This window comes from Eschrichtius robustus, chromosome 7 (assembly GCF_028021215.1).
Source record: "Eschrichtius robustus isolate mEscRob2 chromosome 7, mEscRob2.pri, whole genome shotgun sequence".
NCBI classification, from domain to species: Eukaryota; Metazoa; Chordata; class Mammalia; order Artiodactyla; family Eschrichtiidae; genus Eschrichtius; species Eschrichtius robustus.
The window spans coordinates 74,888,313-74,960,020 of record NC_090830.1 but is presented as its reverse complement, the minus strand read 5'-3'; the positions used below and the strand labels follow the sequence as shown (position 1 = coordinate 74,960,020).

At 48.4% G+C, this 71,708-nt stretch overlaps 1 protein-coding gene across 1 annotated transcript; it reads right to left on the bottom strand.

Moving 5' to 3' along the window:
• Nucleotides 1-37,308: 37,308 nt before the first annotated feature.
• On the bottom strand, nt 37,309-40,138 carry FAM241B (family with sequence similarity 241 member B). Its single transcript, XM_068548867.1, has 3 exons — nt 40,080-40,138; nt 38,785-38,933; nt 37,309-38,069 (listed from the first exon to the last, which is right to left on the bottom strand). The coding sequence occupies exons 2-3, from the start codon at nt 38,875-38,877 to the stop codon at nt 37,800-37,802; spliced, it is 363 nt and encodes a 120-aa protein (XP_068404968.1). The 5' UTR covers nt 38,878-38,933; nt 40,080-40,138; the 3' UTR covers nt 37,309-37,799.
• Between the last annotated feature and the right edge of the window lie 31,570 nt (nt 40,139-71,708).

Genomic DNA, 71,708 nt, shown 5'->3' with positions numbered 1-71,708 from the left:
ATATACCCAGGTCTGTTCTAGATGCTGAGTTGGAGAGGGAACGGGTAGAGCATGGGGAGGAGAATACCAGAGAGTAGAGATGTGGTTATGAGAGCAGGATTTGGAATTGGACAACCTGGGTTCAAGGCCAGGCTCCACTGCTGACTAGCTGTGGGATGTTTGATGAGTCACTGCAAACCTCTCCGAACCCGTTCACACATCCATTACGTGGGGATGCCAAGCTATGGCCTCATGGGGCTGTCGTGAGAATTAAATGAGATAATTTAAGTCAAAGGGCTCCCTGTGTCTGTGGCCCAGAGTGTGTGCCCAGAGACTGATCATTATTATAATCAGTAATTATTATCTTTATTCTCATATCATCTACAATGGGGTTGGACAGTGGCAGGTTGCAAACACAAAAGAAGTAGAAGACTTTGCTCTGAAATTCACAGTCCTGGGTTGAAGCCCAGCTCATGGCTGGCTGAGAAGGAGAGCCCTGTGGCACACCGGGGACAACGGGGAAACAATTTGGTCGTGGGCTGGAACGAACTGCCATCAGTACAGAAGGGCTGGGCTGCTGTGGGCTGGAGCCCATGAGGACAACAAGACCTGGGAAAAGGATAAAAGCGGAGCATGGCCGGAAGTGGGAAGAAAGAGCACAATGCTCTGTGAGAGCATAAAACCACTGATCATCAGGCCTCAAATGCCTATCGAGCATCTACTGCCGTGAGTGCTTAGTAAGCGCCAGGTAGCCTTCGAGGCATGGGGACACAGAGCTCCCTAGTGGGGTCACGACCACACCCGGGAAACTGCAGGACAGTGACCTCTATGTTAAGTAAGGCCTTGCAGTGCAGGGGGGCAGGATGTGTCATGGTCAGGGTCAGGAAAGGGGCAGAAGGGTGGCAACCTTCGACCTGGCCCACTTGACTACTGATGAGAATGTGCATTGGGGTAAGAAGGAGGTCAGGAGGGGCAGATATTCCAAACTAAATGGCCCTTCCAACTTTGGGCCCAACAGCCCTGATGTCACCCCTAACACCATGACCCCACTGAATGTTAGTTTCATGAGGGCAAGGACTTTGCCTGCCATGCCTGGACATTAGCTGGCACATACAGATGCTCAAAAAATATGTATTGAGTGGAGGAATTAATGGTAATTGAATCACGTCCTGGCCAGTGACATCTGTTTGCCCTTCCAGGTCCACTCTCTATCTGTGTCCACCTTGCTCTCTGCCCAGGAGACTTATGGGCATGAACCACCTCAGTGGGTTCCCCTGCCCTCTGGGCCAGTGGGGAGCCCAGGTAGGAGACTGGAGGGAGGGAGGACAATGAGATCCACGCACTTGGCTACATCACTACAGAATCCCCTCTGCTGGCTGGGGCCCTCCACAGAAGTTCCTCTATTACACAAACCATGATCTCTCCTGGGTGCTGGCAACCACTCCCTCTTATCAGCAAGCCTAGGGATGGTAACCCAGGTTCCTGCACCATCCATGGTGGTTCCCCTTCACCCTGGCCACACCTCTGTAAATATCTCTTTGTAAATTAAACCTCCTTGAATTCTCCTTATTTGTGTGCCATCTGTTCCTTTTTGAGACTCTGACATAATTCTCAAATTTCAATTTCTTGCAGCAAAGTTCCAATATAGTGCTCTCTTTTTCATCTCAATTCTAGCAGTTTGGTGGAAGACGTAGGTGTCTGATGGACTCTTGACCAAGAATAACCTCCCTAATTCAACCTTTTTTCTACTCCACAAATACTACAGAATAGAAGAGGACCCCAAAATGCAAAAGTAGAATCTGCAAAGAGAATTCAAGTGAGTGAAAGCGCTCGGCCATGCTGATTTTGAATATTTTCTTCCTTTCCCCTTTGTTCCACTGGTAGCCTCAGGGGCCAACCCCTGCCCACATAAATGGCAACAGAAATCAAAGAACATAGAAGAGGAGCTCTGAAAGGAAACTTGAGACCATCTGGACCAACCCCTCCCTCACCACCGCCTCTCCTTCTATCTCCACCCTCACCACCTCTACTGTCCCCACCGCCTCCATGCCCGCCATCACCACCTCCACCATCACAACCATCAAAACCCTGCCCACCACCAACACCTCCACCACTCCCTACACCACCTCCACAACCATCACACCCAAACTAACACCAGCACCATCCTGCCCAACACCATCACCACCACCTTCATCCCCCCCATCGACCACAGCTACCATCATCTCCACCACCACCACCATGTTCAGCCCTACCACATCACCTCCAGCGTTCCTAACACCCGCACTGCACAGAAAGAACGAATGAGGGCCGGGAAGATGTGATTTGCAAGGTAGGACACTTAGTGGCTTAAACAGAACTAGAGCTCAAATCTCTTCAGTTTTCATCAGAGAAGGTGAGTCTCAAGTAAACAGTTGACTTCAACCACAATCTAAAATTTAAAACAAAAGGAAGTTTTGAAGAGGAGGACAGAATGGTATTGGAAGACAATATTTGTCTCATGTTGACTTTTTAAAAACAGACTTTACTTTCTGGAGCAGTTTTACGTGCACAGCAAAATTGAGCAGAACGTACAGAGAGTTCCCAAACACCCCTGTCCCTAAATATGCAAGCCTCCCCCACCCACTATCAATTTCCCGCACCACAGAGGTACATTTGCTACAACCACTGAACCTACATGGACACATCCTTATCACCCAGGGTCCATGGTTTACATTAGGGTTCACTCTGGGTGTTGTACATCCTATGGGTTTGGACAAATGTATGATGATACACAGCCACCATTAAGTATCAAACAGAACAGTCCTTAAAAATCCTCTGTGTCCCACCATCCATCCTTCTCTCCCCCACAACCTCTAGAAACCGCTGACCCTTTTACTGTCTCCATAGTTTTGCCTTTTCCAGAATGTCATACAGTTGGAATCATACAGTAAAGTAGTATTTTCAGCTTGGCCTCTTTCACTTAGTAACATGCATTTCCATTTCCTCCATGTCATTCATGGCTTGAGAGCACATTTTTCTTTATTGCTAAATGATATTCCACTGTGTGGATGTATCAACAGTTTGTCTGTTTACCTACAGAAGGGCATCTTGGTTGTTCCAAGTTTTGGCAATTATAAATAAAGCTGCTATAAACTATAAACATCCATGTGCAGGTTTTCATGTTGACATAAGTTTTCAATTCATTTTGGTAAATACTGAGGAATGTGATTGCTGGGTCATATGTCAAGAGTATGTTTAGTTTTGTATGAAATCGCTAAACTGTCTTCCAAAGTGGCTGCACCATTTTTTTTTTTTTAATTTTTTAAACATCTTTATTGAAGTATAATTGCCTTACAATGGTGTGTTAGCTTCTGCTTTATAACAAAGTGAATCAGTTATACATATACAATATGTTCCCATATCTCTTCCCTCTTGCATCTCCCTCCCTCCCACCCTCCCCATCCCACCCCTCTAGGTGGTCACAAAGCACCGAGCTGATCTCCCTGTGCTATGCGGTTGCTTCCCACTAGCTATCTATTTTACATTTGGTAGTGTATATATGTCCATGACACTCTCTTACCCTGTCACATCTCACCCCACCCCCTCCCCATATCCTCAAGTCCATTCTCTAGTAGGTCTGTGTCTTTATTCCCGTCTTGCCACTAGGTTCTTCATGGCCTTTTTTTTTTTTTTTCCTTAGATTCCGTATATATGTGTTAGCATACTGTATTTGTTTTTCTCTTTCTGACTTACTTCACTCTGTATGACAGACTCTAACTCCATCCACCTCATTACAAATACCTCCATTTCATTTCTTTTTATGGCTGAGTAATATTCCATTGTATATATGTGCCACATCTTCTTTATCCATTCATCTGTCGATGGACATTTAGGTTGCTTCCATGTCCTGGCTATTGTAAATAGAGCTGCAATGAACATTTTGGTACATGACTCTTTTTGAACTATGGTTTTCTCAGGGTATATGCCCAGTAGTGGGATTGCTGGGTCGTATGGTAGTTCTACTTGTAGTTTTTTAAGGAACCTCCATACTGTTCTCCATAGTGGCTGTATCAATTTACATTCCCACCAAGAGTGCAAGAGTGTTCCCTTTCCTCCACACCCTCTCCAGCATTTATTGTTTCTAGATTTTTTGATGATGGCCATTCTGATCGGTGTGAGATGATATCTCATTGTAGTTTTGATTTGCATTTCTCTAATGATTACCATTTTGCATTCCCACCAGCAACGAATGAAAGCTCCTGTTGCCTCACATCCTCACCAGCACATAGTGTTGTCAGTGCTTTTGATTTGGGCCATTCTAATGGGTGTACAGTGGTATCTAGTTGTTTTAATTTGCGATTCTCTAATGCAGTTCTCTGCGATATTGAGCATCTTTTCATATGCTTATTGGCTGTCCATATATCTTCTTTGGCAAGGTGTCTGTTCAAGTCTTTTGCCCATTTTTTAATTGGATTATTCATTTTCTTATTGTTGAGTTTTAAAAGTTCTTTGTATATTTTGGATAACAGTCCTTCATCAGATAGGTCTTTTGCAAATATTTTCTTCTAGTCTGTGAATTGTCTTCCAACTCTCTTGTCAGTCTTTCACAGAGAAGGAGTTTATAATTTTAATGAAGTTCAACTTACCCATTATTTCTTTCACAGATCTGGCCTTTAGGGTTATCTAAAAAGTCATTGCCAAACCCAAGGTCATCTAGAGTTTCACTTCTGTTATCTTCTAGGAGTTTTATAATTTTGTACTTTACATTTATATCTATGGTCCATTTTTTAAACCACATTGGTTTTTTTCAATGATTTACCATCAGATTGTCTTCAAAGGACAAAATTGGTATTAAAAACCACAGAGTCCTATATTTCAGTTATATGTTACCTTACTCTGGTGAGCTTTTGAATAACAATCGCAAGTTGGTACAGTCTTCTATTTATTCAAAAAATATTCAAAATAGGCACCTCACCTGCCTATCACTGTTAATGAGGACCGGGTGGTTTGTCTTTTTTAGTTGCCCTGAACCCATATAACAACTGTGATCGTCTGCCACTCATACTGCTAAACCAGGCTCAGCCCAGCAACTCTGGGTCCTGTGAAAACAAAGAGCTACAAAGAACTCATGAGTGGGAAGCAGAAAAGTAATAGGAGTGGGGTTGACATTGCTTCGAAAATCTGTCTTGATTGCCCTTTGCCTAAAGAGATACCTGCTGATTTCTTTCAAAGGAGCACAGAAGTGAGAGCCAGGGCTCTCTGCCACCTTCTAGCAATGTGACAAAGGAAGACATTGACCCTCTTGGGGCTTTGCTTGAAACCCTATGAGGAAGGATAGAGTGAACCAACTGGTTCTGCTTCTCTGGTGAATCCTGACTGATACAAGGACATTTCAGGCAAATCAGCTCCATGAATGAGAATAGAGCCTGGACCCTCTCTCTGGGGAGGACCCTCAGGTCCAGGTGTGTGTAGAAAACCCCACATTCAACCCTAAGCTGCCTCTGAAAGGCTTTGACCAGGGTCCTGTTCTGCAAAATTCTTCTGTTGACCCTGCCCAGACAACATGGACCACTCCCAGCCATTGTGTTGCCTCCCTGGACTCCAGAGTAAGAGAGGTGTAAGCGTGGGCCTCCTTCCAGAGGTAGATCTGTCACTCACTCGGGCTTGGTCCTCCCCATGGCTCTGGCGAGCTGTCTGGGGCATCCTAGGAGATCTCTGTGTTGTCCCGGGTCGGGCAGGACACACTGAGATCCATCCTCCCAGAGAATGCTCTACGCTCACCGAGTCTAGGCGGTGCCAGCCATCAGGCCAAGGGCTCCAGGGGCTCAGCAGAGAACCCCAAGGGCTTGGGGAAAGCAAGAGAAATGTTCATGGTATGTGGGGGAGCAACGTCACATTCAGATCTCAGGGAGATTGGGGAGCACCAGGAGCTGAGCGGGCACATACTCCCCGGAGTCACAGCTGCCCACCTGAGTGCCCTCAGCAGGGAAGGAAGGTGACTAAGAGCCTGACAGCCAGGGCTGGGCTCGGCATCCCACCTGGCTCTGGACCTGACACACTGATCACAGTGTATCCACATTGGGCTCGGCAGCCAGGACCTGCTACATGCCAGGCACCTTGCTAATCCCCTTGTGTGAATTTGTAGCAGGCACCAATCTCACACAGTCCATAATTCAAGTGGGTAAGAAATACTTTCATTATTCTCTATGACTCAGCCCTATTTTCATTTCGAATCCCCACGCCAGTGGCAGCCAAATCTTAATCTCAGACAACTCAAATTTCATGCCATTTTGCCCAGGAAGATGTCCTAGTTCCCATGGGTGAGAGTGGGGTCATCATTAGAGACAAGAAGACATCAAGTGAGACCACGATGTCATGAGTCCACCTGGTCACCACGGAGGTACCCTGTGATCCTGTCTGCATGATCCCTCCAATCCGGGAGGGGATGCAGGGTGGGGTGGGGTGTCTCCCCACTTCTTCTGAGCCACGGTTACACCTGGGACCCATCTGCTGCTTCCACATCCCGATGGGGCAGGAGAACTCACAACGGGGCTGTTTAAGGCCATGACCTTGTCACGCTGCACAGTCCTTTCCTTTCTCTGGCCCTCGTTGCCTCCCCAGGGTTCTCCCCAGGAGGGGAGCCTAGGTCCCCTCTGCTCCCAGATCCCAAACCTCAAGTGGATCTGTGGCCCTTCCCCAGGACCCAGCCTCGACTCACCGCCTCACCTCCTCCACCCCGCCCAGCCATCCTCCTTTTCCTCCCCATCAGGGAGTGGTTTTCTAGTTGGTGGCGTGGGGTTGCTCTTACTCACTCAGGATGTTTTTTTCCTAAATCTTTTCAGTTTCCCCTACAGCCAAGGCTTTGCACACAAACGTCCGGAAGAGACTCCTTCTATTTCCCTTTGCCTCCTTCTGTCACATCCTTTCCCTGAGGCAATGAGCACAGAAGAGCCTGGCTGCAGGAATGGGAGAAGGGTGGGGAAGGGAGGAAATACAGTGGGGAAAAAATACCAGTCCATTTTTCAAAGTGCTATGAGGCGGCTGGTAGGTCATTAAACCGAAACAACGTTGTGATGTAAATATCAATACTACCATTATGCCCACTTTATAGATGAGGAAACCAAGGCTTAGAAAGAATAGGGGACGTGTCCAAGGTCATCTGAACCCCGGCGCTTTGCCTGGCCGGTGCCCCTAACCCCAAGGCCATACTTCCTGCCTGCCATCTGCTCTCCTGCCTCCCTGAGGCTTCCCAGGGGAGTGTGGGCAGCAGGAGCAGGGCTTGCAGGATGTCTGGGTCTCCCCAGCTCCTGCTGAGTCCTGCAGGTCCCGAGGGGGAGGTTCAGAGCCCAGCCCACAGGCACTAACACACCATTTTTCTTAAGGAGCAGATGTCTGATCTGACTGGGACTTCCTGCCTGGTTCACAGCCAGTAATCAATAAGACAAATATTGGCTACCGTTGTTTGTAATCTCCTTTGAGCCTCGCAACAACCTAGTGAGAAAGCTATTCTGACATTCTGTTGACAGAGTTTAAATTACTCCCCCAGGTCACAGGCAGGATGGCTGCGCTGAACCCTAGCTCCCTGGCGGAGCTGTGTCTACCACCCCAGCAGCACCCAAAGATGGACCACTCGGGGTCATCCTTCCCCATGATAAGGCCACCAAGCTGCCCCCCTCAATAGCCCTGGGTAAGGGAAGGTCATCTCTCCGCATCCCACACCCCTCACCTGGGGATTCCCTCTTTGGAAGCCTTTGCTTTCCATGGCCTTCCAGCAAGGTCAGACCCTTGGAAATGGGACTGTTGGTCCCCTGGGTCAGGGAGAGTCCCCTTCAGGCCTAAGGGAGGATCCTCCCGCCCAACCTGCTGGGAGCCCTGGGCACTTTGCAGACTGACCTGAGGCTCATTCCTCCCCCTCCCAACCCGCCTGTGACTTCAGAATAATCAGGCGGCAGGCTCTGCCAGGGGAGACTTGGCAGCAATGGGGCTTGGGGGTTGGGGAGGTGGAGGGGGGCACTGTCACCAACCCCTCTCAGACATCCCAGCGGGCCTCCCATGTGCTCCTGACAGGGCTTCCTGGCCACCGTGGGTGCTCGGAGAACCTGGAGTCTGGAACTGCCCCTGGCCACAGCTGTGAGAAGACCCTGCCTCCTCCTCCTCCTCCTCCTCAGGCTCCAGCCTCTCATCAGGCCAGACTTTAGGAGCTGGTACTCTGGCAAAGCCCTCCCAGGCCTGGGGGAATGAAGATAAAGAGGAACTGAAACCTCTCCCATCCCCTAATCCCTCTCCTTTTCTACCAAACTCTCCCAGAGAAGGCTTTGGCCCTCCCAACCCACACGGCTGCTCAACTGGGAGGGAGATCTCCTAAGGCCTGTCAGAGCTGAGGCCCCTGTCCCAGCTGCAACCCCTCCCGCCTCCTGCCACTCATCTCCCCCACCCACGTTGCCCATCATGCCCAGGCCAGCCTTCCCCAAAGGACAGAGGACGGCCCTACCCAGCTCCGCGATGCGAGCTGCTCCCAGCCCTCCCTGCAAAGCACCAGTCCCAGATCAGTTCCTCACAGGCCACAGGGCCAGGCAGTGGGCTGGAAGGGAGCTCTGCCGGCCAGAGGAGCTCCCCAGTGGCATCTGTGACTCCGCTCCAGCCCTCCGTTGCCAGGTCTTCTGATTTTTCAAGAGAAGCTAGAAATCTAGATTTGTTTGTAAAAGATTCTCCAATGTAAGTGCCAACTGATAACTCAAAATGAAAATAAAATGAACAAAAAAATTACCGGGTGGGCCTATTAAAAAAAAATTTTTGTGCCACAGGCTACTTACCAGTGGAGAACCTGGGGGGGGACCCTCAATACTGCTGAACCCATAGCTTGACCCAAGCACCAGCAGGAGCCTTTTGTCCCTCACAAGGGCCTGAGCCACTTCTCTTCCAAAAGCTCAGTGGACTCTGGGAGTGGGGCCTTCCTCCATCCCTCTCCCATGCACCCCACACACCCCTGTGTCTTACCCCTTGTGAGGCAATGGCTTCCCTTGGCAGAAAAGGAAGGCATGCTGCTTTCCCACCTGCCAGGGGAACCAGCTAGGGGGACACAGATCCTGCCACCATCCTTGTCTATCCACAGAGTCCAGGGTGGGATGAGAACCCATGGCTGGGGGTTGTGGGTCTACCCGTCTCCCCACTGCGCACATGGGGCCACCGGGACATCAGTCCCTGACCTGGTCAGCTACCGGAGAGGCTTCCCCATAGGCTGGGGAGCCATATAAGGAGCCACATTGCAGAAGTGGGGGCTACAATCCAGCCCAGCCCCACCCTGACACATAGAATTCTGTGCATCCAGCGTAAGCTGGGTAGCCAGCCCCGCCACTGCGGGTCCCCAAGCTGGCTGTCACCACCCCCACACCGCACTCTGGCTGGACAGCAGTCAGAAGGGTCAAGCACTGACCACCGGCCCAGCCCATCTAAGGCCCCAGGAGAGCCCCTTGCAGGCAGACTGGGGTCCTGGCACAAAGGATGTTTGTCTATATCCAGGCAGCCTGGCAGCTCGGGTGTGACGTGAACACACGGCAGGGCCCTGCAGTTCCTTATATAAACCGAAAAACTGCAGACTGGGAGATTGAGCTTTTTCAGCGAAAGCAGGGCTAAAGCTTGCCTCTGATGAGCAAACACTTTGTGCTGAGAGTCTAGATCCTTACAAACAAGATCCTCAGAGGGAAGATACTTACAGATACTACGGAGAACAAGGAGATTTTAAGCACTCTGACCCAATAAAAAAGGCTCAATTACCTTCTTTTTTTGTTTGTTTTTAATTGGGGTACAGTTGTTTTACAATGCTGTGTTAGTTTCTACTGTACAGCAAAGTGGAGTTCCCTGTACTATACAGCAGGTTCTCATTAGTTATCTGTTTTATACATATTAGTATATATATGTCAATCCCAATCTCCTACTTCATCCCACCCACCCCCTTCCCCCCTTGGTGTCCATATGTTTGTTCTCTACATCTGTGTCTCTATTTCTGCCTTGCAAACCGGTTCATCTGTACCATTTTTCTAGATTCCACATATATGCATTAATGTACGATATTCGTTTTTCTCTTTCTGACTTACTTCACTCTGTATAACGGTCTCTAGGTCCATCCAGGTCTCTACAAATGACCCAATTTTGTTCCTTTTTATGGCTGAGTAATATTCCACTGTATGTATGTACATCTTCTTCAATTACCTTCTGATGATATTTTTAAGATGAGAATGGCAGCCATTCTCTATTTCTGACTCACATCCTTCAGACTCTGAGTCTCTTGCTTGAATATGTCATTCAGTGTATTTTCTTTTCTACAGGACATTCTCTAATTCAGACTGACCTTCCTTTCTGTTAGTCAGTCAACAAATATTTCGGGAGCCTGTCCAAATGGCCAACCAGGGAGAAGTTTGTTGACCTACTCACCCCTAGCCCGGGGCCTACTTTGCAGAGACTTCCTGCCAGTCACCTGCTGAGAAGACACATGTAGTTTTGGAGCCTGCAGGCCTCCACCTTCTGCAGCCCCAGAAAGCTCCAGAATCCCAACCCTCTAGCCAAGCGAGGCAGCTGGGAAGTGGTTCATGAGAACCTGATAGCTGTGCGGCTGACATCTGGGAGTGGTCATCCGGGTGCAGGGCACCACTCGATCCCCGGCCCAGCCCCTGATGAGGCCAGGGCTGCCACCTCCTCCCTTGACCAGCCTTTGGCTGGTCTGGCCACACACCCGCCCCCTGCCTTGGCCCCTCTCACATCTTTATGTCCCAGGAGGTTTCTTTCCATTTGGGCCTAAAACGCACTAAAGAGCCCCCCATCCCTTGCAGCGCCGAGCTCTGACGCTGATTTGGCAAGGCAAGAGGCGATCTGGAGTTTGTCTGCTCCTGAGGACCAGCCTCCATTCCCCAAGGCTTTATTATGGGCCTCCAGACCAGACTTTAGGCATCTGGAAGAGCTGCCTCCTGGAGTGGTTAGCAGGGGCACACCTATCTGAGGAATCACAGGAAGCAACAGGAATAGACTCAGGGGCCTTGATCAGGGGAGGGGTCACTTGGTACCCAAACGCCTAAGGCCCAGTATGGCTGGCCTGTCGCCAGATGGAAGAGCTGCAGCCGAGATGCTCACTGGGCCTGCAACATCTTGAGCCCTCTCTGAGCCTTGGCTTCCTTATCTTTAAATGGGATAAAGTCTGGAGCAGTGGGGTAGACTTAGGCGGTAGAGCCAGACAGGCCCGGATTCAAACCCCAGTTTTGAGCCATGATCTTGCGTGAGTTCCTTAACCTACCCGAACCACAGATATATCATCTGTAGAGGGGAAAGGATAACAGCACTCACCCTCTGTGGCTGCTGACAGTGCTAGAGGACATGTACATAAAGTACCTGGCATAGAGCAGGGCTCAGTAAGCAGAAGTTAACATTATTAGTTCATAGGCCTGTTTTGAGGATTAAGTCCAGTGCGATGATGTGTGTGCAAAGGCTTGGTGAAATACAGTGAACAAATGGTAGCAATTACCACTTATCAGTTTGTCCTCCTCTCCCTGGGCCTCTTCCCCCTCCTTCTCTTTTCTCTGTCTGGTTTATTTTTCCTTCTCTGCCTTAACCTTCTCTTGGCTTCTCTTCCTCTAGTCCCTCCCCTCTCCCCCTGGTCTCACAGCCTTAAAAACCAATCTCCAACACCAGTTTCATCTTCCCTCACTCCAGAACCTACAATGGCGTCCCAGTCTCCCCAAGCCCAAACTCAGCAGCTCTGCCATCCCTCACCACCAATTTTACCTCACACCCCACCCCATCAAATTAAAGTAGTGGTTATGGGAAGGAAATCCAAAAAAGAGGGGATATAGGTATACATATAGCTGAATCACTTTGCTGTACAGCTGAAACTAACACAACATTGTAAAGCAACTATACTCCAATAAAAACTAATAAAAACATTTAAAAATAAAAGAAAATGGAAGTAAAAAAAATTAAAGTAGTGGTTTGTAAAGTTTCTAGCATAGTGTTTAGTACATAGAAAATGATTAATAAATAGTAGTTACTTTTGTCATCCTGGTTCTTGAGCATATAAAACAAAGCAACACAGACAGGCAGGGAGTGTTAGGTTTTTGCTGTGCATTTAGCGATTCTTTGGTTAAAATCAGCAACCTCTCACTCATCGAGTGCCTGGCGAGGCTTCCAGAGCTCCGTGTCACAGTATCCTCAGAGTTCCAGTCATTCAAAACTCACTTACAGTCAACCCGTCTGTGCCGGGAGTTGTGCTAGGCACGGGACAGGGGTGACGTGGGGGGCTGGCACAGCCAGAACAGGTTCACAGAAGGACTGGGAAGCAGGTAATAAGGACCCAGGCCCCCATGCCACCTCGGAACACAAGGGCACTGGGTGTACTGGGACACGACCCAGCTTTCTCTACACGGCCTGCCCTATCCACTCCGGGGCCGTCCCTTCTCTAGGCCCCAGTTCATTCTCCCGGCCCTGGCACTCCCTGCCCTTGCCACCCTGGCCTCCCTTCTGCCTGGTGAAGGAACAGCTCTGGCCTGGCATGGAGTCTTTGCACATGCTCTTCCTTCTGCCCAGGATATGCTTTCCAGCCCAGACACCTCCAAAGGTGTAAGAACTCCTCCTAGAGCCCGCCTCTGCCCATCCTTGTGGCATGGCTGGCTTTCTTTTAGGTTGTTATGAAAAGAGCTGGGTTTGAATCCAGCTCTCTCACCTCCCAGCTGGCCTTAAGCAAGTGGCAGCCCCTCACCTACACCAAGAAGTCCCATGACCACGCATGTCAGGGCATCCGACATAGGCCAGGGGCCTAAAAACAGTGGCTGTTGATGAGAGACAGGAACACAGCCCATTTTAGAGGCTGTAAAGGTAGGTGGGAATCAAGTGGCTTCAATGCCAGTAAAGAGCTGGCTCTTTAGCCCAAGCCAGAGGGAAGCAGGCAGCACTGAGGAAGGTCAGTCAAGGTCTGTACAGGATGGATCCTTGGAGAGAGCAGGCAGGACCCCACGCCCGGATCTTTAGCCAAACCCTGTTCACCCTATGGTCCACGGGTTCACCCTTATCTTCTGTATCAGGTCAAGGGCAATTTGGGAGCAGAGGCCATGCCCCATGCCTCTGAACTCCTCTAAGCTCTAAGGCAGGCTGGGCACCCAGGAGGTGCCCAGTAAAGACTGTCACCAGATGCTGTGGTTGCATGGTTCTCAGCAGGCCACCCGGCACGGGCTTTCCGGGGTCTCTAACTCCCCTGCCCAGCATCTCTCCCAGTTAAAAAGATGGTCCCTTCTCCCTGCAACCCCACCCTTTTGCTCCCCTCAATTAGATTATGCCTGTAAAGCACCCTGAGTAAGTGTGCTATAAATACAAGGCATTTCTATTAGATCCAGGTTAGGGAAGCTGTGAGGAGCCGGGCAAAGGACAGGGGCTCCGGGGAGTCTGCGCCAGCTGAACGGAATAGGGTTTCTTGTGGCCCAGATGCCATTAGTCAAAACTGACGGCTGCTGCCGGTTCCTCGGAGTTACGAGTAACCAGGGAGGGCAGAGTTGGCTGAGATTCGAGCGTGTTGAGTGCTTCGGACTATCTGTCTAGTATTTGCGGCTGGAGTAAGCCCAGGGCACGTTCAGCTGAGCCACTTTAAAATTCGTTTTTCGGCCCACATGAATTTAAGGGTTTGGGGGGTTCTCCGGGTTCTCACTTGTTTGCAGACTGTTCTCTGAGACCCCTTCTGAGAAGGTACTGTGATGTGCTGGACCGAGGCTAAAAGGCCCCGCAAGTTGGAACCTGACCCCAAAGCTGGGCAGTCGTGGGTCTCTGGCTGAATGCTGTCAAGTACACTCTTCTTCCCATTCTCTCCTTCGATGACCTCTCCTTGGGACGTAAGGGGATCTACAATCCTCATCATTATTCTCTTTCCTTACCAGCCTTTGAACATCAGCGTGGCTTTTTATTCTTGCTGGTTCAGTTCCCCACTATGGGGTACACAGCACATGGGAGCAGGACATAAGCTGGGCATTCAACCCACCTCGTCTTCAGGTAGACGCGCACACTAGGAGGTCCCGCCAGCTGACTGAGATCCACTGGTAGAGCTTCGCGTGACCTGGCAGATCTCCCGATGAGTCCCTCCTCAGCTGACCACCACAGATGCAGCCATACCCCTGTTTACCTCCCCATCACTGCCTCCACCACCGACCCTCACCTCGCCCACCACCACCTCCCACCCTCAAGGAATAGTCAAGATGCTGATGAAGCCAAAAGGAGACCTTTGTCAGGAAAACTCCACGGAGGAGCAACTGAAAGCAGAGATTGCAGAAGATCCTGGGAAATTTAGAGTCCGAACAAGATCTGCAAAGGGTGCAAGCAGGCAGCCAGCCCTGTCCGTGAAAGGACTGAATTCCATGTCTCCTATTCCCCGTCCCCCACAGCCTGAAGGTTGGCAAAGGCCAGCCTGATGGATCAATGAACGCCCATTCACAGTGCATCTGGATTTCGAGCAGCCCTTTGTCCTCCAAGAGGAAGAGGGGTAGAATTATTCATGGTGTGCCCACGAGGATGAGCCCTTTCTTCAAGGAGCTCATAATATCTCAGAAGAGACAGAGTAAAAAAATAATAATGGCAGGAATAAGTATAAAGTTGAATGAAGGAAAGGTTGGGGTGCTGCAGGAGACGGGGGCAAGGGGATCTGACTTCACTGGGTGTCTGGAAAGGCTTCTCTGAGGAAGTGACGGAGCTTCCCGCCTGAGGCCTTGCCTCTCCTGTCCCCACGGCCCTGGCCCTTTTCTGAATGCTCTGCTCCATGGCCCTCCTACAGGTACCATCTGCCCTTGAGATGCCCACAATTGAAGGCTCCCCCCAGCATCTGGACATCATGCTCGTCAGACCTCACAACCGGAAGAGGCCTTAGCAGCCCACTGCCTGTGATGCAGACTCTCCTAGCATCACGGGAACTCTGTGATGAACCCACTTAACTTCTGCACACCTCAGTTTTTTCATCTGTAAAATGGGCCTGCCTTAGATGATTACGAGGTTTAAGCAGGACAAGGGCAGTGACGGTCTTCTGTGGGCTGGGGGCATCGGGGATGAAGTGTTTCTGAGGTCTGAAGGCAGCAGATAAAGGCCAGGACGATTTTCTTTCAGACAACTCCACCCCCAGAGGCGCCAGTCCCACTCAGGGATATCTCTGACTCAGGAGTGTGACCTCAGTCAAGGTTCGTGGGATCACACGGAGGGTCTGCGGAGGGCGGCGGGGAGGAAGGGGCTTGTTCCCATCCTGGGACGGGCCTGGTGGACTTTCCATCAGTAATGGCTTCAGGGTGCAGACAGCTGGAGACAGCGAGGTGGGGGTGGCTGGGAGAGCGAGGAGCCCAGACGGGGGACAGGAAGGTGAGCGCTCAGTGCTGTGGCACGCGGGCCCCTGAGCCTGGCCCCGCGTTAAATATAACCCCGGCCCATTGTTCTCTCAGTTATTGTATTTTGCAGTTTTCCCTCTTGAGAGGCAGCCTAAATGAGGACTGGCCGAGTCAGGGGCCGCCTGGAAGTTGTAAGAACACAATTGTTTTCGTGATGAAAATTAAAATTGTATATTTTCTAAGTTTAAAAAAGCAAACACTCCAAGGTCATACACTGGACCTGTGCCTTCTGGAATCCGGCTGGTTTGCTATTCGTCCTCAAGGTGCCTGAGTCTGGGGGCCCAGAAGGAAGGGTCAGCAGGGGGCCATCGCCTGGAAGATGGCTGAGAAATACACCCAGTGGGACACTCAAGTCCTTAAGAAGCAGCTCGCCCTGGCCGTCCGGGCCCGACACCTTGTAGGCACCACAGGAGGCTCAAAGGGCAAACTGGCAGATGAGTCCGGCTCAGAGCCCTAATGCAGGGAGACCTACTCACTGCCTCACTTCTAGGGACCCAACCTGCCAAGAACAAGGCTTGCTGGCCTGGGTGACCAGGCCTGGAGGTGGAAGGGGGATGCACCTCTACTTCGGGGCTCGAGACCCAGAGCTCCCCTCTCCTGGAGCAAGTGTGCAGCAAGGGGGCATAGAAGCCCCTCCAAGGGTACACATGTCTGTGCACTGGCTCCTCGCGCTTCTGCGTTCTCTCCCTTTCTCTCTCTCTCTCTGCTCCCCTGACTCTCTCTGCTTCTGTCTCTCTAACTCTCTTGCTCTCCCTCTGTCTCTCTATCTCTGTCTCTCTCATTCTTTCTCTCTCTCCTCTCTTTCTCTCTTGCTCTCACTCTCATATTCTCAATCCTCAGAGAATCTCTGTTGAACTACGGAGTCTTAATCCCACTTGACAGATGGTAAAGGAGCCCCGAGGGATCCCTGAGAGACCAGCTCGGGGTCAGCCAGGGGAAGGACCAGGCCAAAAATCCAGGGCTTGGGTGACCCAAGTGGGTTGAGCACTCCACCTCCCCACCAAGCAGGTTGGCCCGGAGCAGGCTGTGGAGACCACCTAGTGAGTCGCCATTCCCCCCTCCTTCCCTTCCCCACAGCTCTCCGTGGCACTGCCCCTTCCTACCACGGGGGCGGGGGAAGCGCCCTCCGTTCTTTCTCTCCACTTCCAGCACCCACTCCTCCCTCAGCTGGGGTGGTATCGGCCTACATGTTTACCCTCTGACCCTCCCTCTGACAACCTTGGCAGTCTTCCCCAGCTCGGCACTCCAGGGAAAATGGCTCAGTGGTCAGACCAGCAGATTTATGAGGCTGAGTTCCCAGCAACCACAGCTACGTGCTCCTGACCAGAGTGGGTTTGGCTCCATCAGCGCTGGCTCACCCTGGTCTGCTCCTGGGGAAGAGGTGAGAGGAAGCTGGGTGGAGTGGGTCCCAGGAACCCCTCCCGGCTTCCAAACACGGCAGTCCTCTTTGTGTCACTGGGCAGCCAGAGCCTGGACACGGCAGCTGGGGAGGATCTGATGTGAGCTGGGAAGCTGGAGACAAATTTTCACCCTAGAAGAGCGTGCGTGTCAATAACAACAGCAAACCCTTGTGTAACCTGCTCTAAGCAATTTATGCATTAGCTTGTTTAATCTCCACAATGGCCCATTATTATCCCCATTTTACAGATGAGGGAACCAAAGTCTGGAGGGGTTAAATGACTTGCCAAGATCCCAGGACCCCACCCCTGCTGGCTCCAAAGACGGCTCCTGGGCACTTCCCTGGGCCAGCTCGGGAACCTGGAACAGACCAAGCTCTTTCCAATACTGAGATGCTCAGGGATGTGCAACCGCAGTCACACCAGGCCCAGCGCACACTGGGTTTAATGCTCTGCGGCTGCCATCTTGAAATTCTGAGTAATTTTTGAAAAGAGGGCTCAGCATTTGTATTTTGCACTGGGCTCTGCAAATCATGTAGCCGGTCCTTGGAACAGAAACCGTGCCCCAAGAGGTCATTCTCTGAAGGGAAAGCTGGCCGCTGAGCTCTGCCTCTCCACTTCTTGTTCACTGGTCTTTGCTTGGACTTTCTCTAGCTCCTTCTGGGTGTATGCTGGGGGTCACGTGAGCTCTAAATTTGTGTCTTTCTCTGAACAGTGCCAACACGAGAGACCCCAAACACTCCATCCCTCTGACCAGCCCTGGAGAGAGAAGCTGGAGCAGGGAGCAGCCTGGGCCGAGGTGACCTGGCCCCTGTCCCCAGGGCAGCTGGGAGGGGAGGCTTCTGGAGCTATTCTGTTCCATCCCACCTCCTGGCGATGGATGTGTATCTACAGCTCTCCTGAGCCTGGGGCAGGCTGCACGGCTGTAACCTTGAGCTCAGCCCAAGAACCCCACAAGCTCAGAGCCAGGTGGTGGGCTAAGCTCGGCCCCCTTCTAGGTGTTTTCTTTCCCAACACCCACCCTCTTGTGGGAAGTGATCCCCAGGGTCCAGGGCCCTGGGAGGCTGGATTCCAGGCTGCAGTTTCCACAGTTCCAGCAGGCAGAGCCCTCTCCCCTCAGAGAGTAGGATTCCTTGTGCCTTAATGCCTGAATATTTAGACACTGGGCCAGTTTCATTCCTGCTGAAGCTGAGAAGCTGGACAGGGACAAGGGGAGACCCTGGGTACAGTGGATAGAGGGCAGGGGCAGGCAGGACACCAGCGTTCCATCCAGCTCTGCCACTGCACAGCAGGGGGACGGAAGGAAGCCAGGCAACCCTCTGGTCCTCTGTTCTCTAGTCAGTAACATTAGAAGATTGGACCCGAGGGGCCTTCTTTGAGGTCCCTCCTTGCTCTGAGAGTCAACAGTTTGAGGACTCAAGAAGATGGACTTTTTTTTTTTCTTTTTTTTGGCCACGCAGCATGCAGGATCTTAGTTCCCCAACCAGGGACTGACCCCATGCCCCCTGCAGTGGAAGCGTGGAGTGCTAACCACTAGATCGCCAGGGACTTCCCTGGACATATTTTAAAGCCAGCCCACTAAGACCAGAATTCTTCTGATTGGGAAGCAACCCTGACATGATCCCCAGCCTCAACTAATATCCTATCATCTCAACATCCCCAAGACTCCAGCAGAGGCCCGTATGACACCTTCATTCATCTTGCTTGGGGTCAGAAGCCAACTCTTGAATGAGCGTCATGGGCAGAGGGAAGGAATGCTCTGGTTGACCAGGCTGGTCCCACCTGAATGGCCAGGAGTGAGCCGGCAGTGTGGGAGGCACAGCTCTCAGAGAGAAGTCAGGGGGAGGGGAGTCAAAGCTGCTCAGGCCATCATGACAACCAACATTCGCGCCGCGCAGTCTCGCTGACCGCCCAAAAGGGGCCGCCCCTCCTCTCTGGGGGCACAGAGCCCTCCACGCACCCCTCTATTGCAGCACGGCAGACGTGCCCACCTGCATCCTCTCTGAGGCAAGAGCTTCTCCGGGGGACCACACCTCGTTCATCTGACTGTCCCAGCACACTGCTGAGGCTCTGGCACCGTAGCTGCTCAGCACATATTTGCTGAATGAGGACTCAAGTCAGAGGGCTCCAGAAAATAATGCTACGGAGCGTGTCCTGGAGCACATGCTTCAAGATCCATCTCCAGTGTCACCTTCTTCAGGGAGCAAGAGCCTCCATCATTTAGGACTTTGTGTTGGAAGTAACAACACTGAAAGCTTTCTCAAATGGATTAAACAAAAAGGGAATGCATTGTTCACATAAGGTGGCAAGTTCAGAAATAGAGTGGATCTCAGGATTGGTTTGACCCAGTGGCTCAAAAATGTCACCAAGGACCTAGTTTCTTTCTTTTGCCTCTCTGCCATTCATGATGCTATCTTTATCCTAAGGCCGACTTCCTTTGTAGTCTCAAGGTAGCTTCCAGAATCTCCCCCAAACCACAGACTTCTCTCTCATATCCAGAGAGAGCGGGAGTAAGCAATCACTGTGGCAGGGGACGGAACATGCTGACTGGCTTACGCCCAACAGGGTCTCATTCTTCCTGAAGCTACAATGGAGTCCACTGTGTCCAGAGAACCTCATAAAGGTTCTCTGCACAGGAGCAGTGGATGCCCATTTAAAGACAGGGTCCTGCCAGGAAAGCAGAAGGGCAGGTAGAGGCAACCATCGAAATCCCACTACACCTTCCCTAACTCTGGTCACCCCGATGCTGAGCTCCCAAGAACCTGTTTCCTGCTTTATCTATACACTTATCACACTAGACTGTAAAGTAGATGTTTACCCATCTGTCTGCCACATGAGACCGTGAACTTGCTGAAAGCAGGCACCACATCATATCCACCACTGTGGCCTGTTTCAGGCCCTCACTCAGGGCTGCATACTCAACAGGTACTCAGTTTACATTTGTTCAGTGAAAAAGCTGCCCAGAGTAAAACGCTCATGAAATGGATGTCCCTCTGTCCAAAGAGGCCATAACAACTTCCTGTTTGTTTTAAAATAAGTGTGTGTAGTCTTTTCCTTGCATGATTTCTTAATGTGATCTCTTGCATCCGGAAGAATGGCGCCCGTAATTCCAGGAAGCAGGTTTGCATGTGCCATGCCGCCTGTGCTTCCTGCTCAGGCAGAGACGGGAGGGGGTGGTACACGGGTCCTCCAGGTGCCTGTTCCCCCCTTGGGGTGGCGGATGGACATAAATGTGCCCACTCACTGGTGCAGTCACCACATCCATGCACCAGAGGCGGTGGGACGGTCACAGGAAGCGCGACAGCTCAGAGTTCTGCACATCACAGGCCTGGACTGGGGGCTAAAAACGGCCTCAGGAAAACCAGCCAGGTGGATCAAAGAGTTCTTCCTGCTTTGGAGGAAACCCCCCAGCACATGAGCTCATCCCATGCTGCTCCCAGGAGGACTCCAGATCTCCAGATGGGAGCCAGGCTGGATGGCCAAACTGCCCTGTCTCCTTAGGTACGTTCTTTGTCTAATCCCTGGGGTTCCAGTTGTGACGGGAGAGCGGCATCTTCGCCCCCATCCCACCAGCCTTGCCAGGCCTGTCCCAAGGCCCAGGAGGGCGGAAAGGACCAGAGTCCAGCTCCCAGCCTCTGCCAGCCCATCAAGCAAAGCCTCACAATACAAGCGAGGACACTCGGTCACACATCCAAGGGGACCTGGAGCTTGTGAAGAGCCACTTCCCAGACCTCCCTCGTGTAAACCAGCTGTGTAAACCTGCCCCTCTGGGGCTGGTTGGTGGAAACTGGGTCAGAGCACAGGAAACTGTTAGGAACTGAGCAGCGTGCAGCCCCGAACAACACTCCTGCTCTTCCTCAAGGAAGCTGAAGGCTCCACCTAATAGTCAACACATCTTCGTTTTGTTGCTTGGAAAGTATAGACAGGGAGGGGCACCGCGGTGTGAACACGAAGATGGGGGGAAGCAAGCAAGTGCTGAGTCTGCGGGAGGCCAGCAGCTGGAGTGGGGGCTAGTGGGGTCAGGCTTCCAGCTCAGCGCCCCCAGCCCAAGCACACCCCATCCCTACCACCTTCAGAAACCCACACAGCCAGGGCCTGTCGGGCCTTGCATTTTTCTTTGGAAAATTCCTTGGTTCACTTTGCGTTTATCCTCATGGGTTGCCAACTCCCAACACACACAAACACACACTCTCATAAAACATAATCATGAAACACACACACAAGCCCTTTTTAAACCTCTGTGGGTTCCCGTCTCTCCTTCCTAGTGTATACACATTCCTTTTAGACATTCCATAATTTTATGTATTATGTATAAACATTATATATGTATTTTTATTCTGCCCTGTCTACCTAATATATCACATACAGTATAAACATTGTTTGACGTATAAACAATGTATAAACATTGTTTGATAGCACAGCTACTTTAAAAGAGAACAAGTGCAGAAGGCCATGCATTGTGGTCTGAGGGTAGGGGTGGAGGGAGACACGAGAAGCCTGGAAAGGCAAGTCCACAGAGCTTTAAGCATTGAACACACAGCACAGGATGCACCCAGGGGCTCTGGCCTGGGGGACATCCCCTCGAGCACCCATTAAGCTCCTCTGGCCTCAGAGGAGGAGACAGATGGGGGCAGATCCCAGATCTACAGCTGGAGGGCAGAGGTTCCTTAAAGAAAAGAATGCAGAAATCCAAAAACAATAAATAGGTACAAAAGTGAAAACTTATTTAGAATGAGAAAATCAAAAAAATTACAAGTTTTAAAAAGCTGACAAATTCCACAAACATCACAAAATCCAAAACGCTATTCCAGACCAGCTTCTGCCTTTGCACAGTTCAAAGCTCATTTCCCTCCCCTCCACCTGCTCTGGGGCCCTTCACATCATCCCAGGAGGCACCTCTGTGCCAGGCACAGGGGGCGGCAAGAATGCACAGGAGCCATTCCCACCCCAGGACGGCCAGCCATGAATGCCACAGCCATGGTGACACGTCTCCTTAAACCCAAACAGATTCCCCCCAACTCCGTGTCCCTTGAGCCAGACCCCAGTGATGCCTTGACAGGCCCCTGCAAGTATCAGGCAAAGTGAAGGGAGAACTCAGTGGTCTTAACAGATAGCAGTTAAATTATTTTATTTATGCAATTATTACAAATACCTGTGACCATGGGGACACATTGCAAGGACCCCTGCTGGGCCTGGGAAGGCTCTGGTGCACAGGGGCGCCCTGGGTTTGAAGCCTCATCAGCTTCTGGTGGCACCACCTCTGCTAGAGACCTTCACCCTTCACCCTTCACTTTGTCTGGTGGACTTTGTCACAGTATAAATGTCACTTCCTCCTGACCCCCAACCTACAATAGGGCCTTGCTATTCTCTCTCGCAGAACCCTGCTTTTTCCCTGTTGAGTATTTTTCATAATTTGTAGCTATATTTTTGTGTGTTTATTGATTGGTGTCTGTCTCTCCCAGCAGATGTCATGTCCCAGAGGGCAGGGACCACATCTGTCTTGTCTACTGTGTGTCCCCAAAGTCTAGTACCCACTAGGCCACTATCCACAATGACAAGGAGAGTAAACAGCGTGCTGCCGTGCGGTACACTGTGTAGTGTCAGAATGCCAAGCACCAAGGTGCTGATGAGCTCCTTCCTCTGCTCTCTGCAGGCTGAGTTACCCCCTCCCAACAGCTAACTGCCTGCTAAGTCCAAGCAATGCTCAGAGATACACAAAGCCTAAAATAAAACAAGAGAAAGGAGGAAACGATACCAGGGGAGGTTATGGGGAATCATCCACGGAGTATCACACCTTTTTTACTGTTTATTAAGGGTATGAAAAATATCACACAAAATATGAAAACACAAAAACAGTGTGTTTTTTGTGTGTGGGGGTTGGTTTTTTGTTTTCTTTTGTTTCGTTTTTTGGGGAGATTTTTTTGTTTTGTTTTGTTTTGTTTTAGAGAAGGATAGCTTTACTGCTTTGCCAGGCAAAGAGGGAGATAGCGGGCTCCTGCTGTCGAAAACTATGTGTCCCTTGTGCGTGTTTTGTTTTGAAAAAAATCAGAAAATTCTGGAAGGCTCAAAAGGAAGCAAGACAGACACACAAGATGGAATGGGTTAAACCTTTTTTTGTCACACAAGAAACACATGACATTACAGATCTTCCTCGATTTACACAACGAAGTTACGTCCAGATAATCCCATTGTAAGTGGAAAACGGATTTAATACACCTAACCTGCCGAACATCATACAACAGCTTAGCTAGCCCACCTTACACATGGTCAGAACACTTACAGTAGCCTACAGTTGGGCAGAATCCTCTGATACCAAGCCTATTTTAAAGTGTTGACTCTCTCGTGTAATTTACTGAATACTCTACCGAAAGTGAAAAGCAGGATGGCTGCGTGGGTACAGAATGGTTGTAAGAGCGTCGGCTGCTTGTCCCCATGACGGCACGGCTCATGGCGCTGCAGCGCTGCTGCCCAGCATCACATATCGCTAACCCGGGAAGAGATCAAAATTCAAGGTTCAAAGTTCAGTTTCGACTAAATGTCTTATCGCTTTTGCACCACTGTGAAGTTGAAAAATCGTTAAGTTGAACCATTGTAAGTTGGGGACCATCTGTGTAGGAATATTTCCTAGAAATATGAAATTAGGCTAGAAAATAGATGGGCCAAAGAAATGAGAGAGAAAGAAAGATTGAGGGATGGAGAGAGGGAGGAAAGGAAGGAAGGAGGAAGGATGGAGGAAAAGAGGGAAGGAAGGAATCATTAAGACCTCAAAATTTGGCAAAATGAGAAAAGTTACCTAAAAGACTGTAACGATTCTCAGCCTGAGCTAAAACTGGCTTGTCACATCTGCAGTGAGGTACACCTGATTACAGAACTTTCAGGCTGCACCACCAGTATATGTGCCGTGCAGTGAGTTGGTTTTAGGGAGGGGGACCAGAGCTGGCCACCAGCCCTCACCCCACACCACAGAAAGGGCTCCTGCCTGCACTCACCTGGACTAAGGGAGGTCTGGCCATCACACATTCAGAGGACAATCCAGGAGCCTCCAGGAGTGGAGGACTGATACTCCTTCGTGTGCCCCAGACCTGTTTCCATGGTGACAGAACCCCTCATGCCTTGTAAACCAGGAGGGGAAGCAGATCACAGGTTCCTGGAAGCAGAGCAAGCTCTCCTCCACCCCGCCCCCAGCCCCTCTGCCCCCTCCAGTATGTCCTTTGTCTACAGCTGTGTCTGTAAACACCTCTCTGCACACCCCCTCCTCTAGCCCCCCCTTCTCCTGTCTGCAGTGTAGCACATATTCCCCACCCCCCAACTGATCTATTTGGAGAGAATGGGGGAAAAGGACTCTTTAATTAATCTCCTGCCTTCATTAATTATTGTAATGGCTTTCAACTTGGGGGAGGGAGGGGGCACAATGTGCCTAATGTGTTTTTATGTCGACAAACACATTCTCTCCTTGGCAGAGAAAGAGGCCTGCTTGGGGTTTGGGGATGTGGAGTGATTTATAAGGAACATTAACACCAGAGAAATTCTCCTGCTACAGATTCATGGGTTGGCTTTCTGTGGTGACTTGAACTCTCACCCTCACCCTCTTCCTCTCCCCTTAAGATCCCTGTCTCCTCGCCTCACTTTTCCCCCTATCCTAATACTCTTCTTCCCTCTCTTAATCCACCTCTTTTTCCCCGTGTTCACATCCCTCTTTTCCCCACCACACCCCTCTTGCTGCCTCTCGCCTTCTCGCCAAAGCTGAGGACTCTTGGGGAACATGGCTGATGAATGGAAGCTCTCGGGCTGACACTGTTCGCTGCAAGCAATGGGGCCAGGGTCCTGAAGGGCACTGTGGGCAGGAAAGGTGGGAACCGGGTCTGCTTTGCCCTGTTTCTCTGTGGAGACCCCTCACCCCAGCCTCTAGCCGTGTCTTACTCTCCCCATTAGAACGGGAGAAGGTTACCAGGGGAACCCTGAGTAAACAAAATGCTTTCCAGGCCTTTGTGGCCCTGGGTGGGGAAGCCCACTGGAGAAGTCTTCCAGGTCTGCCATCAGTGGGAAAAAGGCCATTTGGGTTGGCAGAATTTCTGGAGAGAAGGAAGGAGATGAAGCTAAGAAAAACAGTTCCACAAATCACTCTTCAATGAGGTGAGTCTCCACAGCAACCTGCCCAGGGCTGAGAACCACAGAGGCAGGAGATGCACTGTTGCCATGGAAACCACATCCTAGAAACCCACTGGTATTGGTCCCTGTTTGCGTTTGCAGATAAGGTGCTGGGGGCAGGGGCTAGACCTGCAGGGTCCCTCAGAGGAACAGGATGGAGGAGAGAGGGAGAAGAGAGGGGAGAGAGACGAGGGGCAGGAAAGAGAGGCAAGAGGGGAGAGAAGATGGAGAGAAGGAGAGAGAAGGTGATAGAAGGAAGGAGGGAGGAGAGGAAGGTTCTAGGAACCAGACAGCCTCTCAGGGGGATCCTGAGTTCTCTGGGCTTTGCCCAGAAGAGGAGGAAGTGCCCTGTGCACTCAGTATGGGCATGTACAAGTGAGTTGAGGGGAAGGGGCCTGAGCTGAAGCCCAGGCTGAACCTCACGTCAGTTGGAGCCGAGGCACCCACTTGTCCTCATTGCTTTTACTCCATTATTATTCAAAATGCATAAATGAAGCATACCCTGGGGTGCCTGCTCACTGACCACCGAACAACCCCCAAAGGGTCTGGAACCAGAGGAACCCCACTTGGGGCCTCCGGTCCCTCCTCCCCAGGGTGCCCAAGCACAGGGGTCCCAGAGGGAAGGTGATTGGAAGTGGGCCCCAAAGCCAGCCTCTTGCCCTAATTACTCCCAGACACGGGTCTGTGGTTCCCTTTTTCTGGGAGTTAAGTGGCCACTGTGTGCCTAGCACCACCTGCTGGTGACCACTGGGAGCAAGACAGCAGTGACTAGAATTGGCCGGTCCTAGTGTGGCCTCCACCACTGAGCCTCAGCAACCTCTTCAAGCCAGGGGTCAAACTGGTACCCTCCTCCAAGCCCCCTCGGACGGCCTGTGGGCCAGATGAACTCTTCAGTCAAATGAGCCACAGTCGCATTCGGTGTCTGATCTTGGCAAGTCAATTCCCTCTCTGGGCTCCCATGTCCCATCTGTGCAATGAAGGTCTAGAAGGGCTCTTTATGGCTTGGATAGTCTGATTCCTTGACTCAAGCCAGAATTTAGCTCCTATCTGGAATATTTCTTTGAGTCTGAGGGGAGATACCAGAAGCCCTCCCCCAATGTACTGTTGCTTGGGCTGGGGGCTCTGTAAGCCCCACGTGGTTCAAGGGCAGCCTGGAAGGCACCAGAGTTTCCCCGTCACCCTCCCTTTACCAAGTGGGCCCCGCTGAGAGGGAGGCAAAAGCTTAAGCACCATAACACACAGCACCCACTACAAGACATGTCCCAGGCCCTGCAATCCCACCTACCCCTCCTCTGTAGTCTGAGAAAGCTCCCGGGTCCACAAAGGCTCCTAGAAAACTGTTAGAGGGGACGGAAAGCTGGGGAACCAGCATTCTCCCAATCAAAGTTGGTGCTTACCACATCTGCAGGAGAGATGCCACTTTGGGACACGGTGCCAAATGCATAAGGCTTCCTGAGCCCCTGTGATTGCATCAATGCCTGCTGAGCTGTCTGCTGCAACCAAGAGAGCCAGGGCTGCAGTGGGGGTGGTCTGGAGGCAATGGTGGGCACACTGCTAGCCCAGAAAGGAGGAAGTGAGTGAATAAAGGCTTTGCGTCAGGAGAGCCAAGTCCAAATCACAGCTTTCACATTTAGTAGTTCCATGACCTGGTGCCATTTTCCCATTTGCCAATTGTAGATAACAGCAGTATCTACCTCCCAGAGTTCTGGTGAGGATTAAAATGAGATAATGCATGTGAAGCCCTTAGCACAGGGCCTGGCCCATAGCAGCATTCATCATTACAGACTCAATTCAGAAACTCTGGATTTGGACCAGGCCAACTCTGACTCATCATAATATTAACAACATGTATAAAGTGTTCCTCCTATTAATAACTATTCGTGGAGCACCTACTATGTGCCAGGCACTGTGCTGGACAACAGAGCTAGAGCAACAGAGAAGACAGATATGATGCCAGACTTCATGGAGTTTCTAGTCTGGTGAGAGGCAAGGGAGAGTGGTAGACGGTCATCAAACAAATAATGACACAAAGAATAAATTACTCTCCATTCTGAAAGGGAAGCAAAAGTGCCAAGGGAGCACATGACTGGAGAGATGACCTGATCTCGGTGGTTAGAGATGATTAATCTTTGCCTCTCCCTCCTTCATGCCGACTGGAATGAGGACACGATGGCTGGAGCTTAGCAACCATCTTGGACCATGAGGCAGGGCTGCTGGATAAGAGGAACCTACGTGCCTGGTGACTTTGTGAAGGTGTCCAAACCCTCTCTGTATTGTCTAATTCTGATGTTTTTATTCATTTTCTTGAGAGAAAATGATTTTAATCTTCTTTAAGAACAGTATTGTTTTAGTTTTTAATTGTCCTTATCCTCAAAAAGCTCTGAACCACTGGACTGGGTTTAGTAATGAACATGCTGCCTGTTCATCAGACTGTAAGAATGTTGGGGGCAGAGGGAGTCTCCAGCCCAGGGCTTTCCTCATGGGAGAGTGTTTGTAGAGTTTCGTTGAGTGGGAAGGAGTTAACAAGAGACAAAAATCATGGACAGATAAATTGAAGTTGGATGTAAATCTGGGGCAAGAAACCCAAACCATTTCAAGCAGTGTCTGAGGACAGAGCAAAAGGAAGGTGCTACAGAGAAATTCAGCAGCCAAGGACAGGACCTAGCAGAACAAGAGCTGAAGGACTTGAACCCAGGGAAAGAACTGACCTCCAGAACAAAAACTTTTGGGGTGTTAGAGGGCTCCTCAGGGATGGCTTGAAGTTGACCCTGACCTTGAATGTAATGTCTAGGGAAGACAGCAGAGACCTGAGTTTAAATCCTGCTGTGTCACTTACTAGCTGGATGAGTTTAGGTAACTTGCCTGGCCTCTCTGAGTTTCCGTTTACTCATAAAACAGTAAAAATATATGGAATGATATGTATGAACTCACCCCCCCCGACCCCCGCGCCACTGCCTGGCATATTGTGGCACCCAATCAATTGTAATAATGTCCAACAATCTTTCGGGTGCTGTGGTGGATGGACTTTCAGGTGGCCACATGATCTGGCCTCCTGATGTTCATGCTTTTCTGGGATCCCCTCCCCTCGAGTGTAGGCGGGCCCTGGGACTTGCTTCTAACCAACAGAGTGCGGCAAAGGTGACCAGATGTCTCTCCCATGTCTCTCCCATGATTATTACGTTATGTAAGACTCAGTCTTGCTGGTGGACTTGCTCAAGAGTCTCTCTCCATTGCTGGCTTTGAAGAAAGAGCTGCCACAAGTCCTACAGCTGCAAGAAAGTGCGGTCTGCCAATAAACACCCCGAAGACCTTGAAAGCGTACCGTTCCCAGTCAAGCCTCTAGATGAGAACACAGTCCTGCGGTTCCTGTTTGCAGCCTTGCAGAAGACCTGGCTAAGCCATGCTCAGAAACTGAAGTGATAAACATGTCGCTTAAGTGCTAAGTGTTTGGTAATTTGTCACATGCAGAGAAAGGGAATACAGGTGCTATATCAAGAGTATTTTATGCAGTATTTAAGGAATATATCACTTCACTTTTGTCAGCACATCAACTCTAATAGGGGGTATTATTACCTCTATTTATAGAGAGAAAACTAAGGCTGGGGAAAGGGGCTTGATTTCCCAAGGCCACACGGCAACTGGGGAAGAGGGAGCTGTGACACAGGCTCTAGAGACTACACAGTGAAGAGCCCTGTGACTGGCCTGCCGGCAGCAGCATTAGCTCTACCCTGCACAGTGCCGTGCAGCCACATGAAGGCCTTTAGGCAAATGCGCTCTGCCCAGTTCTCCACAGACCCCACCCCTCCCTATGGCCTGGTCCCCAGCTGTTTCACATGGTTCTCTCAGCCACCTGCCGGGCTCCTGAAGGCATTTGAGTCTTCAACCCCATATAACTAGGGCACTGGGAGTTAGAGGCCACATAGAGCAGGTCCTGTTTCCTCAAGGGTTTGGGAGCAAAGGGCAAGAGCCGAACTACCCGGGGAATGGAGCAGAGACAACAAGGTACCAAGCATCCCCAGGGCAATTCCCTTCCTGAGCTGTGAGGCCACAATGCATCATTTTCATGACATCTGCGTATGGTGACGTGAGGGTCGCTGCACCCTCCACACCCCATGGCTGGGCCTGGTTTAAGAACCCCACCCCAGGGAGCAGTGCAGCAGAAGGATAGGGGTGCATGGAGGCTACAGCCTTAGAGGAGACCCTCCAGCTCCTGAGGCAGGGGCAGCGAAGGGGCCAGGGGACTAGGGGAGTCCTCATCTGGTGGGCTCCACAGGAGGGTTACTGCTTCATTTAGAGAGACACAGGGACACAGGCAGACAGCACAGCAAGCCCCAGGAGCCCTGACTCAGGGCTGCACTTACACTGTTGACCCAGGTTCTTTCCTTCCTTCCTTCTTCCCTCCCTCCTGCCCTCCTTCTCTATTTCCTCCCTTCCTCTTTTTCAACCACTTGTGCTGGGGGTGGACAAGGGGGGACTGCCTGTATTTATAACTTGAGAATCAAGGCCAAGTGCACAGGTGATATTTTTTTTCCCGATCCACTGGAAGTCACAGGATCAACCCAGCCAAGGCAGGACGGGTGAGCTCTGCCCTTGGGTCGCCCTTCTCCTTTCAGTTCGGCTGGTCGCTTGTGCCTTCTCATGCGATTCACTCAATGATCCCTAAGCTCTGATTAGGGCCCAGCCTTCATCAGGGGCTGGGAGCACAAAAAAGAACCAAATAATGTGTGAAAGGACAGGCACCACGGACCCCACTCCCCATGGCGAGGGAGGCTTCTGCCAGGAGGAAGTCTGGCCAGCCCAGCCCGGCTTCTAGGGCTGGACCCCACACTGCAAGTTTTAAAGCTGCCCACCCAGGTGAATCTACTGTGCGGCAGGGGTTGAGAATCCCTGTCACAGGGAAGGGAACACTCTGTCTCAGGCATCTGTGGTTGTCTTGTCCCTTCCCTTGCTGAAAGCATCTGGATTTTAGTCACTTCATCAGAAGAAGATGGTTTCTCAGGATTAGGTGAGCTCAAAGTTGCAAAAGAAACACCTCCCCTAGGCTGCAGCGGGCTCTAGCCCAGGCCAGTGCCTCAGAGGCAAACTTCGTAGCTGCAGTATACTGGTAAGTGCCATATTGGAAATGTTCTCAGTTTTTTTTCTCCTGGAATTTCAAGAGCAAATTACATTTTGAACACTGTTGGCTAAGGACAGCCAATTTTCACCAATGAGCACTGCAGGAAGGGATCCAGTACAAACCATCGAGCACTGCAGGAAGGGATCCAATACAAACCATCACCACGGCACGCTGCTACACACCAGGTACTATATACGTCTACCATCTGGACCTCACAACAGCCCTAAATGACACCTTCTCCCCATTTCACAGATGAGGAAGCTGAGGCACACAACTAGCAAGTGGGAGATCTGACTCCCTTACTCCTTGCCTCCTATGAAAAAGACAAGCACTAGACAAGGGACACTGTGTCCTGAATGACACCAGATCACAAAATCACATTTATCAAAGGAAACTGGGCTGAGTGAAGACAGGTGAGTGTGGAAGTGCTGGTGGGCGCTGCACTGGGCGGGCTGCACTAGACACAGCTCCCCCCAGACCCAATCTAGAGAGAGCCCAGCCTTAGAGAACAAGCGAGTCTCTGCCGCTGGGGCCACCTCTGCGATGACAGCAAGCCTGGACTAGAAAATCACCCAGTGTGAGACTTCTCATTCCATCTCCTGTCCTGGAGGCTCAAGTACCAGGGGCTCTTCTTCAAAACAGGCCCAAGGCCCTTGGTGACAGAGTCTCTTCCTGGGGGCCTCAGCCACCCTGCACCCTCCCCCCTCCCCTCCCCTCCTCTCCCCTCCCCTAGGGGGTCCCAGCCCAGATCTGCCACCTCTGTGCAACCACGTGTGAGTTGCTTTAACCTCTCCAAGCCCCAGAGTCGCCATCTGTGAAAAAGGGAAAGACGTCTATTTTTCTTTGTGGGAGGATGAAATGAGACAAGGGTCTTACCCCAGGACGAGACCATAGTAAATTAATTCCAGTGTTATCGCATGTACTCTCCACCAGAAACCAGAGTTCTGCTATCACCGAAATGCAAGGCAATCGTAAGCCTGGGCTGGCTGAGTGGAGCACTCACCTGGGGCAGGAGGAAGGGTGATTTGATGGAGGGATGGAGGTCATGCTCCTGCAGAGACATTCCACCAGGTGGCGCCATGGTACAACATTCACAGCCCTTCAGGCCAACACACCAGGATCGCTGGGATCTCCAGGGTCTTCCTGCACAAGGAGAACAGGACTTCATTCAGTCAGAGCTAAAGAAAGCCTGAAGCTTCACGGCTTCCCTCCATCTCCTTCATCTAGATCTTCATCAAAAGTGTGGTGGGAAGGGGGTGGGGGCACAGGGACAGTGACAGTGGCAATGCCAGGCCATGTCAGCAGCAAAGTCCATCAAGCACCTACTGTGGTCAAGGCCCTCTGGCAGGTATTGTCCAGTTTTAGAACTGAGAGGGGGCTTCAAGGAAATCCACCCTTGCTCCTTTGTTTTTCCAGAATGGAAGTAGGCCAGGGGAGGGTCACACCTGTCTGTTAGAGGTGGTGGAGAGGCCCGCCAGGCTCACCTTAGGGTGCAGCCTGACTCAGGAGGACAGGTTTCAGGTGAGGCCACCATGCCTCCTCCCCTCCTCCTTGCTGAGCTGAGCCAGACAAAGCCAGGGGAAGACAGGAAAGGCACCCCATCCGACTGCAAAGGGAACAGAGAAAATGAACTGGGTGTGACTTCCTAGGCTATTCCTGCCTCACCCTCTCCTGGGACACAGGACACTCTTCCTGAATGTCTGCTGAACAGACTGCAGACCTAGGACCAAGTTTAAACCATCCAGGGAGCTTCCTCCTCCAGCCCTGAAGAAGGGGGACATTTCTGTCAGGGCTCCCTCATTTCAGAGAAACAGCCCCATGGAGTGGTTCAAGGTCAGTGCTGCAAGGCCCTTGGAGGTCAACTGGGTCAACCCCCTGTGGTACAGATGATTCCGTTGAGGGCAAAAGAGGGTCAACAACTCACCCCAATACCAAAACTCTATAGAATGAGGCAGCTTTCTATGCACTAATATGAAATGTGTCCAGGATACTGTTACGTAAAAAAGAGAGGGCAGAAAACATGTCTAATTTTCCATTATTTATATTAAAAAAGACAAAATTAGTATATTTGTGTTTGCACATAATTGCATAAATAAGTTCTGGAAGGATTTAAAAGATGCTAAGAACAGTAGTTATAGGGTTGGAGGGGGGGATGCATGGATGGACGGATGGATGGGACAGGGGAGGGAGGGAGACTTTGTCCGTATGCATTTGTACATCGCTTGATCTTTGAACCATGCAAATGAATTCTGTTTCAAAGACTAAATTTTAAAAATAGTTTGCCCAAGATCATACAGTGTTTCCCACAGTTGTAGGATGCTTTCACATGAAATGATCTGGGGTGCACAAGGTGACTGTAAGCAATTCACAAACACAGCACTGAATCATTCAGTGAGAAAGCCATTCCCTTTTCATTTCTCTTCAGTCTTCTGAATCCGTCAAGGGGAATGTCTCAGTGAGATGCTAGTAGGCCTTTAACACCTTTCTAAATCCTGATTAACTGCCTTTTTAACAAAGAAAAAAGGCATCAGGCTTACAGTCTTGGTTGACAGCGGCAGCTAGCTAAAGGGTGAAAATGGAATCATGTTATTTTCTCTACACTGAATTTACTTGTACTAATATCTACTAGGAATGGCAAGTAACATTGGTCTTCAATTTGCAATAGCAACATGAGTCTTCCTTTTCGGAATATTTTAAGTAAATTGTATGTTGCTCTAAAGAAAACTATTACATAAACCCTAATGCCATTGCTTTGTGAATATGGTATTATCAAGTGCTAACCTTGCACCAGAAACTGCTAAGTACTTCCCATGAATTAATATACTGATCCTCCCATCCCTGGGAGGTGCAGATGAGGACGCAGAGAGGCAGGGAGAATGTGGACCTTGCCCAAGGTCACTGGTTAACTGGAGGCGGAGCTGGAATTTGAACCCAGGCATCCAGCCTCCTGTAGGGCCCAACACCAGAGGGACTAAAAGCTCCCCCCTCCAGCCGTTGGCAGCCTGCACTTTAGGTAGTTGCCCTAAAGGCTCAGCCTCATTTGGACAGCTTTATCTTCCTCCTCCAGAGCTCTGGGTCCCTAAAGCCAAATGGTCTCAGCTCTCCCTCCACCCCCTAACCAAAGGATTATAGACACACACGCGCGCGCGCGTGCGCGCACACACACACACACACACACACACACACACACACGCCCTCTGCAATTCCACTGAAGCACTCCATCTGCTTCCTGAACTTTCTCGCTCTTTGGGGTCCCAGGCAGCAGCACAAGGAGGGGTAAGCTCTGCTTCTCCCACTGTCGTGCCCTTCTAGACATGTTGCAGGCTTCTCTCTCCATCTAGTTTTGGGGGTAAAGCCCTCTGCCTCCCTCACCCTCACCTGTACCATCCTTCAGGGACCCTACTTGAGGTAACTGGATTTCTCCCCTTGCCATTTTGCAATGAAACGTCATGCATTCAGGAAAGCAGGGAAGAGGGCTGCACCCTATTAAATGGCTGTGGCCCAGAGCTGGGAAGCTACGGAGGCCACCCAGCCGGGCAGCTGCAGCCAGCATCCCTGCACCCACCCTGTGTCCTCCGCCCTCACAGAGCTGATCTAGTGGTCACAATGGGTCCCAGCAGGTAGTGAGGCCTGCTCCCACCCTGTCTCTCTCCTCTCTCTGGGCCACAGGCACCCTCTGCACAGTCAGGAGCTGAACTACCCCTCACTCACAACCCTCCATCAGAATCACCTGGAAGGCTTTGTAAGAGGCAGGCTCTGGACCACATCCCTCAGCGCTTCTGAGAAAGTCTATGGTGAGGCCTGGGAAATCTGCATCTGAAACAAGTCTGGAGGTGATGCTGACATATACCAAAGGTGAACAGAGGAGTGGTCGAGCATGTGGGCGTGGCCTCAGTCTGCATCCTAGCTCCACCCCCTGCTCACCTGGGGCGTGGGAGGGGTGCGGGAGTCCTGCGGGCGAGTTATAAATGCTCTACAGTGTGCTCAGCAGTGAAAGGAGGATGACAGTGATTGTACCTAGGTCATAAAGTTCTAGTGACAATTAAATGACACCAAGTGCTTAGCATAGTGTCAGGCACACAGCACACTTGGCAAATTCCTCCTGTCCTGACACTTGAGACCTGCAACAAGCCCCTCAGCTTCCAGGAGCGAGAGCAGCAGCTGCATTTCTTCTCCAACAGGAGAAGGTGGGTGGATGGTGACACTGGTCTTAGAAGCCCAGCACCACCCCAGCTGGGGGTCCTAGGAGCTTGGGACATGGTGGCTGCTCTGGCTGAGCCCACAGCACAGGAGCTGTGGTCCAAGGCGGAGCATCCGAGGAGGAGGTGCAGGAGCTGGAGGAGTCCTCCCCACGCCCTCTGTCCATCTCCCTCACCCACTGCACTAAGCGTGATCCCTGAGGCTCCGGGCGGCAGGAGGGACCCAGAGGGACCATCACCCCTCCTTAGAGATGAGGAACGAGGCCCTAGAGACTAAGTGAGCTGTCCAAGGTCATGGACCCACAAAGCAGAGCAGGGCCTGCAAGCTTCCTCCAGGGCCCAGCCAGCCAGGGTTGGGGGGTCTTCTCTGCCCTCAAGGTCAGGTGTCCTTGGGCAGAGGCTCTGACCACCACACCAGGGTTTTTCCTCAACTCACAGAGCCAGAGTCCCCAGTCAGGGAGCCCAAGTCCCTGCCTCTGCCAAAAGGCCCAGGAAGAGCCCTGGAGGCAGCAAATCATGTAGCTCTCTCTCAGGCGCAGTGTCTCTTCTGGGGATATGGAACTGTGGTCCCCTCCGGCAGGCTAGCTGGAGGGCGGGGAGGGGTAGAGCGTGCAGAGCAAAGGGCTTGGAACTTGTGGAAGGAAGGGCCCAGGAGGCCGCGCATCCTGGAGATGGAGTAGGAACAGACAGTTGGAGCCCAGCAGCTCCTCACAAGGTGGCCCCAACCAGGGACTCAAACAACCCCACGGTGGGTGGGAGCTATTTCCAGCCCCATGGAGGCGTCGGAGGCCTAGTGTGAACCCCGCTGTGGCTCACGAGGCAGGCAGGCCGCACATCCAACCTGACATGGAGACACAGGGCTCTGAGGATTAGCCCTAGAGATTAGCAGAAACCTCCCTTGAAATCTGTCCCCAAGGTGGCCCAGTCTGGGGGGTTCCGTCACGCAGCAGGCAGGGCGGGGGGTGGGGAGGAGGCAGGGCCCACCCTCCTCAGCAAGCCTCCAGCTAGGATGCACACTAGGCCAAGGTGGCCCTTGGCCTCTCTCAGGGGCCCGTCGGGCTCTGCATCTGGCCACCCAGGCAACAAGCCTCCACCTGCTCAGAACATGCCTGCACCATGATTTCTGAGTGCAGGCAGGAGAGAGCCCACTGAAGGGCATTCACACAAGAGGTGGAGACGCGGCCCCCAGACGGCTTATAGCAGCTCCACAGGCTGCACAACCCCTGGGGGCGCCTTACCTCAGCACGCTGCTTCTGCCGAGGCAGACTTTCGGACCCTGGACCTTGAGAAGTGAGGCAGAGCATTGGTTAGCAAACTGCCCAGAGCCCGAGGGGCATAGGGAAGGTTGGTTGAGGAAAAGGAGGGTCGAGAGGTGGGCCCCTGGGCCCCTGGGCCCGCCCCCCCCGGGCCACTTCAACCAGCGCAGCTCTGTTGGGTCTGTGTCATGGGTGTCGAGCTCAATCAACAGAAAGCACTTCTTTCTTGAACAACTCACTTCGTTCGAGCCCCCAACTGCTTCCCTTAGGCTGGCTAACAGGTCCCTGGGGAGGTGCCACTGCCCCAGGCCTGATGCCCAGGGCTCCTCTTGCCCCCCAGTGCCTGCCCCGGTCTGTCTCCTTCTAGTCAGAAGCAGGAAGGAAAGCCCTGCCTTCTCTAAAGCACCCTCAATTCTCCTCAAAGGCCTCAGGCTTTGGGAATGGAAACTGAATTACGGAAAAAGACACAGTTCTCAGCCCTGAATCTGTGGACTCTGATTCATACCCCTTAGAGGAATTTTATATATTGAGGGTCCACTTAAGATTTATTTCTTCAGAAAGTCCCACAGCTTTGCAAGGCAAAAAGAAAGGGAAAGCCCAGCCCCAGAGAGATGCACTGAAGGGGGGTGTCAGGAGAGGGGGTGCCATGCAGGATCACCCCTCCCCCCACGGCTGCTGGGCTAGAGCCACAGGAGCCTGGGGGCTGGGGGATGTGCTGGGCAGAAGGAGATGCCATGGGGAACAGCTGGGATACCAACCAGCCTTGGGCACCACCTCCCCTGCCCAGGCCCCAGAGGAGCCGCTGGGAGCCAGACCTTCCCTTCCCTGTCTGCGGAAATAAAGACACAGAAAACCCTGAGATAGGAGTCCTATCTGAACAGTATAAAGCTCCCCCGGGAATGTCTATGATAAAGGCCGCCAGCCCCCTCAAGGGCAGCAGTGGGCACAAGGGCAGGGGGAGAGGGTTCTGTTCTCCCGCAGCACCGCAGGCTCTCTGCAGGGATGGAATCAATCTCCATCTCTCTCCCCCATACTCCCCCCACATACATGATGGTTTGCTGCCCCGGCCCTGGCTTTCAAGAAGCACCTCTAAAACCTGCCTTCTTCCCCCAAACCACCAGACCCAGAAGGATCTTAAGAGGAAGGTGAGGTGAGAAATCTGGTCCCTGAGCCGGGGAAGCCCTCCAGCTCACCCAGCCTCTCCCTGACCTTGAACGGTCAGCACTGTAGGCCCAGAGCCCTCAGCCATCCGATGCCACACCCCGCCCCCCAGCAGGGCCTCCACACAGACCCAGGGCTCAACCAGCCATACCTCAAGGCCTCCACTCACGGAAAGCAGGGCACCCTCAGCCCACGGGCACGGAGTTGTCAGCGCCAAGACCCCTGCTTTCTAAGGAGAGTGTGCCGAGGTTAGAGGCTATGACAGCCTCAGGGGACTGAGGGAGGTTGAGCAGCCTCTGGTCAGAGACCCTGGGAAGGGAGGCCAGCACCCCGGCTGTCCTGACCCCACAGCCTCATTGGCCCTTCTGGTCAGAGAACCTCTCCCACACCACCCCGGACAAGGCCAACATCTCAGAGTAAGCCAGAGTTATCCAGGCATCGGTCAAGGGGCCCAAGTCCAGGCTTCACCTGGCCCCCTGCCCCTGCTCTCAGAGCCCATCAGGAAAAGGTTAGAAACCACCCTCCAAGGTCAAATGCCCCCCTCTACCTGGTCCCCCAATCCCAATTCCTCCCAAACCACCTTCACCACGTCTTCCAGATCTACATGCAGTTGTACAATTATTTACGAATGTCTTTACATGGACTCACTTTTACTTAAATTTCTTTATTGAAAACACCACCACAATAAGTAGAATACCAGTACCACTTGTCATAAATAAAAGGTAGCCAATAAAAATATACCATTAAAACAAAACAGAGCTATAAAAGTCTGGAAACTTTTCCCACCTGCCCTAAGCTCAAGGCCTGCTCCCTCGTAATGGGGAAGTCAGCCCGTGTTCCAGACGCATGAGAACATATTGGCACACAACAGAGACTTTCTTCTTGGCATAAAAGGGTTGGGTGAGAATTGGAAAGGGAATCCCTTTCTTGCTCTGACTTTGTGCTTAATGCCTGATACTACCGAAATGCATCTCAGGGGAATGAGGGTATCACCTGATCCTTTGGGAACGTTGGACTAGAGGCTCCCTCTGCCTCATGCTTAACACAACATGGAAACGTGCCCTCTGAGCACACGTTCAAGGCACCAGCAAAACTCCTCCCCATGTGCCTGCTCTCACACCAAGGCCCAGCAGCTCCCTCTCCCACACACCTGCTCCAGCAGCCCCTGGAGGTCACCGCTGGCTCAGGTGGGACACCAGGTAGACGAGGCCCACCAGCAGGAGTCCACGCACACCAAGCATCATGAGCAGGAAGAGGAGCAGGATGGAGGTCACCGGCTCCACGGCGTGGTTGCCCAGACGCCACTGCGGGAAGCCCATGTTCACCAGCTGCCGGTTGAGGTCGCTGAAGGGGGACTGAGCGGCACCCAGCCTGGCGCCCGCCTGCTGCTGACGAGGGCCGGGACCCCCCAGCGGGGCGCCATGGCCCCTATTGAGAAAGCTCTGGAAGGTGAAGACAGAGAGAGACAAATGAATCCAGAGAAAGCATCCCTGGAGTTGAGGCACCAGAGGCAGGAGGGAACCCTCTGGGCGGGGCCCTGCTCTCCCCTACGGCCACCCAGGGCCATGCCCTCCTTTCTCAGCAATCCTCACATGCCACCCATGGGGATCCCAACCACTGAGTCGCAAGCTCTCAGAGCACAGAAAATGCCGGTCCATGTTCCCTATGTCACGTCAGGGGGAAGCTGCCCGGGACAGAGAAGAGGAAGGGGGCAAGGAGGGTGGGACTACACCCAGGGCACAGCATCTGGGCAGGCATTTTTAACACTCCTCACTCCTTCCTTTAAACCATCATTGTGTGGCTGTGGGTTCCTCTTCTCCACTTACTCTCCAGCTTCCCTCTCATCCAACAGACTCTAAAAGATGCTAGCTCCAGTGGGGGTTGCTGACCAGGTTAAGGGAGAGAGAACTCTTGGGTTTGAAATCTGGGAAGGCTGCCTGGAGGAAGGAGAGCTGGGGAGGCAGGGGGCTGGGCAACAAATCTATTGGGGTTTTCCCCAAGTCTTAAACCCCCATGCTGCTCAGCCTGGCTCTCTGCAAAGAGGACTTCGGGCTAGAGAAGGTTAACCACCAGTAAGGGAGCTTCTGGGAGCTAAGGAGTAACTGGTACAGAGGACGGGAGGCCAGCTGCTCCCCTCCACAGGGTCCGGGCGACTACCTGTCGAGGGGTGCTGCTGCGTGGTTGGGTAGTGTTCCTCACACGGGGGTCATCGTCCTGCACAATTTCCCCATTGGCCAAGATCCGAACCATCCTTCCAGGAGCTATGGGTTCCTGCTGGGCTGCACTTTCCCCAGACCACAAAACACCTGAAGGAAAAAATTTACCAAAGTTAAAGAGATGCTTGCTTTCAGTGGGAGAAACTGAAATTCTGGGTGCTCACATTGGTGACCCATGCTGAGTAGGCAGTGTGTCTAATTAATAAAAAGGAGAGAAATAAATACAAGTTGTTTGCCAAACAAAAATCTTTCAGACTTTGAGTCCACTAGGAAAACTATCAAAAGGATTCTTGGAGAAGAAAGTTTTATTATTAACCACCACCTCCAGCAACAATGGGGATGACAACCCTTGCTGGGGCCCAGGCCCTGTGGAAAGTCCACCCAGGCTCATCTCACTTACACCTCCCAACACTCCTCCGGGGCAGATACAGCTAGGGACCCAGAGGGGCTTACCTCCCTCACCCAGGACCATTCATCCATGGGCAGCAGAGAAAGAGCATGAAGCCAGGAACTCCGGCCCTAGTAGGGAGTCCAGTACACCAGGGTCCCCAGTGTCTCCATTTCCCTTCCGTTAAAAAATGGTCCAGGGAGACGCTTAGGACTCAGGCCTTCTCCCCGCAGGAGATGGGGCCCACTTCAGAGTTACTTTCCTGCAGAGGGCACACTCTCACTTGTCCCTCACCTCTCAGGTAACACCAGGCGGGCACGGCCAGCCTTCCCGAAATATGGGATGAGGCCCCACTCACAGACCACAAGGGGGTCCGTGGGCTGGAGATGGGGGCCTTTCCACGCCTCTCCCGAATCTGGGTAAAGGCCATCATTCTTCTCAGAAGATGAGCCAGTTTTCGTCTAAATTCTCAAAAGCACTCGTGACACACACGCCAAACGCGGTTAAGAGCCCTTGTTCTCTCGCCCGTGGCCTGGGCTGGCGGGTCCCCATTTTGAAGCCTTCTGGCCCTTGCAGAAGGCCAAGCGGGTCCAAAAGGTCCTCTGCAGTCCTTTTGTGCTTTGTTATCCCGCCCTGCTGGGTGGGCTGAGGGTGCGGCGGGCCCTCCCTGCACCTGACACTAAGGGGGGATGGGGGTGGGGAACGGAGATGGCGGGGTTGGGTGGGGGTGCTTGCTGCCGGGGTGGGAGAGGCCGCTGCCCGGGCCGCGGAGCCCGACTCCGAGACCAGGCCCGGGGTAGGGGAGGGATGCGCCCTCACTCCCCCGCGCCCAGGGCCCGGACACTCACCTGCGGGCGCGGCTCCCAGGCCTCGACGGCGTCCAGTCCCCGCGGCTCCCAGGCCGCTTCCTCCCACCTGACCTCACAGGAAGCGCGCGCCGCAGCCGTACGGCCCCGCAGGTGCCGCAGCAGCTCCCTCTGTAGGCCTTTCGGGGAATTGCAGCTGCCGGACACACGGCGGCGCAAGGAGCGGGAGAGAGAGAGAGAGGGCGGGAGAAGAACGAAGATAGGACCGGGTGGACCACAGGGCAGGGACGGAGGAGACTAGTGCAGAGGAAAAAGGAAAGCAAAGAGGAGGGAGAAGAAGAAGAGGAGGAAAACCCTACGGGGTGGGGGCGCCTCTGGCCTGGGTGGCACAGGCTCATCCCACCCGTATGAGGTTGCTGAGCCCGCTCAGCAGATGCCCCTTAAGTAGAACCCAGACCTGTCCTCAAGGAACTCCAGCTCCTGTTCCAGTGTGGAACCTCCCAGTGGGGAAGACGACACATGAACCACAGGGCAAGTGCAACTAACTGCAACGTGAAGGAAGGCAGGCTTCCTAGAGGAGGTGGCCTTTGAACTGGGGCAAGAAGGGTAGGTAGGAGTTTACCTGTCAGGTAAATAAGGAAGGGCACCTGGCAAAGGAGTGAACGATCAACCTCTGCTTCTTTCCCAGTGTTTTCACCCCCCACCCCCACCCACCTTCATAAGCTGTTCCCTGTGGACCTGTTCACCAGTGGAAGAGAATAAGCTCAGCAATCCCACAACTTGAGTCAGACTCTGGCAAGTTACTGAGCTGCTCAGTCTCCTCATCTGCAAAATGGGGCCAAACATAGCAGTTACCTTCAGGATTGCTGTGAAGATTAACAATAAGAGTCTCTGGCACATGGCAAGTGTTGATAACCATTTGTTATGATTATCAAGCAGTAGATGTTTCTGGGAGCAGATATTTATCAAGCATATATAGACCTAGATGCTCACTAGCCCCTGGGTGGGGGAACAGAAAGATTGAGACTTAGACCTTGCCTCAAGGGCTCATCTTCTGCCACCACGGTTTAATTATTTGATTACGAAAACTTCTCAGTAAAAAATGTTGAGCAGGACCCCTGATATCTGTATCTTATTTGTGTATTATTTATTTGTTTGTTTATAAATTATACATGTGTGCTATGAGAGCAGATTGGCATTGTGGATAAAAGGTGGATGCTAGAGCCAGCCTGGGTTGGAATCTGGCACGGCTGCCTTCTGGTGGTGTGATGGACCAGTTACTCAACCTCTTTGGCCTCAGTTCCTTCATCCGTAAAATGCGGATAATAACAGTACCCACTTCATCACGTTTGTGTGAAGCACTAAGTGCTTAGTGTAAAGTGCTTAGATGAGAGCCTGGCCGCAGTATGTTCTCAGTAGTCACTGTCATTACTACTGCTCCACTGCATTAAGTACTACATTGTAAAGCATATACATTAGAAAAGAATAGGATTTCAAATACATATAAACTGAAATCCTAATACTTTCTTCCTACGCTCTTGCTGCAGGTGGGTACAGTGCATACATAGAAGGGGTAATCCCAAGGCAGGATGCCCGATTTTCAGGGGTGGTCTGTGGATCTCAAGACTGTCTGCACATTGGAATTATCTGTGGTGTTTAAAAACAATCCCAATGCCTGAGTCCCACCCCAGAGGTGACAGTGCCATTGATGTGGGATACAACCTGGGCATGAAGAGGTTTTAAAAAAAACAAATTCCAGGTGATGCTAATGAACAGCCAGGGCAGAGAACCACTACCTTCCATGAACTGAGCTCCATACATGGGGCTCATAACCCAGGAACCCCAAGAAGGGAGAGACCTCTGTGGGCTGGGGAAACCAGGGAGGAAATGAGATGTTTCTAGGAAGGCTTGAGCTGGTACAACAGCTGCCAAATAGACACAGTCTAGCCAGAGATAGCCGTGAGAGCCCATTGGAGGAAGTAAGTCCCTCAAGAGGGGGTCAAGAACAGCTTTAGGAGGCAGTAGTGTTTGACTGCACTTAGAAAAGTCCTATCATTACCAATTAAAACAACTTCAGGAGGCTGTGAATCACTTTTCCTACCTCTCGACTTCCTTCAGATGTCTCCCCTACTCAGGAACCTGCAATGGTTCCCTATTGTCTGCTCCAGGAAGACCCACTCATTGGCAGGCTCCAACAACCCTCCAAATCTGGCCCCAGTACACTCTTACCAACTCCCTCCCTCAGCTCCGCCCACCGGGGTCTCTTCACTCTCCCTGAAGTACATCACCTGAAGTCCTGCTTTGCTTGGGCCTGACTATCTGCCCAAAGGCCCTCCCCACCCAATCTAAATCCCACCCCGTCCCCAAATTTTAATGCCAACAATATAAACTTCAGTTCTGATTGTTCCATGTAGTAATGATAACCTCCATGTGTACAGAGTCCTTACCACTTCCAAAGTGCTTTTCCAGAAACCACATCATCCTTTTTGGATCATGAAATAGGAAAGGTGTATGCTATTGTTCCCCTTTTGCTGATAAAGAAACTGAGACTCAGAGGGACGCTGGGTGACCATCCCGAGGTCAGTGGCAGAGCCAGGATCCCCCCAGCTCTGCACTGTAGGCTCTTTGTATCTACCCACCACCAAACAGCCTCCCCCAGCATTGTCCCATCTCTGCTGCCTCTTTACTTTGTGCTCTCCCATCCAATGCCATTGGCACAAGACTAGCCCCAGGTCATGTCTTACTCCCAGAAGGTGCCCGGTAAAAATGTGCTTTTGGTTTTCCTGGTCTTTGCAGAGTTACTCTTACATACACTGAAGTTTGACAAGCACTACTTTGGACCAGTGGCTTTTCAAACTCTTTTGATGGCAGTACATTTTACATCACAACCTAGTAGCCCCTCACCACACACACACGAAAAAGAAGTTTCAAAAACAATATTATCCTTTCTATATGAGCTATACGGTGATATTTTCTATTTTGTAAGGAAAGAAGATGCCAATCGAGACCTCACTTGATTTTTCTATCCACTAATACAATGGTTCTCAACCCTGGTTGCACATTAGAATCACCAAAGGGAACTTTCATAAACCACTGGTGCCCAAACCAATTGAATCAGAACTTCTAGGAGGTAAAGCCTAGGCATCTCCATTCCAGGTGACTGAATAGGCACTCAAGGTTGTGGACACTGATGTGTAGTCATTTTTAAAACACTGTGGTAGATGCCCCTCAAACTTAAAGCCTCTTCGGATACAAAGCAGCAAATTCCACTTTGCTAACAAAGATTAACTTGTATCATAGCCCAAGCCCCAAAGGGGGAACATTGCCCAAGGTACATCATCATAATTACAGTCACTTGCCTCCTTTGAATATCCAAATGCCAACAATAAAGACCAACACTGAGCCCCCAGTATAGCACCAATTCTTAAGGAGACCCTCCAGCTACTTGATGGCAAGTTGACTTCACTGGGCCCCTTCCAGCCTGGCAGGGCCGGAGATTCCTTCTGGCAGGAATGGACACACACTCCAGGTGTGTGTGCCTTTCCTGCCCGGAGGGCCTCAACTAGCACCATACATCTTACAGAGTGTTTAATCTCCTGGTATGGGATCCCATATAACACTGCATTAGACCAGGGGTCCCATTTTACAGCAGAACAGGTGCAGGATCATGCTCAGGACCATGGGATTCACTGGTTATATCACATATGTCACCAGCGAGAAACTACTGGCCTGAGGGACTTCCCTGGCAGTCCAGTGTTTAAGACTTCACCTTCCAATGCAGGGGGTGCGGGTTTGATCCCTGGTCCGGGAGCTAAGATCCCACATGCCCTTGGGGCCAAAAAACCAAAACATAAAACAGAAGCAATGTTGTAACAAATTCAATAAAGACTTTAAAATTGGTCCACACACACACACACAAAAATACTAAAAAAAGAAAGAGGCTACTGGCCTGATAGAACACTACAGCAGCCCACTGAAGGCACAGCCAAATGCCAGCTCAGAGGCAGTACTCTGCAAGGATGGGGTGTCATTCTCAAGTATGAATCAAAGACCTTTACAAGCTGTTGTGTCTCTAATTAGAAATGGATTCAGGAACCAAGGGGTGGAAGTAGCAGTAGTAACTGGTACCAGAGAACACAGCAAGAGTCCTGTCAAGCTAAGAGTGCAGCCTGAGTACTTTGAGTTCCTATTTCTGGAGACTCGCAGGCATGAAGAGGAGTCACTGTCTCGGCGAGAGAAACTGGTCCTGATCACCAGGGGAGGTAGGGCTGCTCTTACAAAATGGGGACAGGCAGACCATGTTTGGCACCCAGGTGATCCACTTGGATGCCTCTGGGTTCTCCTTTACCCAAATGTAATGGTAAAGGGCAGGTGCAGCAACTCTGTCCTGAGAAGGGCATGTGACCAGGAGCCCAGAGCCCTCAGGGACAAGGGTCTGGGTCATGCCACCAGGTGAGTCACTAAAACCAAAAGAGGTGCTAGCCGAGGGGTAGTGGAGGGACCATGTGCAGCTACAACAGAGGAGACTATAGTTTGTCCCACTAGTATTTCTCAGAAAGACCCACCAGAATCCTTAGAAAGGAGATCTGAGTGGTACAAGGAGTGGGAGACATGAGGATTGCTGGCCAGACCCCCTCCAAGGAAGGATTTGTTGCCCTGATTTCTGGGAGACCATCAGGGCAGCCTTCAGCCATCAGCCCCTTCACAGATTGCTTCACCACAGAGACACTTCACCCAAGGTCAAGCCCTTCCAGAGGCTGCCCACATTCAATGACTGATGGAGGTAGGAGGTATCCATGAGCCGTTTCAGCTACAGAGTTCCTCCTGAGGTTGGCTGAGGCTGTAAGGTGCTTTTGGAGAAACTGGTCCATTTTGTCAAAGTTGTCAAATTTGTTTATAGAGTTGTTTGTGGTGTTTCCTTATTATCTTTTTAGCGTCTGCAGGGTCTGCAGTGATATCCCATTTTTCCTTCCTGATTACTGGTATTTGTGTCATCTCTCTTTTTTTCTTTCATTCTTGCTAGAGATTTGTCAATTTTATTGTTCTGTTCAAAGAAACAGCTTTAGTTTTATTGATTTTCTCTATTGTTTTTTTTGTTTTCCATCTCATTGATTTCTACTCTTTATTATTTCTTTCCTTCTGCTTGTTTTGGGTTTATTTTGCTCTTCTTTTTCTAAGCTCTTGAGGTTGAAGCTTAGATTATTTGTTTGAGACTTTTCCTATTTTCTACGGTAAACATTTACTGCTATAAATTTCCCTGTCAGCACTTTTCATCTGTGCACCACAAATTTTGATATGTTGTGTTTTCATTTTCACTTAGTTCAATGAATTTTTTATTTTTAAAAATTTTTAGTATTTATTTATTCTTGGCCGTGCTGCGCAGCATGTGGGATCTTAGTTCCCTGACCAGGGATCAAACCTGTGCCCCCTGCAGTGGAAGCGCAGAGTCTTAACCACTGGACCGCCAGGGAAGTCCTAGTTCAATGAATTTTTTAATTCCTTTGTTATTTCTCCTTTGACCCATGGATTATTTGAAAGAATGTTGTTTAGTCTTCAGGTATTTGGAGATTTTCCCATTATCTTTCTGTTATTAATTTCAGGTTTAATTCCACTGTGGTCAGAGAACATACTCTGTATGAGTTCAGTTCTTTAACTTTTTTTGAGGTTTATTTTGTAGTCCAAAACAAACCTTTTTTTTTTTTTTTTTTTTCTCAACACTGCAGTTAGAAGTTGGCATCAGGGGAAAGGGGAGGGGAAGGGAAGGGAAAGGGGAGGAACAAGTGGGGAGTTGTGGTGTCATTAAAGAATACAATCCCCCCAAAACTGGGGTGCCTGGGGGGAGCTTGGTCTGCTTCAACCCAAGAGGAATCGGATCAAAAGTGGTTTGCGAAGGCCAGAACTGTGAGGGATGGAGAGAGGAGGAAGGTCCAGGGGGTGGGGTTGGGGGGCACTATTTGGCAACTGGGGTGAAGGGATTGGGCTCCCCCTGCTGGGATCCCTCCAGCCCTTCTGGTCTGGCAGGAAGAGGGCAGGCTGCAACTCCCGTGGGCAGGTCTGGGGCTGCCAGATACTCTAGGCTGGGGGCTGGAGGGGGCTCTCAAATGCTTGCCCTCCAGGAAGATGATGCTGCCGCCACCCAACTTCTCTGCCAGAGAAGCTAGTTTGGTGACTGTCCCATAGGTGATTGAAATGAATATGTACTCTGCTGCTTTCAGGTGGAATATTCTACAAATCTCAATTATATACTGTTGGTTGATGGTGGTGTTGAGTTCTTCTATATCCTTGCTAATTGCTCTATCAGTTATTGAGAGGGGGTGTTGCAGTCTCTAAATATAATTGTGGATTTGTCTACTTCTCCTTTCGGTTCTATCAGTTTTTGTTTCACATACTTAGGAACTCTGTTATTTGGTGTATACAAATCTAGGTTTGTTCTGTCTTCTTGGTAGATTGACTAGTTTATCATATATAACGTCCTTGTCTGTCTCTGGTAATTTTCCTTTCTCAGGTCTACTTTACCCTGTTTCCTTGTCATTAATATTTACATGGTATCTCCTCTTCCATAATTTTACTTTCAACTTGCCTATATTGTTATATCTGAAGTGAGTTTCTTATCAATGGCATATTTTTTAATCCACTTTGCCAATCTGCCTTATATTTGGTATATTTAGGCCATTTAAATTTAATGTAATTATTGATATGTTAGACCTTAAGTCTGCTGATTTATTTTTCATTTTCTGTCTGTTCTGTTTTTTCATTTTTCTGTTTTTGTTTTCCTGCCTTTCTGTGGGCTACTTAAACATTTTTTAGAATTCCATTTTTATCTATCTATAGTATTTTGGGGTTTTTTTTTTTTTTTTTTGGCCACTCCACGCAGCATGCGGGATCTTAGTTCCCCAACCAGGGATCGAACCCGTGCCCCCTGCAGTGGAATGGCAGAGTCCTAACCACTGGGCAGCCAAGGATGTCCCTATCTATAGTACTTTTTATTATATCTCTTTATATATCTTCTTTCGTGGTTACTCTAAATATTATATTACCTATACATAACTCATCACAGTCTTCTGGTGACATTTTACTAGTTTGAGTGAAATATAAGAACCTACTTTCTTTTATATCCATTTACCCTCCCAATTATAATGTAATTGTCTTAAACATTTACTCTACATATATTTAGAACCACATCAGACAGTGTTATCATTTTAGTTTCAAGGGTCAAACATAATTTAGAAAACTTAAGAGGAGAAGGAAAGCCTATTTTGTTTACCCATATTTTTGCTTAGCATGTTATATGCATGGGCAATCCACGCTGGGGAGTCAGAGAAGCACCCATCAAGAGTGAAATCAAGGGCTGACATCAAGACCCGCAGCAGCACAAGTCTGAGGAGAGACCTTCAGGTTTCACCTGCAGAAAACTGGTCAAAGCCAGCACGGAATGGGTACTGAAGCAATAGCTGGAGAAAGAGGTCAAACCAAGAAAATTTGCAAAGGTACATAAAAGATACTTATCATACACCCAGAGGGAAGATAAAGAATGGCTGTGCAACCCAGAAAAGAGCTGCTCACTCGGGGCTAAGGGATCCATAATACTTCTCCAGCTCCTCCGAGTTGACAGACTACCCTGACTTACAAACTCCTCAGGCTGCCTGAGGAGAGTGCCCCACAGCCTCCTACAGTGCTGACGAGCCTTTCCAGGTCATCTGACTATACCACTGTAGCCCTATCTTTAAAACTAAATAAACCATGCTAAAAGAAAAAAAAATACAATACTGAACAAAAGAAGCCAGAAGCAAAATGAATCTTACTGCATGGTTTCATTTATACAAAAATCAAAAGAAGGTAAAATGGAATTATACTATTTAGGGATGCATACTTGGGTGATAAAAGTATAAAGAAAAGCAAATAAATCATTACCAAAATTTAGTGGTTAGCTCTAGGGGAGAGAGAGGAATTGTGCATGGCAAGGGGTATGCACATGGTAGGCAGGGGAAGCTATAAGGGGCTGGCAATGTTCAACTTCTTGACCTGGTTGGTAGTTTCATGAACGTTCACTTTATAATAATTTGTTAAACTGCGCAGGGAAGTGGGGGGGGGGGGACAGAACTGAAGAAGGAGTCAGTCTATCCAGGTCGTGGTCAAATGGGTCTATTCTTTCATTAGAGGCTGCCTAGGTATGGATTAAGTGTATGGCCTCTGGGTTCAGTTGACTTGGATTTGAATTCTCTGGCTCTGCTACCTACTTGCTGTGTGACCTTCTGCAATTTGCCTAACCTCTCTGTGCCTCAGTTGTCTCATCTATAAAAATAAGGATAATAATACTACCTAATGTGAAGATTAATAGCTCTCAGGTATGCAGTAAACTGGGCATGAGCTTTGTTAAATAAGTAAAAAGTTGTACATTCATTCAACATAAAAATTCCTCAAGGACCTGTGCTGTGTTGGGCCCATCAATAAGCCTTCACAGGCCCATGGTCTTGGGCCCAAGAACTGGAGCTCCACCTTAGAGGCAATGAGGCCACCTCCCACTAAAATCCAGACCAGATTGCTGGCCCAGGCCAGGCTGAGCCCAGGGGTTAGCCAGAGGGTCCCAGCTTGGGGCACCCCTCCTGGCCTCCTTGGGGCACCCCTTCTGGCACACCCTCACTGGCCTCCTGCTTCCGCAGCTGGGCTGGGCGTGGGGGCTTCAGGCAGTCTGGCACCAGAACCAGCGGCCTCTTCTACTCCAGACCTCAGAAGAGTGGAGAGAGGTCAGACCGTGAGAAAAGACGAACAGGGAGAGTAGAGGAGCCGGCAGGGTCCTGGACGCCTTTCATCCCTTCCACAGAGTGAGCAGCAGAAACAGAAGTGCGGGGGTGGGGTGAGCAAAAAAGGAACCAAAAGCAGAGAATGAGGCCAGCCCAGCCAAGCGCTTTTTGTGGGGTCTTAATTAAGCCCATTGTTCCTTTCAGGGTGGAACATATGTTCAGGGCCTGGCTGAGGTTTGGGACTGAAATTTCAATGGTGCTGGGCCCTGTGGCCTGCTGGGGAGGGGAGCCAGGAGGGGGGGAATTGAGGGGGACCATCACTAAGCCCTACAAGAACTGATAGTGTCTCCCAGAGTCATCTTCCACTATTTCCAGAGCAGGAAATAAAACAACCAGAAGGGGTAGCAGAGCCCTCACCCCAGGGTGGGGAAATGCCCGTGGGGTAGGACAGAGCTACGGCACCCGAGCAGGCTGTGACCCTCTGTGGGACTCAGTTTCCCAATGTGTGCCATTCAGGTGAGGCTGTCTAGGACAGCAGACAGTCACCAGTACCTGCCACGCCCACGAGCAGGACCCACCCCGCTCATCCACCCCCCACCTATCCCCATTCCCCCCACCTGGCCCCAGCAGCCAGACAGCCCAAGGGTGAAGGGCTGAACTCAGAGTCAAACTTCCATCTGAATTCTCACTCTGCTGCTCGCCAACTGGGTCGCCTCGGGCGAGTGACTTAAGCTCTCTGAACCTGTTTTCTCATCTGTAAAATGGGGTGATAATTCCCATCCTCTATGTTTGCAGTGGAAATTAATGAGGATGAGCCTTGTCGAGCCCTTAGCACATAGTGCCTTGTGCATGTTTACTGTTATCAGCAACCCATCATCACACATGTGACCTTCCCCTCCTGCAGCCCTGACACAAGCCCGGGAGCACACTCAGAGCAGACTGAGGAAACAGACAGTAAAAAACTAAGACCAAGAAATTTCTGAAGAAATGGAAGTGGGCTGTGAAGAATTTTTAAGAGACTTGTAAGCATGCTAAGCATTTCCTCTACATTCTGGGACGTCAAGCCAAGTTAAGGGACCTCAGGAAAACCATGTAGAGTTTGACATGTGTTCCTTGGAGTTTGAAGGATGCAGGAACTGATGTCCAACTCACATCTGAAAAGTCTAAAGAAAAAAGCCGGGTTGCGGCTGCCCTGGGATAGCTGAGGGGAGAAAAGCAGAAAGTGGGCAGGCAAAGAATCCGTGAGTTCCTCTGGGTCATATGTGGAATCTGAAGAAGGAAGCCAGGCTGGGTCACCTTGAGAGTATGAAGGGACTAGGTGACTCCCCAGAAACCAAGGGGCAGAGAGGGGTCATATACCGAAACAGCAAATGGAGACAATGTCTGTGCCAAGGGAGCTGTAGGTGAGAAATCCTTAGTGAGAGGGATGGTCTGCGAAGAACCCAGGAAGCTACTTCTAGAGTGAGATGATCAGCATTTGGAAAGAACCACAGCCACAGAGCACCAGCACCAGGTGACAACTATAGCAGTCAGGCAAGAACTTTCCTGATTCTTCCCACTTTGGGGTAGAAACCAGCAGCTAGGGAGGTGGGCAGGAGAAGGAAGAGAGAAGTTGATCACACCCCCCATAAGCTCACTTGTCCCCCTGCAGGGCTCCCAATCTGCTATAGGTCTAGGCTGAGGGAGGCGAGAAGCCCTAAATAAAGTTGGAGTTCTTATAGTACACTGGACTGGGCATTCTAAGATTTGGAAAAAGATGCTATTCATTACCTGTTAGTGATTGGGAAAGCCCTGAGAACAGCCAGAGATCTCACCCAGGGGCAAAGAAGAATAAGATGGGAAAGCCAGTTTAAAAGGGCTGGGGAGAAATGATATATACAGCTGCTTTCTATTTGCATCCTAGCAAGTCTAGCTCATTCAAAATCCAGTTACAGATACACAACTATGGCGTGATAGTTGCCAAGTGAAAAAGGCAAGGTACAGAACAATGTATAGAGTGGTGTCTTTTATCTAAGAAAAGGGAAAATACAAATACAAACAACTAAATACATACATACATACATACATACATACATACATACATTTCCTATATATTTAACACTGGAAGGATAAACCAAAAAGTAATAAAAATGGTTTCCAATAATGGGAGAAGGAGACAGGATTGGAAATTAGATTTTGCTGAAAGTAAAACCCAACCATGTTGGCACCCTGATCTCAGACTTCCAGTCTCCAGAACTGTGAGAAATAAATGTTTGTTCTTTAAGCCATCCAATCTATGGTGTTTTTGTTACAAAAGCTAAAACTGACTAAGACAGATGCTTAACTTAAAAATTACTAAATTACTCTTGATGAAGTTCCATATCTTTATTGCAATGACGAATTTTCAGTTTCAGGTTAATATATGTTGAAGATGTAATGTTCTGTTTCTCTGAGCCCTTTTTTTGTCTTTTAGGCAATTGATCACACAGGGAAAGCTACTGTGTTTGTCACACGTCATAATCACATTGATGTACTTTAAAGCTTAAGATCACCAGTGTAAAGTTACTACACACATATTCTTTGCTTCTAGCTCTTTATGCCATGAGCCCATATTCCTGTTCTTCTCCAGAGTCTGACATAAATTGTCTTTAGGGCTTTCTTAGAGCCCTGGGTTGTGATTTTCAATTGTATCCTGGACATTTGGGCTATTTTGCCTGTAAAAGATCTTTGAAAGGTCACCTGTTGCTTTAGCCTGCCCAGCATGTGTTCTCCCTTCTTTTGATGTCAGCAGGCCAGTTTCTCCTGAATGAATGGGCCCTTCTCCACTGCTGGTCCATTTAGTTCAGCTGGAGCTAATCCCACTCCCAGCTCCAAAGGTAACCATGTGGACCAGACCTGGTCTGACAGTATACCCTATCCTGCCAGCTCTGAGTCCATACTGATATAAATAAATGATTGAATAAATAAATGAATAGTAAGAAAAGACAAATTTCCCACACAGAAGAACTCCAAATAATTTATGTAAATATTTACTCCTCCAGAAATGGGAGGTTAATTCTCCATATCATAAGTGTAGACAGCACTAAGTGACTTGCTTCCAAAAATTATAGTATGGAAAGGAAAAAAATAATTACAGTGGAGAAATCTGACAAACACTATCTCACCCAAATGATCGAGATTAATACTATCAGTGATAAACCATGCTGCTAATATCATGTACTTTTGCTATGATGTGATAAGAATGGAGACGGCAGCAGAAAAAGTCAGGGAAATAAGTCAATCTAAAGAACAGAGGGAAAAAATACTAGAAAAATTTAAACAAAATCTCAGAGACCTGCAAGACAATAACAAGTCATTTAACATGCATATAATTAAAGTCCCAGAAGAAGAGAGTAAAATCGAGACAGAAAAACAATTTGAGGAAATAACAACCAAAAAATTTCCCAAATCTGATGAAGAACATTGACTTGCAGATCCAAGGAGCTCAGCAAACTCCAAGTAGGGTAAATACAAAGAAAAATACACCTAGGCACATCATAGTCAAACCAAAGATAAAGTGAAAACCAAAGATAAAGTGAAAATCCTGAAAGCAATTAGAGAAGACACATTATGTATAGAGAATCAATGATATGAATGAAAAGTCATGCGACTTTTCATCAGAAAAAAAAATGGACACCAAAAGACAATGAAATGACATCATTAGAGCACTGAAACAGAAAAGTAAAATGTCAACCAAAAAATCCTAAAGCCACCAAAAACATCCTTCAAGTTGAGTGTAAAATAAAGATATCAGATAGATGAAATCAGAGGTAATTTGTCTCCAGTGACCTGGGTTATAAGAAATGCTGAAGGAGGTTCTTCAAGCTGAAGGGAAATGATATCTAATGATAACTAGATCTACAGGAGGAAATGAAGAGCGCCAAAAATGGTAAATAAGTAGGTAAATATAAAAGGCTATGTTATTTTTTATTCTTGGGATTTCCTTAAAATAAAATAGATTGTTTAAAGCAAAAATGATAATCATGTAAGATAGGTTTATAACATATGTAGAAGTAAAATATATGACAAACATAGCACAAAGGATGGAGAGGACAGGTAAATGGCATCATACTTTTGGAAGGAAATAATAAAAGTAGTGAAAATGTATAGAATTAAGAGGCCAATATAATAAATGAGTTAGAACACTAAAAAACATTTGATTGACCCAAAAGAAGGCAGAAAAGGAAAAATGGAGGAACAAAAAGTTGAAGGAACAAATGAAAAACAAGTAGCAAGATGATACACTTACACCCAACCACATCAATAATTACATTAGAGGTAAATGCATTCATGCCATCTATACCATCTATATTATAAAATACCATCTATATTATAAAATAATCAGTTATCTAGGTTTCCATATTAAGAAGCTAGAAAAAGAATAGAAGAAATTCAACCCTAAGTAAACAGAAGATAAAATAATAATTAAGGGCAGAATTCAATGAAATGGAAAGAGATAAATAAAGGAGAAAGTAAAGACAAAAGTCTGTTCTTTGGAAAGATTAATAAAGTTGATAAACCCCTAGCTAGACTTATCAAGAAGAAAGAGAGAGTACAAAATACCAGTATCAGGAATGAAATGGGTGGTATCACTACAGATCCTACAGACTTTAAAAGAATAATGAGAAAATATTGTGAACAAATTTTCAAAATGAAATAATATCAATCTTAAACACTCTTTTGGAAAATAGAAGAGGAGGGAGCACTTCTGTATCATTCAGGGTCCAATCAGGAGACAGAAACTACATGGTAATTCAAATGGTAATTTGAAGTTTAATATAAAGAAGTATTAACAGGAGATTGGGGGGGAAAGGGGGAAATTGTCTAGTAAGAGTGAAAGAGAACCCTAAAGAATACTGGAATAGCAAACATAATGAGTAGCCGCTATTCCCAGGGGCTGAGCTAGGGCAATCATAAATATCCCCTCCCTGGGCTGAGATCCAGACTTCACTGAAGAGGACATGGCACAGCACATTGGACGGCGGAGAGGGCTAAGGTGCCTGAGGTGCCATGTGACTTGATGGAAACCTGTCCTCTGAGGTGCAGAGGGAAGTCATCCACAGTGAGGTGCTGTGCCTTGGAACCTGCTACAAAGTTGCTGGGGTGGCCATTTATGGGGAAGTACCTCACCAGCACCACTCCACTGCCACCCGAGGAGGTACCCAGGAAGGCTGCTGGCTGCCACGTGCTGCAGGAACAGGGAGGTGGAGGAGCCACCATGCTGATCTACCTAAGCACCGGGAGCTCATGCTACAGGAAGAAGAGAAAATCCTTCTCCCCTCCAGTGTCCCTCGAGCATCCTCTACTGACAAGGCTTAACGCGGTGCCTGCTGACCAAGGTGAAATATTTACATGACCATCTCCTTGATCACAGAGCAGGCAAAGAAGAATGGATTTGGAGTTGATAGGCAATAGACTGATAACTGGCACAGCCTGCCAATTCATTTTCATGTGTCCAGAAAAACTCTGATAACAAAACTGAAAAAACTGCACAAGAAAATTACAGACCAATATCCTTCCTGAGCATAGAGGTAAAAGTCCTTAACAAAACATTAGCAAATCTATTACAGTAGTGTATAAAAAGGATAATACATCATGACCAAGTAAATTTTATCTCAGCACTGCAAAGCTGGTTTAACATTTTAAAAAAATCAATCAATATAATTCACCACATTAAAGAATAAAAGACAAAAAGTACAAAATCACCTTGATAGATGCACAAAAAGCATTTGACAAAGTTCAACAGCCATTCATGATTTAAAGTCTAAGTGAGCTAGGAATAGAAAAGAACTTCCTCAACCTGATAAAGGTCATCTATGAAAAACCTACCAATAGCATCATACATAGTGGTGAAAGTCCAGAGTCATGGAAGAGAAGTAAAAAAAACTTAACTGGTAAGTTTGCTGCTGGAGATGCCGCCTTAAATAGATAGGAAAGGTGAGAAATAGCCTGGTTTCTCTTCTTCCCACCCTTTAATCTCCCACCAGTGTCTCCTACTGGCTGATCCCAGGCAGAAACCAGTTCTGCTGAGAGCCCAGGAAACATAACCCAAGGTCAGCTCCTTGCAACTTAGAGCAGAGCCAGGGAATGGCAAAGAGGGGATCTCAGGGAAAGCAGGGACTATTCCAGAGATGCTGCCGCCCGCTGGGAAATCGCTGTATCTCATGGCAGAAGAGGGCGGGCTTGGCCCTGCACGGCTAGGGCAGCTCGTGGTAGTCCAGCCATATCGTCTTTCTATCTTGGCTCTGGAGGGCCTCCTGCTGCTAGTATGGACCTCTTCCTCCTCCTATAACCCCTCTTCACATAGCCACCTATTGAGTCACCAAGTGACCCCAAGTCTGATATGCTTGGCAACCTCGCCCCACCCCACCCCATGCTCCCTCCTTCTTGCCTGACACTGAGATCACCCAATCAGCCACGCTACCATGTGAGTCTGTCTGAACTCTGGGTCAGCCAGGCTCATCTGGATTTTCTGGCCAAGTCCTGTAGTAACCCCCATGTTGCCAGTAGAACTTATGATTTGAGCTGTCTTCCCAGCCTGGAGACAAATCATCTCTGGCCCCTCTGTGTTCTCACCACACTCTGTTCACACTCTAATAGGGCACTGACCATTCCCTCTGGTAACACTGCAGTGGCTTGACTTCGGGGGAACTCTTCCTTCCCATTCTGAGTCCACTTGATTCAGATGAAATGGACCCCTCATTTCCCCTCCCCATCCTCATACCTAGTATTCCAGGGATGGAGCATGTGGCCCAGGCTAAGCCAGTCAGAGCATCTCATTCCTCTTGTCCTAATAACTGGGTCAGAGATGGACATACAACCCCAGTCAGATATGAATCAGAGCTAATGAGACTCATAATACTAATCTGAGCTGCAAAGGAAGCAGATATATCTGGCAAGGCTTATCCCGGGATGGAAAAGAATGTTTCTTTATTGGGACATAGGCTTATCCCAACAGTCCCTAGAGCACATCTTTGACCCAGACCCATTAACCTGACCATTTTCCCTGTGACTTGCCCACAAATAGGAGAGGACCTGTAGGGCCCAAGCAGGGCAAGTCTATGGGGCATAGGACTATTTCTGTTGCTACCCTACTCCTTCTGCCAGGCCTGGGGAGAGCTTGAGACAGAAGCTAACTAGCAGCTCTAACATTATCCAGGCCTATGGGGCAGGTCACTGTGTTTCTATTTCTCAGCTCCTTCTATACTCTGCTCTGCTGTGCTGGAACTGACTGTGCAAACCACATACCTGCTTTACCTGCCAGCTTCCTGTAAGGTTTGACCACAGGGGTCACTAGAGGGAGACTGGGAGACAAGAAGAGGTGAGAAGGGACTTGCTCCTCCTATTTGCTGGAGTTTCCTATCAGCATGGCCCCAACAATGGCCCTGACAGTAGAAACTGATTCTAGGCAAGAAACTTCCAGCTTCCTTTGGCAATCTCAGCACCAGTCTCGTCACTCCTCCTTAGCTAGCAGTATCAGCACCAGCCGAAGCCCTTCCTCAGAGCTCTGAGCTCTGGCTTCAAGGAAACCCTGCTCTGAACTTGTAGATTCTAACCCCCATTCCTAGAGATAGTAGCTGCTTCCTGTAGTTATTACTCTGTTCGCTTGGCATAACTTCCTGTAGTTATTACTCTGTTCCCTTGGCATAAACTTTTTGCTTTTTCACCTTCAGGTAATTTTTGCTTCCAACACCTGCTTGACCAGTTTTCTATATTAAATTCCCTCAGCTGAAGTACCTAGAGTACTTTCTCTTTTTCTAACTGGACCTTGACTGATTCATTTGTTAAAACGTGTCAGTAAACTTTTTTGTAAAGGGCCAGTTAGTAAATGTTTTAGGCACTGTGGGCCATAAAGTCTCTGTTGTGACTATTGAACTCTGCTGTTGTAGCACCTAAATCAATGAGCATAGCTGTGTTCAACAAAACTTTATTTACAAAAACAGGTGGCTGGCTATAGTTTGCTGGCCCTTGTGTCAAACCAAGATTTCAAAGGAGTCATAATAGGTCAAGTCAGGAAGCCAATCCTTAGACAACCTGGGAGTGATTAGATCCAGCAACTAACTCTGGGCAAGCCTACTCCTGAACTTTGGGGTCTTCATTTATAAGATGAAGTGGTTGAGCTATTACTAGATTATCCTTACATCCCTTCCACCTCTAAAAGTTCAGTGGTTCTGTTGTTATCTCCAAAACACTAACTCTGCAGAGTGATGTCTCAAGTCAGCTTCCCCAGGCAACAGACTCTGACGTGGAGATTACTGTGCAGGGAGTTTATGGGAGAGTTCTCTTAGGACCAAACCTGTGGAGGGGACAAGAAAGGAAGAAAGCCTGATTGGGAAGAGGGTGAAGTTGGGCTGAGATATGTTCTCAACAAAGGCCTCATTCTACCCAAGAAAGCTCTGAAGCTGGGATGGTCCTTAAGGTTATCCCAAGTTGGGGTGATGCGGATGGATATCTATACCCCACTTTGACCAGTCATCAGATGCAGGCTGTGCAAGAAGGAAACATGACCTTGGCTATGGCAACTACGTTAACCTGAGGCAACCTCTGAGGAGGGTTGACAGCCAAAGGCACTTCTAGCATCTAGAAGAGTAAATCCTTTATTGCTAAAGAGCAAACTGGATGGAACATCACCGTAGCATCCACTACAATCCACCCCTCGTGCTGCTCAGATCTCAGATTAATTTCTTTGCACAAGTTCTGGGTGTAACTTCTCTAGAATTATGGGACGGTTTATTTACTGGGGGATAACTCAGAAAATGAAGGCATCAGCTAGAAGAAAACAATGCCTGCTATGTATCTGATCTCGGGCTACAACTGATACACATAATCCCCCTTATTTTCAATCCATTCTAGATTTCCTTCCCCCATAGAGATTATCTCTGCTGGGCTCAGTGGTTTACCTGATGGCATGACCCTCATCCCTGAGAGGTCTGAGCCCCTATCACCATGCTCTACTCAGGTTGTGGCTGCTACACTTGTCTATCTATCACCAAGATTCATCCAAGTGGATCATCTGGGTAATGAACATGTTACTCCCTGCCTCCACTTTGTATCAGTTGTCTACATCATTCTGGGGATTGAAATCAACTACTCCTGCCAAGATGATGGCTCATCTTCCTGCTTCAAGGAGCTTGATATGCCAAGGCTGCAACCTATACTTGTAGTTCCATGCACTCATGTTCTATCTCCTGTTGGAGCACTCTCTCTTTGGGTTCCTAGGGTCTGCACACCCAAAATGGTGGAGGCAGAGAGCTAAATTCCCCAAAAGGGTCATTGAGTGTGATAGAAAGTGGGGCTACTCCTGCCTCCACTCTATTGATTCCGGGACTCGTGTGTTCTACCCTACTGAGTATACAGCACCATATAGAGTGTTGATTTAGAATGTACACTATGTCTGCCGAAGAAGACATACAGATGGCCAACAGACGCATGAAAGATGCTCAACAACACTAATCATAAGGGAAATGCAAATCAAAACCACAGTGAAATATCACCTCAGACCTGTCAGAATGGCTATCATCAAACAGACAACAAATAACAAGTGTTGGCAAGGATGTGAAGAAATGGAAACCCCCATGCACTATTTGTGGGGATTGTAAATTGGTGCAGCCACTATGAAAACAGTATGGAGTTTCCTCAAAAAATTAAAAATCAAATTGCAATACGGTCCAGTAATTTAACTTTGGGGTGTTTACCCAAAGAAAACAAAACACTAATTCAAAAAGACATATGCACACCAATGTTCACTGCAGCATTATTTATAATAGCCAAGATATGGAAGTAACCTAAATGTTTGTTGATAGATGAATGGATCAAGAAGATATATATATATACATACACACACACACACACACACACACACACACACACACACACACATACATACACAATGGAATATTACTCAGCCATAAAAATGAAATTTTGCAATTTGTGACAACATGGCTGGGTAGAGGCTATTATTCTAAGTGAAATAAGTCAGACAGAAAGACAAGTATCTCACTTACATGTGGAACCTAAAAAAACAAAACAAAACAAAATAAAAACAGACTGATAGACACAGAGAATAAATAGACGGTTACCAGAGGGGAGGGTGATGGGAAGGGTTTAAATAGGTGAAGGGGATTAAGAGGTAAAAACCTCCAGTTATAAAATGAGCCACGGTTGGGGCTTCCCTGGTGGCGCAGTGGTTGAGAATCTGCCTGCCAATGCAGGGGACACGGGTTCGAGCCCTGGTCTGGGAAGATCCCACATGCTGCGGAGCAACTAGGCCAGTGAGCCACAGTTACTGAGCCTGCGCGTCTGGAGCCTGTGCTCCGCAACAAGAGAGGCCGCGATAGTGAGAGACCCGCGCACCGCAATGAAGAGTGGTCCCCGCTTGCCGCAACTAGAGAAAGCCCTCGCACAGAAACAAAGACCCGACACAGCCAAAAATAAATAAATAAATAAATAAATAAAAATTAAAATGAGCCATGGTAATGTCATATGCAGCATAAGGAATATGGTCAGCAATACTGTAATAACTTTGTATGGAAACAGATGGTTACTAGACTTATCGTAGTGATCACTTCATAATATATGCAAATGTCAAATCACTGTGTAGTATACCTGAAACTAACATAATATTACACATCAACTATATTTCAATAAACAAACAAACAAAAGAATGTATGTTATGTTCTGGAGGATGGTGTCCTATCCTTTCTGATTCATTGGTGCCTTCAGCAGCCCATTCCAACATTCTGTTAGGCCAGCAGCTTCTCAAAGATGCCATACGTGAAATAACCAGTGGATGCCATGATCCTGTATCCAATCCCTCACCTTCTTTTCTATGACATAAGTCCCTTGATCATACACAGTGCAATGTGGGCATCCTAAGACAGGAGATTTATGTTGGAGCTGAAATGCCAGGAAAGGCCTCTGGAGAAGTGGAAACAACTTTTTCCCCTAAGACACGGATTTGAAAAAATTGCATATTTTAATATTTCAGGACCATCACCTCCTGCTTTCTCCTAGGCTTTTCCCGTCATCCTCTGTCTCCAGACTTTCTCTAATGTCCTCATGGCATTTCCTGGGGTGTAAAATATGGACCATCAAAGACTGGCTAATGAAACAAGATTAGGGATGAATTCCATAGTGTCTCCCTGCACTGTAATCTGAGTTCTCACCACACACCTCAGGTGGCTAGTCTCATGCGTTTGCAGAGCCCTCTGCTGTTTGTAGAACACTTTCACTCACAGCACTACATTTGTAATGACAATGCTTTCTTATATCCATATGGAACATGCAGCTCTCCCTCAAGCTGGTTCATACCTTGTGTCTTACTCCAGGCAGAACTAAGAGACCCTTCCCTTGCCTTCAGGACAACACACCTTCCTGGTGGTCCTCCTTCCTTTCTGGTCACTCCTCCTCAATCTTCTTAGCTCTTCCTCCTCTCTTATGCCTTTAAAGCCTGGAGTTCCTTAGACTCATTCCCAGGCCCTCCTATTTTCACTCCATGCTCTTTCCCTAAACTGTCTCATCTATTCCCAAACACTGGCTATACCCAGATGGCTTAACAAATGTGCATCTCCAGCACACACTTCCACCAAGACCTGTCTTGGACATCTCAAAGGCACCAAATGCAACATGTCTTCTGGTGATCTCCATCTCACTGACAAGTGCCCCATTATTTCTATTATCCCTTCCCTAATGCCCCATACTTGATCTATTGCCAGACTCTGCCAACTCTCCCTCTCTCAGCTAGACCCATCCATTTCTCTCCATGCCCTGGCCCCAGTCAAGCCCCAGCCTCTCACCCGGACAGGCCTCTTGGCTTCCCCTCTGTGTACACCAATCTGCTCTTCACATACACACTGATCTCTCCATAAATGTACATTGTGAACATGCCAGCCCCCAGTTCAAAACCACCCAGTGGCCTCCTATTGCTCTCAAGGTAAATACCCATGAAGCTATGCAGGGCCCAGCCCTACCAAAAGGAGCCCTGCCAGCCTTCCAGCTTCATCTCAAACCTCTCTCCCTCCTTCTCTGTGCCCCATCCACAAGGCCCTTTCACTAGTTCAAATGTGCCATGCTCTTTCCTGCCTCAGGCCTTAAATATGTTGGTCCTCTCTCTAGAACACCTTCCCTGATTGCAAGCTTCCATTGCACCCTAAAGCTTGTCGCTCATAGCTCTCACCACGGTTTGTCATCATCTATTCGTATGACTGCTTTGTTAACATCTGCCTCCCCCAAGTAGACGGGCCGTCAGCCTGTAAGAGACTGTGTGTTTTGCTCTCCTGTGCAGCCGTATCATGGACCCAGTGGCCAGCACCCAGTAACCCTCAATAAAGCATTGCCCTTGCTATGAGCTGGGCACTATTCTAAGTGCTAGACATCTATTAGCTCATTTAAAACAAGAACAACCTTGGATGTGAGCACTATGGTTGCATCCATTTTTAGATAAAAGAATCAAAGCCAGAGAAATTAAGTAATTAGTCCAACATTACAAAGAGATTAAGATCCGTCCATAGCCTGTATTCGGACCTTCCTAGCTAACTCCACAGTTTGCTTTTTTTTTTGTTTGAATTTTTGAATTTTATTTTATTTTATTTTTATACAGCAGGTTCTTATTAGTTATCTATTTTATACATATTAATGTATACATGTCAAGCCCAATCTCCCAATTCATCCCACCACCACCACCACCCTCGCCACTTTTCCCCCTTGGTGTCCATACGTTTGTTCTCTACATCTGTGTCTCTATTTCTGCTCTGCAAACCAGTTCATCTGTACCATTTCTCTAGGTTCCACATATATGCATTAATATACAATATTTGTTTTTCTCTTTCTGACTTACTTCACTCTGTATGACAGTCTCTAGGTCCACCCACGTCTCTACAAATGACCCAATTTTGTTCCTTTTTATGGCTGAGTAATATTCCATTGTATATATGTGCCACCTCTTCTTTATCCATTCATCTGTCAATGGGCATTTACGTTGTTTCCATGACCTGGCTATTGTAAATAGTGCTGCAATGAACATTGGGGTGCATGTGTCTTTTTGAATTACGGTTTTCTCTGGGTATATGCCCAGTAGTGGGATTGCTGGGTCATATGGTAATTCTATTTTTAGTTTTGTAAGGAACCTCCATACTGTTCTCCATAGTGGCTGTATCAATTTACATTCCCACCAACAGTGTAAGAGGGTTCCCTTTTCTCCACACCCTCTCCAGCATTTGTTGTTTGTAGATTTTCTGAGGATGCCCATTCTAACTGGTGTGAGGTGATACCTCATTGTAGTTTTGATTTGCATTTCTCTAATAATTAGTGATGTTGAGCAGCTTTTCATGTGCTTCTTGGCCATCTGTATGTCTTCTTTGGTGAAATGTCTATTTAGGTCTTCTGCCCATTTTTGGATTGGGGTGTTTGTTTTTTTAATATTGAGCTGCATGAGCTGTTTATATATTTTGGAGATTAATCTTTTGTCCACTGATTCATTTGCAAATATTTTCTCCCATTCTGAGGGTTGTCTTTTTGTCTTGTTTGTAGTTTCCTTTGCTTTGCAAAAGCTTTTAAGTTTCATTAGGTCCCATTTGTTTATTTTTGTTTTTATTTCCATTACTCTAGGAGGTGGATCAAAAAAGATCTTGCTGTGATTTATGTCAAAGAGTGTTCTTCCTATGTTTTCCTCTAAGAGTTTTATAGTGTCCGGTCTTACATTTAGGTCTCTAATGCGTTTTGAGTTTATTTTTGTGTACGGTGTTAGGAAGTGTTCTAATTTCATTCTTTGACATGTAGCTGTCCAGTTTTCCCAGCACCACTTATTGAAGAGACTGTCTTTTCTCCATTGTATATCCTTGCCTCCTTTGTCATAGATTAGTTGACCATAGGTGCGTGGGTTTATCTCTGGGCTTTCTATCCTGTTCTATTGAGCTATATTTCTGTTTTTGTGCCAGTACCATATTGTCTTGATTACTGTAGCTTTGCAGTAGAGTCTGAAGTCAGGGAGTCTGATTCCTCCACCTCCGTTTTTTTCCCTCAAGACTGCTTTGGCTATTCGGGGTCTTTTGTGTCTCTAAACACATTTTAAGATTTTTTGTTCTAGTTCTGTAAAAAATGCCACTGGTAATTTGATAGGGACTGCATTGGATCTGTAGATTGCTTTGGGTAGTATAATCATTTTCACAATATTGATTCTTCCAATCCAAGAACATGGTATATCTCTCCATCTGTTTCTGTCATCTTTGATTTCTTTCATCAGTGTCTTATAGTTTTCTGAGTACAGGTCTTTTACCTCCTTAGGTAGGTTTATTCCTAGGTATTTTATTCTTTTTGTTGCAATGGTGAATGGGATTGTTTCCTTAACTTCTCTTTCTGATCTTTCGTTGTTAGTGTATAGGAATGCAAGAGATTTCTATGCATTAATTTTGTATCCTGCAACTTTACCAAATTCATTGATTAGCTCTAGTCGTTTTCTGGTGGCATATTTAGGATTCTCTGTATATAGTATCATGTCATCTGCAGACAGTGACAGTTTTACTTCTTCTTTTCCAATCTATATTCATTTTATTTCTTTTTCTTCTCTGATTGCCATGGCTAGGACTTCCAAAACTATGTTGAAAAATAGTGGCGAGAGTGGACATCCTTGTCTTGTTCCTGATCTTAGAGGAAATGCTTTCAGTTTTTCACCATTGAGAATGATGTTTGCTGTGGGTTTGTCATATATGGCCTTTATTATGTTGAGGTAGGTTCCCTCTATGCCCACTTTCTGGAGAGTTTTTTAATCATAAATGGGTGTTGAATTTTGTCAAAAGTTTCTTCTGCATCTATTGAGATGATCATATGGTTTTTATTCTTCAATTTGTTAATATGGTGTATCACATTGATTGATTTGTGTATATTGAAGAATCCTTGCATCCCTGGGATAAATCCCACTTGATCGTGGTGTATGATCCTTTTAATGTGTTGTTGGATTCTGTTTGCTAGTATTTTGTTGAGGATTTTTGCATCTATATTTATCAGTGATATTGGTCTGTAATTTTCTTTTTTTGTAGTATCTTTGTCTGGTCTTGGTATCAGGGTGATGGTGGCCTCGTAGAATGAGTTTGGGAGTGTTCCTTCCTCTGCAATGTTTTGGAAGAGTTTGAGAAGGATGGGTGTTAGCTCTTCTCTAAATGTTTGATAGAAATCACCTGTGAAGCCATCTGGTCCTGGACTTTAGTTTGTTGGAAAATTTTTAATCACAGTTTCAATTTCATTCCTTGTGATTGGTCTGTTCATATTTTCTATTTCTTCCTGGTTCAGTCTTGGAAGGTTATACCTTTCTAAGAATTTATCCATTTCTTCCAGGTTGTCCAGTTTATTGGCATAGAGTTGCTTGTAGTGGTCTCTTATGATGCTTTGTATTTCTGCAGTGTCCATTGTAACTTCTCCTTTTTCATTTCTGATTTTATTGATTTGAGTCCTCTCCCTCTTTTTCTTGATGAGTCTGGCTAAAGGTTTATCAATTTTGTTTATCTTCTCAAAGAACCAGCTTTCAGTTTTATTGATCTTAGCTATTGTTTTCTTTGTGTCTATTTCATTTATTTCTGCTCTGATCTTTATGATTTCTTTCCTTCTACTAACTTAGGGTTGTGTTTGTTCTTCTTTCTCTAGTTCCTTTAGGTGTAATGTTAGATTGTTTATTTGAGATTTTTCTTGTTTCTTGAGGTAGGCTTGTATTGCTATTAACTTCCCTCTTAGAACTGCTTTTGCTGCATCCCATACGTTTTGGATCATCGTGTTTTCGTTATAATTTGTCTCTAGGTATTTTTTGATTTCCTCTTTGATTTCTTCAGTGATCTCTTGGTTATTTAGTAACGTATTGTTTAGCCTCCATGTGTTTGTGTTTTTTATGTTTTTTTCCCTGTCATTGATTTCTAATCTCATAGCGTTGTGGTCAGAAAAGATGCTTGATATGATTTCAATTTTCTTAAATTTACCAAGGCTTGATTTGTGACCCAAGACATGATCTATCTTGGAGAATGTTCTGTGTGCACTTGAGAAGAAAGTGTAATCTGCTGTTTTGGATGGAATGTCCTATAAATATCAATTAAATCTATCTGGTCTATTGTGTCATTTAAAGCTTCTGTTTCCTTATTAATTTTCTGTTTGGATGATCTGTCCATTGGTGTAAGTGAGGTGTTAAAGTCCCCCACTATTATTGTGTTACTGTTGATTTCCTCTTTTATAGCTGTTAGCAGTTGCCTTATGTATTGAGGTGCTGCTATGTTGGGTGCATATATATTTATAATTGTTATATCTTCTTCTTGGATTGATCCCTTGATCATTATGTAGTGTCCTTCCTTGTCTCTTGTAACATTCTTTATTTTAAAGTCTATTTTATCTGATATGAGTATTGCTACTCCAGCTTTCTTTTGATTTCCACTTGCATGGAATATCTTTTTCCATCCCCTCACTAGAAGTCTGTATGTGTCCCTTGGCCTGAAGTGGGTCTCTTGTAGACAGCATATATGTGGGTCTTGTTTTTGTATCCATTCAGCGAGCCTGTGTCTTTTGGTTGGAGCCTTTAATCCATTCACGTTTAAGGTAATTATCGATGTGTATGTTCCTATGACCATTTTCTTAATTGTTATGGGTTTGTTTTTGTAGGTCCTTTTCTTCTCTTGTGTTTCCCACTTAGAGAAGTTCCTCTAGCATTTGTTGTAGAGCTGGTTTGGTGATGCTGAACCCTCTTAGCTTTTGCTTGTCTGTAAAGCTTTTGATTTCTCCATCGAATCTGAATGAGATCCTTGCCCGGTAGAGTAATCTTGGTTGTAGGTTCTTCCCTTTCATCACTTTAAGTATATCATACCACTCCTTTCTGGCTTGTAGAGTTTCTGCTGAGAAATCAGCTGTTAACCTTATGGGAGTTCCCTTCTATGTTGTCGTTTTTCCCTGTTGCTTTCAATAATTTTTCTTTGTCTTTAATTTTTGCCAGTTTGGTTACTATGTGTCTTGGCGTGTTTCTCCTTGGGTTTATCCTGTATGGGACTCGCTGCGCTTCCTGGACTTGGGTGGCTATTTTCTTTCCCATGTTGGGGAAATTTTCGACTATAATCTCTTCAGATATTTTCTCGGGTCCTTTCTCTCTCTCTTCTCTTTCAGGGACCCCTATAATGCAAATGTTGTTGTGTTTAATGTTGTCCCAGCGGTCTCTTAGGCTGTCTTCATTTCTTTTCATTATTTTTTCTTTATTCTATTCCACAGCAGTGAATTCCACCATTCTGTCTTCCAGGTCACTTCTCCGTTCTTCTGCCTCAGTTATTCTGCTATTGATTCCTTCTAGTGTAGTTTTCATTTCAGTTATTGTATTGTTCATCTCTGTTTGTTTGTTCTTTAATTCTTCTAGGTCTTTGTTAAACATTTCTTGCATCTTCTCGATCTTTGCCTCCATTCTTTTTCCAAGGTCCTGGATCATCTTCACTATCATTATGCTGAATTCTTTTTCCGGAAGGTTGCCTATCTCCATTTCATTTAGTTGTTTTTCTGGGGTTTTATCTTGTTCCTTCATCTGGTACATCTGGTCCTTCATTTTGTCTATCTTTCTGTGAATGTCCACAGTCTGCTCTTGATCACTCTCTGTAACTGCTCTTCATGAATGAGTGAGCAGTCTACAGAGGAGCTGTGTACAGTTCCACAGAGCTGGAGTTAGAACCCAGAGCCCAGGACTCCTCCTGCCAGCCTTGGTTCCTGCATCTTTGCCTGCAGTGACCTTTTCAAAAGCTTATAAGCTAGTCATCTGTGGCCTGGCCCCAACGCTGGCTTCATATCAAAAGCACCTGGGGTACTTGTTAAATTTTCAGACTTCTGGGCTACCAGAGGGCCTGATCTGTGATGGTAGGCACAGAAGAGTTCTGTAATTCCTAGTCTAGGTGCCTGTTGTCTCACCACTAGACTCTGAGCTCTTGAGGCAGGGACTGGATTTATTCCTAGTGCTGACCATAGTGCTTGGCCCACTTCGGATTTCAGTACGTATATGCTAAATGACTGAGAGGCCTTCATTCTGTTTTGCCAGGACTTTATTCAAAGCTCTTTATTCACTCAGAGCCTCAGCACATCTCTATAGAAGAGAAAAGAATTCTCAAAAAAAAAAAATCGGAGAGATTGTATGACTTGCACAAAATTTCTCAGCAACCTTCAGACCATAGTAAATTCTTAATGTTTGGGGCAGAGGGCCAAGGACCCCCTGATGACCTAAAGAAACTCGAATCTTCTCAGAAAGATGCATGCATACACAGAACATTGCCTACTAACTTTGGGGTTTCACAATCCTTGGGAGCCCCTAGGCTGGGGGATGGACACTACGTTAAGGATGTCTACTGCAGTCCAAGGAGGAAAAGTTCATCTTTTCTAATAACTAAGTGTGATAAAGACCGTTGCTAATAGATTTCCAATTTATAACTAGGCATATGGTGACCTAGACTTCAGACTACATTTCCCAGCCTCCCTTGCAGCTAAATGAAACATGGGATTAAGTACTAGTTGATCCAAACATAAGCAGAAGTAATGTATACCACTTCCAGGTTGTGCCCTTAAAGGGAAGAATGTGCCTCCCTTTCTCTGCTTCCATCATCCCCACAGCCTCGGCTCCATCACCTGCATCAGAGTTTACAACAGCAGACTGGGTCTGATCAGTCCTTTCCACTCCTTCCATATCCTGCCAACCTCCGGCTGGCTGCCCAGATGCTCAGATCTCACATAAACTTCACCTGCCTGGGCCCATCAAGCTGGTGTCTATTAGAGACCCACCATTTACAACATCCTTGCTAAATTCTCAACATGACACAGCCCCTGTCCTCAGGGAGCTCATCCTCTACTAAGGGAGACACAGGACAAGGGACCTCCACACATCAGGCAGAGAAGGATGGGTACCAAATGAGAACAACACAGAGCAAGGGCTCTGGGACTTGATCATGGAATAATAGTGGAAAGAGATCTGAGTTCTGTCTGACTTGGCCACACTTGTAGTGTGACACTGGACAAGACAAATTTCCTTTCTGTTCCCAACCATGTGTCAACTTAGTGTTGGGGACCACCTACTAGTGAAGGTATTTCTCAGCCCCGACCCTCTGGTTCTTGATATTTCTCACAACACCTAGTATATCATGGGTTTGTGCTATTGTTCTGTAATGCTTCAGAAGGGGACTGGTATTACTTCTAATTCACTCAGGTTAAGAACTATAGTAATAAGTTCCACCCATGATCTTGAAGGACTTCTGTGGCAGATGACTTGACTCCCCAAGTGTGTTCTATAAAACTGAATAGTCCCGGTGGTAAAGTCATGGGGATGGATACAGTCTCCTGGGGTCATCCAGTCCATCCCCCTGCCTCTAAGCAGACTATATAACCATTCTATGCCAGGAATGGGAGGTCTTTACAGAGAGGATTCCACCTCACCTGAAGAGGACTCTCACCATGTTTACCTATTAGGGAAGACATGGTCATAAATAGCCTAAATCCCTGCCTTTTCAACTCATACCACTTCCCCTGAGTCTAATCTCTGTGACTGTAGGGAACAGCTGGCCACCACTGTCTCCTGATGACCCTTCATAAACATCTATGGGACAGAGGTAAGGTGTGCCCAATTAACCCAGGCCATCTTGGTATCTGGGCAATTGCATTGACAGGAATTTGATTTGCTGTTTCCTGTGCAGACTTGAAGCTCTGCATAAAAGTGCTCCCTTCTACACTTAATATCTGCAAAGTGTACCCCACCCACCAAATAAGGTCACATGCCAGGGGCCTCCAAGCCCACTACGGTTTCTGCTGGACAAGAGTGAATGAGCCATATGCACACACCACCAGCTCATTGATTAGCCCACACGCCCTTCCTTGGTAGTTGTTCTGCAAGAGCCTAACTGGGTTGGGTTTACAACCAGCTCATAAGTGGGATCCACAGTGTAACATAGAGCCAGGGTGGATGAGGCACAGACGTGGGGTCAGAAGACTTAGATTCTTATTCCCACTCCACAGTACAAATTGGGTGCCCTTGGGTGAGTCACATCAGCTCTGCAAAGCTTCAGTTTCTTCATATGTAAAATGGGATTAAGATCTCTGACCATGTGGCCTCACTGGTGTGCTGAGAAATAATAATGGGTGATAAAGTGCCCATCAAATATAAGCCTGTGTCATAACTGCTGATGATACTGCTACGGTGGCTGCTTAACACAGCAGGCTTCAAAGTGGGTTGCCTGGACGGGGGGGCATGAGGAGAGTCACGTATTAGAACTTCTAGTTATATTTATTTTTATTTCCTGGGTGCAAATTTCTTTGAAGGTATGTTTTATAAAGTACATATTACATTGTATTTATAAAGACTGAGCACTCACTACCTGCTGATGTTGATCACTTTAAACAAATCCGATCATTTAAGCCCCATGAGGTAGGTACTCTATTATTACGCCCATTTTATAGGTGAGAAAATGGAGGTGACTCAGAGGGGTTGAGTCAATTAGCCAAAGTTACACAGCTGCTAGGCACAGAAATCCAAAATGGAACCCAGGGTGTCTGGCTCAAATCACATTCTCTTTTCCACTACTTGCCCTGTCTGGTACGGAAAGACATCTATCATTTACAATAGATCATATTTTGCGTATGCTTTATATTGTACATAATATGTGAAGAATTATAAGTAGCTAACATATTTTGAAGGGTGTGCCTAAAATAGTTTTCTGATAGTGCCACATAATCAAAAAAAACTGGGCCCACCTATTTTACAGTCTAAGCAAGGGGGGACAGGAAGATTATTGCCCTCACAGCAGGGCTGGGGCTGCAGTGAGGTTAAGTGAGGTGACTTGAGCACACAAATTAAGAAGCTGCGCACTCTGAAGGGCCTGCAAGCCTGGCCCTGCCTCCGTAGCATTGCCAGGGAGATAGGGGAGGCTCTTGGAAGCCACAGGAAGACGAAGACAAGAGAGAAGGGAAAAGTCTGCCTTATTTATTGTTCCCAAACCCCTCAACTCCTGTGCCCCCAAAGCCCTGGCTGAGACCTGCCCACCTCCAAAGGGCTCCAGGGGGTGGCAGGATGAAGATCCTGGAGTGTGGGCAGTGGGTAGGGGGCCAGGGGGGTGACTAAATGAAGATTCCCTGCCAGCTGGCTGGAGGGGACACAAGGAAGAGGAGCTCCAGACTCGGCTCTGTGACCTTGAGCTTCAGACTGGTCAGGGGTAAAATGGGAACAAGAAAAATCCCTTCCTGGAGCCCGCACAGGTTGTGTGAGAGGGTGATCTGCCTCCTTCAAGGTTCTATACGGATAGAATGCTATTAAGTGCTTCGTAGAAAGCTGCACTGCATTACATTCTGTGGCTTCCCCACTGAGTTACTCTAGAATTAACTCTTGACCCTGCCCACCTTCTACCCCTGTCCCTTTATTAGGTTGCCTTCCCAATCTGATAACTGGAGGTGGGGTGAGTATCTCATGTATGGTGACCTCAAAAAGTGAGATGCCCTCACCCCCAACTCACAGCAGTTCTGACACCCTTTGGTTCTGACTGCTGTTGCCTATACAGAATCCCCACAGGGCTGGGGGTGGTTGGGTAGGGGACATCAGGACAGGGGAACAGAGGGACCACCAGGTAGAGGACTCCCCTGCCAGCACAAGCCCTGACTTCTACAAAAGAGATTTCTCCCAAAGGAGACTGCCCCCTGCCCTGGGCCAGTGGACCTCAGAAAGGTCAGAACCCCTACAGTCAAAAAAAAAAAAAAAAACCACACACACAGAAAAGAAAGACAATTTGTGAAAGGCTGAGGGAAGCTGTCTCTATCTTTCAGAATGGGCAGCGTTCATCCAAGCTCACAATGAGGGTGGGAGGGGCATGTTCTTCTCCAAAAACAGGCCTGGAGAGACTAAGGGGCTGAAGAGCCATACATCCACCACCCAGCTTCCCAGCTCCATCCTGGCACCGGAAGAAATGAAGGTCTGAAAGCCTGGTATCATCAGGCATGCCTGACTGTCACAGAATGTCACAGTGGCCCAAAGGTTGCCTGTGCCCTGAGAGTTGAAAGACAGAGGGACAGAAGATAGCTTCCTAAACCCCTCAGTGCCTGTCTTTCCCTACGACCAACACTGCCCTCAGCCACTCAAACGCTGGTGAAAGACTCAGCCAACCAGAAACTCACATCTGGGAACCAGTGTGGATGTTGGGGAGCGGGAGAAGAGCTGCACTGTCTCTGGGTTTCCTCCACTCACAGCCTAAGGCCCGTTGCTATCCAAGACTTCCAAATTTTGCAGAACTTGAAAAGAAAATTACAAAGTATTTCCTTCACAGCTTTTTCCTTTAATAGAGGGGACACCGAGGCCCGTGTAAAATAATTTGCTCAGGTGGCACAGGGATATTGGCAGAGCCAGGTCCCCTCTCCCCCCTCCACTGCTCTCCTCATCATGCTCTGTTAGCGCACCCGCCAAGGAGATAAGTGAGCTGGTGAAGTGTGCCCAACGGACTCCTCCAGCCCTGGTGCGCCTCAGGTGGATACCCACCCAGGGAATCCCGTAAGGACCAAGGCGTCTTCACCACTCAGGAGTTTAGAAGCCCAGAGGTCAAGCGAGGGCCAGAGGTGAGGCAGTGCCGAACCCACACCTGCAGAGCTTCCAGCCCTCATCGCTTCTCCCAGGGGCCCCTTTCCTGCAGCATTTCCTTCTGCGCTCTGCGTCCACGCCTTGCGCTCTCCTGGCCCCCAGCGCCGCGCCGCGCCCGCGCCGCGCAGTGCGCCACCGCGCCAAGGGGCAAGGGCGAAATTGGAGGTGCCTGGAGGGGCCTCACGGCCCCCCGGCGGTTTCCGTTTCTTCCTTTCGGGGGAGGGAAAAATCACACAGCCCTGTTTGTTTCCCCAGTCCGCGCGGCGCGGAGCCCGGCATATGGACATTTCGCGCTCCGCATCTGTGTCATTTGTCGCG

Bases quoted from the DNA above. Each gene is read 5' to 3' on its own strand.
- FAM241B (XM_068548867.1), bottom strand. From the start codon at position 38,877: ATGGTTCGGATCTTGGCCAATGGGGAAATTGTGCAGGACGATGACCCC. The intron at 38,070-38,784 runs GTAGTCGCCCGG...TTCACCTTCCAG, and splicing joins GCAGCAGCACCCCTCGACAG to AGCTTTCTCAATAGGGGCCA.